Consider the following 59,585-nt stretch of genomic DNA (forward strand, 5'->3'; position numbering starts at 1 on the left):
GCTATTTTCTTGCTGCTAGCTATGAATCCTTGACATTTCATTAGTAGTGAAGTCTGCAGAGAGGCTGTTTTCCAAGACATTGGAAAACTTTCATTAAGGACCTGATCTTGTTATTCCAAGAAGTCAGCTCTCTTAGACCCCAAGGCAGTGAGTTGACCAACATTTTTTGTTACAGGTAGAGGCTAAACGTTTTGGAGTTTGAACTATCTGGACAAGCTCTAGGACTGAACAATCTTACAAATTATGGTGTGCTAAAAGACTGCTGGTTCTGTGCTTGCCCTCTTCTTTCTCCCCCATCACTCTGCATAATATTAGCTGCTATAACAGAACTGTGCTGTTATTGTTCTCCTCCAAGTGTTTTGACCTGTCCAATGGTGTTGTGTTAGCAGCAGTTAGAAAAGAAGCAGTAACCTGCTGACTTCACATGGTTTGGAAGAATCATGTACTGCCTTTACTCTCACAATTTAGTAGCATCATGTGATTGGGGGAGACCTAATATAGAATGAAAATAGTAGCAAATTGCAGAGAGCTCATTTAGCCTCAACAGCAATTTGCAGATGCTCTTATCCAAAATTACTTTTTTTTTTTTTTTACAAATATAGGCTAATTTAGTATTGGCAGTATGGCCCAGTGACGCTTACTGGTTTAATCTGGTGATGTTGCCTGATGTAGGAACAGATCCCTGTGTAGAGGCAGCAATGTTCTACTAACCCACAGTATGTCCTGGCCACATCATGTGGTTGCTGAGACCTGGCTAATGAGTGAGAACTGGACACTACTAAATAGGGGAAAATATTTGGTTAAAACCATTAAAAATAAATGTTAATATCTCAAAAACAGTGGGTTGGAGCCACTTTAGCTGCACAAAGAACATTTCAGTTGATATGTGTTTTTCTAAGAGCAAAGGAATTTTTTAAAGTGTTAAACAATGTTAGCATTCTATATTACCTTAAAAAAATTGTCAAAATGTATGCATATTGGTTTAAATGTAAACAAAGTGATTGATAGTTATTTTATGTTAAATACTCAACTTAAAATAATAATGATAATAATAATATTTTTTTAACTTTAATGCCCCTAAATGCTTACTCATTTTATAATAAATGGATATGAAAAGATACTTGATCCATGAGACATTGATATATGAAGGCATGGCTTCAGGTTCTGGCCTAAAACCTACATTTGTCAAATGCATTCATGATGATTTTTTTTATTATTATATGTATTTGAGAGATTTTTCTGTTTTGTCATCACTGAAAGGAAGGCAGTGATGTGGTATATTTATTATGTAAAAATCCATAGTCTAAACATTATTTAGGGCTCATTATTGTGATTGCCATGGGTTGTAGAATATTTAGTGACCTCTTTTTACAGCTAATCTCATCAGTTTTAATCTAAAATGTATTTCATAGTTGAACAATTAAATGTAACATAAAAAGCAAGGTAAGATGAGAATGACTTTGAGTACGGGACTGGTTTGTGTGTAGAGGGTTACTACAGTGTGGGCTAATAATATCTTCTCTTTCCTCACCCAGTCTGTTTAGAAATGTCCTTCATGAGGGTATGATTTATTACTTTGGGGATTACGTGGCTTCAGGAGTACAGAGTCTTTAGACGTGTTTTTGGTATTGTGTAGAGCTCACACACATGTACAGAGCAGCTCTGTGGATTTCCAAGCTCCATGACTTTTCTTAGGTAATGTAAATCTAAGAGTCTTATAGTTCCTTCAACACATTGTCCTGCTGTCTGCAAAGATTTCTTCAACCCACAGAGCAATGAAGGCTAGAAAAGCCAAGCCTCAGCTAGAGATGCGATGTATATCTGGGACAGGCTTATTATGGATGTATGTAGAGCAGATATGAAGATAAGACTAGCCACCACCATTCTCCCTTCCATCCACCCACCCAGCCTCAAAGTACATTGTGCAGAACATGCCACTTTGATTTAGTGTGAGACGTGAAAGGCCACCTTAAAACTTTAATTCACTTCATTCACACTTCACTTCCCAATCTAAAGACGTTTTACAAACCAAGATCCAAATGAGCAAAGATAGGTAGAAGTTGGTAACTTTTCAAAACTTTGCATCAGTCAATAATACAACAGTTAAAGAATTTGGGGAAAACCTGAATGTATTTGACCTTCAATCCCTCACATGTCACTGCAATAAAAAAGCTTCTGTGATGTACATTGTCACATGGGTTCGATTATAATTTCACTGGGACTGCTAGGGGTGTTCTCCCCAATGTGCAGTCCCTGTTTGGGGGGAGGGAAGGCGAGTAGATGACTAAACCAAGAGGAACTGTTTGAACCAAGCTGCAGGAAAGGATGCCACCCTGGGCTACAGTCACAGTCACAGCTGTAGGGCTCAGGGACCATTGAGGGCCAGTTCTTGGCCAGGCCTCAAAGCAAGCAGCACTTCCCAAGATTTACTTGGGGTATGTTTTGGAGTGTTGAATGCATGGTTGTGCATATTTGTGTTGTTGGAATGATATTTGTACACAAAAGGTACGGTACAGGTACAATATTGTCAGTAATGGTGCTTTCCAATGCATGGGAACGACTCTACATGGCTTGAGTCGACACGCTTAAAGCTTGATGCGAAATGGAGCCGGTGACGTTGATCCGCGGCCCAGTTCTCACAGATCAATTTTACTTGTTGCACGCTCTGCTTTCACTGGAAATTGAGCCATCAATTTTTGGGCCTTCGGCCCAAGGAACATATGAACCTCTTCAAAACACCTCAAAGTAAAGTTATGACCTGCCGTTAAAAATTCAGATAAGAATAAATGTCAGAGCTGATGTCTTAAGAGCTTTTACAAGTGGGGAGTTTGTGCTTGATTTGAATGAGCTCTGCATTTTGTGGTGATTGACATGGCTCTGGCCAATCAGCGCTCTGCCAGTTTTACACGTCACCATTTAGTACCAATTTGGCACTGTTGGAACGCGGCGTGAACTGGAACTGAAGTTTACATGGTACCAGATTTGGCCAACGGAAAGGAAAAGAGCCGTGCCGACTCGTGTAGGTTCCATGCAGTGGAAAAGCGTCATAAATGTTCAAACAGTGTAATCTTAAATGGTGTGAATGAAGTCAAAACAATTTTAAAATCTACAATTATGTTCCCTAATTAAAGGTATGAATATGTACCTTTGAGTGTACCACCACAGTGGCAATTTTTCTGTCAATGTATATATTTGTGTGTGTGAGTGGGTGGCATGTGTGTAGTGAGAGGTGTTTGTGGGATTATTATAAAGGCTCAACTTTATAATAATCTCTCATTCCCTAACAGTGCCAATCACTGCTCTGTTGCTTTGTTCACTATGCCCTTAAGCCGAGTGGCTATGCCTCTGGGCCTCTATCTTGATGCTAGCTACAATATTTTTCCTAGTATGCGCTTCATTGTAACTTGAGAATCAACCAACCCTTTTGACCAATTGTACAGTATGTAAGTAAATTTTAGAAGTTTATTTATTTATATGGAGTGCCTAGGTGGTTCAACAGGTTTTGTCACTGCTACATTAATCTCCGTCTGGGGTTGTGGGCTCATACTATAATATCATCATGCATACCACAATACACATTTATTTGTTTTATTTCCTCCTGAAAATACAAGGATTTGCTTGCATTTAACTTGTGATTATGATTAATCAAGGAATATTGTTGTGATTAACCAAATTGTGAAACGATTGACACAACACTAATATAAACATAACTACATTGTGTTAAAATTCCACAGCTTCTTGCATTGTAAATTTAAATATGAATCATGAACGTCAGTCTTAAGATGGAAAAATTAATCACAGCAAAGTTTTACATATATTTATATATTGGTTGAGAAACCAATAAATGACATTTTTATTTGTAGAATATGCCAAAACATTCCAGTCACTGTGGGTCTGCTAGTGAATCAGTGGAGTAGAAAAAAAATCTCTTTTATTAACCAGCATGCCCCCAATTCACTAAAGTGCAAGGCAAACATCATTAGGAAAGTGTAGATTCCAAACATAATTTGGTTCTAATTTAATAAAAAACAGAATCACTAATGAAATTAAGAAGGGTGTGTTTCTGTGATCAGTAAAGCCACACTGTTCTCTTGTTAACAAATTTGAAATCACAAAGCTTATGAAATCTTTTCTCTTTTGACTTTCAAACAAACAGTAACCACTGGTCATCAACAGGTTGGAAACACAATGAAATTATGAAATGAACAGTTAGATACTAATCACACTTAAAGAAGTAGTAATTACTTAAAGAAGTAATGCATTATTTACCAGCAAAAGTTAGCAACACATTTTTTCTAGAATACCTATTAAATTAATTTATTCATTCATTGTCTGTAAATGCTTACCCAGTTCAGGGTCACAGTGGGTCCGGAGCCTACCCAGAATCAAAGGGCGGAAGGCTGGAACACACCCTACAGGGGGCGCCAGTTCTTCACAGGGTGACACACACTCACACCTAGGCATAATATGGAGTAGCCAGTCCACCTACCAGAGTGTGTTTTTGGATCCTGAGTTAAGCAGTTAAGAATGTTGATGCAAAACTAATAAATAAATAAATAAATAGGAGCCATTAAAAATATGATAAAAAAAAAACATTAGGATATGGCGCCTGTAAGCATTAGTTTGTTTTTAGTAATATTTCTGGAAAAAGAAACAGACGAACAAGAATAACACCTATACACTGACAGAAAAATACCGACACTGTGGTGGTACTCTCAAGTTTAAATATTCAGAGTATCTAAAATTAGTGACCACAACTATACCTTATTTCATTGTAATGGTTTAATATTAAAAAATGTATGATGTTGATTTCATATGCCCCATTTCATCCCCAGAACTTGTACTATGTTCTTTTATTTTACACAGTTCTGTAATGAAAGATTAAAAATATTCACCCATCCTCTTGGAGAAGAGAATTAAATGTACCTATAGGTAACACAACTGGACTTGAACACCACTGCTTTACCTTTAAAGGTACTTTTACACTGCTTGTACCTTTAGTGACAATAATGTCACAAGATTCTTTGTTTCATTCCATCTGACCAAGGCCTAAATGCCTTTTTGCATTGATTGTTCACCATTTAGAACATTTTGGGAATGAAGCATAAATGACTGTACACAAGAGTAAGTTTAAATACTCCAGAGCTTCAAGGTTAGAGTTTATGTGCCTCAGATTCATTCACGATTTCATTTACTCACAGTATATTTCTCCCCTAATTGCCAACCTCTGTAAATTCACTGGAGATTGTCATTGCCTTGCTGTGTGTGTGTGTGTGTGTGTGTGTGTGTGTTTGTGTGTGTGTGTGTGTGTGTATTTGTGATTCAGGCCATTGCCCTTAATGCCTAAAGCATCTTGACTTCTCATTTCCTTTGCCATCTCACACTCATTTTCATTTCTCTCCTACATTTAATTCTGTACCTTCCATTTACCGTCAGTTTATGATGTGTTGCTACATATCAGTAATTTAAATCTTAGTCATATTCTAAATTTACCAGTCCTCAACTTTTTTGTTCCTGATCAACAGTGTGGAGTGGGTCTTTAAAAAAAGCCTTAGAAGGAACTCTTTTGGCCTCTTAAATTACATTTAAATTCATGTAATTTGTTTATGATAATTGTAGTATTTTAGGCATTATTTTAATGTCCAAGAAACAACACAAAATTGTATAGAAAGGAAGTGGACCTTTCTATATTCGATCCCCAGTGACACCCTAGCCATGCATGTCTGGGAGACATATAGAGCACAGTTGGCCTTGCTCTGTGGGTAGATAGGATGCCCCCTTCTCAGTTGTGACACACTGTATTGCAAGGGTGGGATTTTCACTGAATAATAATTGCCTAGAGCATCTGACAAAAATACCCAACCTTAACATTTATGATTATACAGAGTTATCCAAATCGTAAAAAGCAATATCCAATGCCTATAAGCCACTTTTGTTCATCAGACTGAGCTGGTGAAATGGTGAAATATAAAAGCGTTAAACTCTCACTGGAACATTAATCATGAGAAAATAAACTAAATTTGGCATCAGCTTCTTATACACCAGATCCTTCTTCAAAATTTACTTTTCTTTCATAAACAAGTCTAACGTTAGACTGGGACATTTTTTTTTTATTGAAAATTTTGACTATTTATTGCACATCAGTGTGTACTGTAATTAATATGGGCAAAAACGTTACCACTTTGTTACAACTCATAATATATCTCCATTCTTAATTGATTCTGACCATGCACCTCAGTGTATACTGTCATTAATGCATGCATAATTCTAGTCCTAATTATATATATATATATATATATATATATATATATATATATATATATTACAACTCAGGTTTCCTAATCTTTCCTAATTATACAGCCCCTTTTCTAAAATGTTGGGATTTTGTAAAAAGCAACAAAACCAAGAATATGTGATTATTTTTGCTTGATACAAACATCAGCTTCTCAACAGTCCATGGTCACTGTTGTCTGCTTCTTCTCTTCATGATGCATCATAGGAGCCTCATCGCAGGCAGCTCAGTGAAGTACATGCACTGAGTAACCACACTGTTGCAGCTTTTCCAAAATGAGGCTTGGCATTGTTTTGCTGAAATAAGCATGGACTTCCCAGGGAAAGTTGTTACCTTGATTTTAGCATATATCTGTCTAAAATCCCAGTCCTCATCATATTTTCACACATATCCATGTCAGACATGCTGAGTGCACTGATGCACCCCTATACAATCGTGCATGCAACCCTATACAACCCTGTACAAACTATACTAAAAAATGTTGGCTTTGCACCTTTCACTGATTACAGTCTAGAGTTGCTTTTCCTCTTTGGCACATCTTTTTTTTCAGAAAACAGGCTGAAACTTGGACTTATCAGACAACAGCACACCTATTCACTGCTTTATGTTCTTCTATCTGAGGATTCAAATGTCACCCTCATTTAATGTTAGTGTCCAGCTTTGCCCTACATAGGAATTTTCTGTATTTCCTGAATTTGTTCACAATATTATGCTTGGACAAAATGAAGGATGACGTTTTAATTCTTTTTACAAAGTTTGGTATGAAGTGGTGAGCAATTGTCACGCCCTTATCTCGTCAGGTTTGTTTTCTCTATCTCAGCACATGGCTTTGTTTTGTTGTCGTTCATGCCCCGCCTTTGTTCCGCCTCCTTGTCTTTACCCTCGTTGTCCGTTTCAGGTGTTTCTCGTTTGTTGTTGTATTTAAGTCCCCTTCCCTCTCTTCCTGGTGTCGTTCATTGTTCTTCGTATGCTATGTCAGTTGTTCTTTGTAATGTTCGCCTTGTTCTCGGTAATGTTTCGTTCAGTTGTTCTTTGGATTGTATTGCCCTTCGTACTGTTTGTTCCCGATTCTCGTTCTCAGTCTTGTTCTTTCTTCTTGTTCTTCCCGCTTAGTGTTTGTCCTCTAGTTCGTTCATGTTTGTTTCGTTTATTTCCTGTTTAATAAAGTCTGTTATTAGCGTTTGCGTCCGCACCCAGACAAGCAAACACTGAGCCTATGATGAATGCTCATTTTATAATCAACAACATGTAACCAAATCACCTGCTTATTATGGGATGTTTCTGAAACTTATATGAACATTTCTCTCTTATTCTGCCCTTGTCCCAGGGTTTTGTTCAGCCAGTTTTTGTATGTTTCAGTTTGTACATGTCAGTTGAATAATGATTTTAGAGAATTATCAAATCACAGATTCTTGCTTTTATTGTGTTCTCTAAAAATGTTTGGTACATATGTGATAAATAATTCAACAATTCAAATTCAACACCAGACCTCAAAAATGCTTTTCTGAATGCTATTATGTCCTCACAGCAATGTTCAAACATCTCATGTAAAGCAATCCAAAAACGCAGACTCTAACTGCAGCAAAAAATAAATAAATAAAAAAATCCCGGTTATCCTTTATTTCAAAATAAATCTTGGGAGATTGGGTGTCCACCTTATAAATGTACTTTGCATTTTGTATCATCAACATTAATACATTTACATGAACCTCAAACCCCAATCCAAAATTCTGAGGCAGTATGTAATATGCTTATAAAAACAGAAAACTGAGTTGTAATCTTACATTGACCAGAAATTCAAGATATTAAGTTTTGGTGTGTTTTTTTTCAGTTATTTATTTATAATAATTATTATTTTTTATCAGCTTTATTTTTCTTTAGAAAAGATTTGCCTGCAACATGCTCCAAAATAGCTGAGACAGGGGTAATTACAAGCTAGTTATAAAAACATATTAAAGGGGATGCAAGCATCCTTAGGTATGAAAGGAGCATCCAGAAGTGCTCCAAAAGGTATCAACAAAAATATTTAAGAACATTGTTTCTCAGTGGATGTTTCAAGTAGGGATCTCTGCAGAAAAGAACATAGGGCCATATTTCAAGCATCAAATCCAAGTGAATCAGAGTATGTGGGTACCTCCTAGCCATTCAATTATGTCAACGTAGTGCAGTGTTGTTTTGCTGTTCCTTGTCAATCACACAATCATAATATCATAGATATTTTTCATTTTTCTTCTCGTAAGCCATATTACACCTGTAATGACATTTGAGCAATTATTTTCCTCAAGCTATATTTTATGTTCCAGCTCATATGAACTATTCTCATAGAACCACAGCATGTATATCACACATTATAAGAGAATTAAACTAATTACTGTTACATTAATCTTTACTGAAACATGAGACTTGAATATTGAGTATTTTTAGTTAGGGAGCATTGTTCCATATTCTTTATTAATTGGTAGATAGATATATTTATATCAATATACTATAGATATACAATTATATTTATAGTTGATTTCACACGCCTCTTTTGATTTCCAGGACTAATATTAGGTTATTTTATTTCACTTATAAATATTCACCTCTCCTGTTGAAGCAAATATAATGTAAATTTAGGGAACACAACTGCACACTACACACTTTTGTACCTTTAAAGAAACATTTACAATGTTTTCTGAGACTGTATATATGCCCGTCTATTTTGTATTGAAACATAAATTGAAAAATGCATTAAATGTGACATTTTACAGTATAATGGATTTATGTTAATATCTAATATCTTTATTATTCAGTGTCTGAATCTACTAGCCATAGCTGAGAGACTGAGAAATTGTGAATTCATACATCACTGGCATATATTTAGCCAATGGCATAGGCTGATTGACAAATGGTTAAATAAAAAACAGCTTCTGTGATGAGTATGTGCTGCATCCACCAATGCATACTCTGCCAAATGGTAATGATATGCCAGTAATCTCAAAAACACTGCTAATGGAATGATGCAGAGTGGAAATCTTTTCAATTTTTCATGGAAATAACTGACGTCTGTCATGGTATGGGGGCGTATTGGTGCCCATGGCAGTTGTAATTTGCACATCTGTTCAAGCAACACTAATGCTGCAGGATACATGCTTATTTTGGAGCAACATATGCTGCCTCCTTGGCAACATCCGTGCTAATTTAAACATGACAACACCAAGCCACATTTTGCATGTTACAACAGCATATGTCTGTGTAGTTAGCCTTTACAGGCTTTCTAGATCTGTCTCCTATTGAAAAATATGGTACATGAGACAACAAAGGCCTCATATGTTTGAGCAGTGGAAACATGGAATGTAGCAAACAATTCTGCTTTCTAAATTGGATTAACATGTGTTTGTGTCTTCAGTTTTATACATATTTTTTAAGTGTTATTAAAAGCAAAGGTGAAGTAGCACACTGTTTTTATATATATGAAATACTGAGTTTTGCACATTTGCAATTTTAATACAAGTTAAAAGGAATGTATTAATCATTGTGTTCAGTCTTATTTTTAAAGCATTTAACATACTGTCCCGGGTTGTTTTACACTGTGCTTTGTAGATAATACACAGATAATACATAAAGCATTACTCAATATTTCCTGAACTTTTATGACCAACATTCAAATTAAACTCATCATCTCATCACCATAACTTAGTTGGCACTGATGATGTTTTCCATTCCTAACATCAAACGTGTTGTCATTAATATTTCAGAAAAGATAAGGAATTTCAATGAGGTTTTACTGTGGTGTTAAAAAAATATGCCATGTAAATTTCATTTTCATTTAGTAACTATAGTACTGTTAAATACACTACATGAAAGTACAGTCACCCAGATGTTTAAGACACAACAGCATCCAGACAAAGAAAACAAAACCAAAACTGTCAAGATAGCACTAATATAAGTGCCAAAAATTACAACAAATTACAGATATATTAAACAATGTTTATTGTGTTTTTGTGTTCTCCCTGCTCCCTTCATGTTTTTGATGTGTAATTTAATGAGTTTGATTTCTGTTTATATTATCATGTTTTTTTTGTTGTTGTTGTTGTTTTGGTGTTTCTCTTTAATTCTGTAAGGTTTGTTGCAATTTTTTTGTTTTCTTGCTTAATGTTGATTTTGTTGTGTGCTTCATAAATGCTGCTCTGTTTTGACCCCCTGGGCTGCCATACCCAAACAGTATAATCAATCTTGAATTTTGAAAAAAGTCTTTAATTATCATATATTACTATACAATTCAGGCGTGGATATTTATAAAAGTGGGCCTTGTATTCCTGTGCACTGGGTTTTTACGTTGGTGTTGAATTTATTATACCGTATTGAACATCTTGAAAAACAAGCCTAATAGATATATATCTAAACTATGGCCACACTAATAAAATGTAAAATATTTTCTCTGTGATAAATATTCTCCTTCATTACAAAGTCTGTGCAGGGAGTGAGTGAGTGAGGCTGGAATAAAGTCTGACATCTAGTGAATCCTTAAAATAAAATGTGTTTCATTTCAGTTACTTAAGCCCTAGTGTCTAGAGAGAACCACTCTGGCAATAAACAATTCATCAAAAAAGAAAAAAAGTCTCAGTGTAAAAGCTTCACAAAGCCGAATTCATGGGGATTTTATTCCTGACCTATGCTTTTAAAAATAAAGGAGCCAGAACAGATATTGTTCTTTAAACCAATACCATAGAAGAACCATATTTTGTTCCTAAAGTAACATTTAAATGAAATGATTCCAATTATTTTTGGAAGGACCCTCCATTGAAAGTTTATTTATAAATGAATAAATTATTCCATTCAGATTTTCCAGTCATTCATCTTTTCCTTGATCAAACAAACTTTTTATGACCTCTTTAATTTATTAAATTAATTTATTAACACTTGTACATTTCTTGTTGATGTCAATTCATAGGTATACTCTCAGACCATCTATCGGTGTTGTGTTACCTTTAAGGGTGTATTTAGTACCTTTTGTTAGGGAACATCATTGTACCATATTCTATATTTTGTAGATTTTATAATTTAAATTTTAAAAAAAATAATTTATATATTTTAAATATAAATTGTAGATTTTAAAGTTGTGTTGATTTCATATGCTGCAGTTCATCTGCTGAACTTATTTTTTGTTATTTTATTATAAACAGATCTATAATGAAAGATTACAAATATTCACTTCCCCTTCTGGAGAAGAGAACGTAATGTACCTTTAGGGAACACAACTGGACTTTATATCCAGTTTTGTACCTTTTAAAGGTACATTTATGTTGTTTGTATCTTTAGTGACAGTAATGTACCTGCATTGTAACTTTTTTCCTGACAGTATAAGATGCTTTTTTCCACATCTATTGTTACCCAAGGTTTCCCTCAAGGCTCTGTGCTGGGACCCTTGCTGTTTTCCATTTACATTGTCCCACTTAAGCCAAATGATCTATTTAACCTAGATTTCTATTGCTACTCAGATGACACCCAAATTTGTCGTTGGAGTCTATTACTAAACTAAACTTATCCTTATCAGTTCAAAGGATTCTCTTAATAGAATCAGTCTTTTCTCTCTATTGGCGATGTTGTTGTGGCTTCCAATACAGTTCTAATACAGTCCGTAACCTGAGGGTTATACTTTATTCCACCCTACCTTTTTAAAACCTTATTATTGCATTTATAAAACATAGCAAAAATCAGATCATCCCTTTCTCAGTCTGCTGCTGAAAAACTCATTCAACTCATAATTCCTTTTTTCCTCCACAAGCTCCAGATGGCTCCAAATTCAGCAGCCCACCTTCATACCCACACCCGCTCGCATCAACACATTACATCTGCCATTTATAATCTCCATTGGGTCTCTGTTAAATACAATATTCAGCTTAAAATCCTGTTGTTCACATGCAAAGCCTTAAATTAACTTGTCTCTTCCTACCTCTCAGACCTTCTTCAGCCCTATAGACCCTCCTGCACTCTTAGACATTTCAGTATTGGCTAATTATCCATTCCCTCTTCTAATCGTTGCAGCCTAGGAGATCTGGCTTTCTCCAGAGATAGGAAGCGACTCTCTTCCACCACAAATCCAGCAGTCAAACTCTTTGGGGTGGTGCTTAAATGTAATATTTTGTTTTGCAAATTTGAACATAAATTCCTACACCATAAACCGTAATGTTCAAAGAAATTAACTGGATTAAGTTATTGTAACTTAAAATATATTGAAAATCTTTACTCAATTTAACAATTCAAACATCTTCAATTTCTTTTTTTTTTTTTTTTTTTTTGAGTTTTTGAAACAGTAAAGTTTAGATTGAGCAGAATCCTGTTTGTGGTTTTCAGAAAAAATAGCTGTATATGATAGATTTAGCATAACTTAAATGTTATTTAGTATATGTTGCATGACGTCTGAAGTCACAGACACAGATGCAACCAGTGTGCAGCAGTTATTACCCAAGATGGCAGATAGTCTGGGGTTCACTGCTTTAAGTGAATTTGGACAGGGTCATGTGTTTAATTCAGTCTGTGGGCTGGTAGCGCAACAGTTAGCATCGATATCACACTGCTCCGGCGTATATAGTTTACCGTCTGCTAAAATGTTTTTCTAAAATTTCCACTGAGTTGTGCCACATACAAAAACTGTCCAGGGTGAAACGTTCCTTATTACTTCAGTGCAAATGATCATTCATCCATTCATTTGTTCATTCATTCATTCACCATTCCAGTGGGTCCAACTCTATAGCCAGAATCACTGAGCCCAAGGAATGAACACACCCTGGAGAGTGTGCAAGTCCATCAAATGGTATCACTCATACCTATGGATGATTTCACAAAGCCAATCCACCCAACAAGTGTTTCTGGGTTGTGAGAAAACCAGAGCATCTGGAGGAAACCCACACATACACAGGGAGAAAGCCGTGAATGGTTTTCACGGCATCCCACAAGCAATGGATTCAATATATTAATTTATTCTAATTAATTCATATAGGGACTGTATATGCACTGGGTTTATGGTCAATTTAGAATCTTTAGCAGTGTTTGCATACTACATCTAACTTGCTTTAAACAAAAAACAAAGCAAATATGTTATCCATGCGTTGGCCCTTTTTTAATAAGCAGTTGCAACTGAGCAATTTGAAAAAACTACTGAAAGAGGTTCTCCTATGGCACCTTTCTGAAGAACCCTTTTAGAATCATTGAATATTATTATATAAACATGACCTACATCATGAGCTCTGGCCTCTCGGCTAATCTGAGGGCCTCGTGCATGCTGGCAGCAGAGAGTTTGCGGTTGATGTTGCGATACCGACAGCAGATGATGTTCTGGTAGGTGGTCCTGAGATCTCTGTTAAAGAAGGCATAGATGAATGGGTTGATGAGGGAGTTGGCATAACCCAGCCAGAGCAGGGTGCGCTCCACCCACAGGGGCACGCAGCTGCACCTCACGCCACAGACAAAGGGCCGCGCGGTGGACAGCAGGAAGAAAGGCAGCCAGCACACGCTGAAGGCCCCGACTACGATGCCCAGCGTGGCCGCTGCTTTTTGCTCTCGCTTGAAGATGGAGATGTTCCTGCGCTCACTCCTCAGGAGGCGGGAGAAGCTGGCACACTCCTCCACCTCCCTCTGGAGCTTCAGCACGGCCGAGACGCAGTCCGTGCTGTCCTCTACGGCCTTGGGGGTGATGGCGATGGCGTGCTTGGCCACGCTGATTTTAGCTGCCCTGTAAATCCTGTAGTACATGATCAGCATGACGGACATGGGGATGTAGAAGGCCACTGCTGTGGAGTAGACGGTGTAGCCCAGGTCTTGGCTGATCAGACACACGTTGTCATCGTTGACGTTCTGAGCCCAGCCAAACAAAGGAGGCAGAGTAATGGAAGCAGACAGCAGCCAGACGAACAGCACTATTTTGGCCATGCACTTTCCACTCTGTCTCACTGGATACGTCAGTGGCTTCGTTATGCCCAGATACCTGGAAAGGGACATAAGCAAGTGTACAGTGCCAGTGCAGCAAATTTATTTTCAGGCAAATCACAACACTCGCTAGATTTAGCATCCTCTAACTAGTCATTTTCATCAATGACTCTTCTTTACATTATGAAACAGCCATTATACTGATACCTAGTGGCATGGACGTATCAGAGTAATTCCATACTAAACCTACTGGCTTACTAAACATACTAAACATGGCTGGCCATATTAGGGGACAGTAATGTTGTGGTTGTCTCTCAATCTTGTTGCACTCAGTCTCATGCAATCTATGCATGATAAAACGCATGCTATCTATCTAACTCTCAGAAAACATAGGTACGATAAAGGAACATTGTCACTAAAGGTATATTACATTTTCTTCTCCAGAAGGAGAAGTGCATATTTGTAATAATTCATTATAGTACTGTGTAAAATAAAATTAAATTGGGCATATGACAATTTTAACACAATTTTAAAATCTACAATTAATATAGAATATAGTACAATCCCTAATTAATGGTACTGAATAGGTATCCCTGAGGGTACCAACGCACTTGATCTTTTTTATATCTCAGCTATCTACACTCATGCAGTTACAATTTACATTAAAATAAATGAATAAATACAATAATAATAATAATAATAATAATAATAATAATAATAATAAAATGCATAAGTGTGTGTTGCCCTCTGAAGGACTGGCGCCCCCTCCAGGGTGTGTTTTTGCCTTGTGTCCAATGATTCCAGGTAGGCTCCAGACCCACTGCGACCCTGAATTGGATAAGCGGTTACAGATAATGAATGAATGAATAATAATAACGTGGACACTTAATACATTTAGGTTTTGAGATTTATTTTTAATGTAAAAAAAATTATAATAAAATACTTCCTGTGTCTATAGGTTGCACTGTTTAAGTGTTTCTTATTACACATTTTCATGGTTCATTACTATCCAGGAGTTATATGACCTGGCAAAGAGTGATGCAAATGTGTAGATCATTTCTACATTAATAAAAAAATGTGTAGATAATTTCTACATTAATAAAACCTATTGCATTAACTGAAGTCTGACTTTTTTCTTTCATTCTTGTTTATGGCAAGTTCTGTGCAGGTCTGAATCAATTAAACGCTGCATACTTCATTTTCAGTAAAATTATTGATTTTCTACAAAATTTGTAAATCTATCTATTCAATACAAATTTGTTTACATGAATCTATAAAGTAAATAAATAAATACCAGTCTCCATTAAGAAGGCTATATATGCTACTGTTTATATATGTACCTGTGCTATTGTTGCATATAGTGATTACAGTATAGATATAAGTGCTATAAACTAGAGAAAAGAAAGCTTTCAAAAGGGTGTTTTTTTGTCTATTTTTTCAAGCTTTATGTCATTTGTTAAACTACAATCAATTAAAATGTATTTCTTTAATTTCCTGTCAGAACTTCCATTAAGTATTTCCGAGGAGATTAGGGATAAGAGAATCCTCTTGTATGAGAGAGGGAAAGTACAATACATGAATTCAAACAACCTGCGTCTATGAACTAGTCTCAAGTTCACTAATATTTTTCTGTGATAAGTTTTGGTGGGTACTAACCACTGCATCCTGGGAACACCCAACAAGCCATGCTGTTTTGGAGATGCTCTGACTAAATCTTTAGAGCCATCACAATTTGGCACTTGTTAAAGCCACTCAGATCCTGTATGTCAGTCTGTATATCAGTCTGTGTACCCTTTTGTATATCTGATGTTTTATTACTATTAGGTAGATTACACATTATTTTAACAGCACCATCTCCAGTGTGGAATTAAAGAGATTCCACTGATTTTTCCAAATCACTTCATATAATTGTATGTGTTTGCAGAAAATTAATGGATGAATGAATGATGTAAACAAAGTCATCCAGGAGGGAGGTCCATGCGAAATGTTACTTTGCATAAAAAGTTAACCAATCAGATTTTTTTTACAGTGGTGGTGATGATAGGAACCAGGAGTCATTATATCTACAACACAACACATTTTACTTCAATGTTTCCTTTGAATTGTTCTGCATACTGCTGAAAAATGTAAAGTAATAATGGGTGGCTGGCAGGGTTTTATTTAAAACAAAACTTACCACCATACTGAAGTAAATTTGTAGTAAATTCATAACTTCCTTCTCATTCATTCATTATCTGTAATCACTTATTCAGTTCAGGGTCGCTTTGGTTCCAGAGCTTACCTGGAATCATTGGGCGCAAGGTGGGAATACACCCTGGAGGGGGCGCCAGTCCTTCACAGGGCAACACACACATTCACTCACACACTCGGACACTTTTGAGTCGCCAATCCACCTACCAATGTGTGTTTTTGGACTGTGGAAGGAAACTGGAGCACCCAGAGGAAACCCACGCGGACACGGGGAGAACAACCAACCAGGTCCCAGGAGCTGTGTGACTGCGACACTACCTGCTGCACCTATAACTTCCTTTCAAAGGCTTTAAATTCCCTTCAGACGTCTGGGTCCTTTCACCGCCATAGTGAACCTTTCTAACTCTACGATTAAGCATTTCACATCACAGCACTCTGACTTTGTGGACATCCCAGGCATTTAATTATGCACAGATTCTTTCCTTTCCAAAAGTCACAGTGCTGATTTGTGTCTGATTAGTTTTTAGTGTGAGAGATTTTTTTTTGTGTAGTCTCAAGGAAAGTGAGGTTCACCTGTCTATACTGATCACACAGAGAGTCATTATTGAGGCTGTGCAACACATCACATCCATGGCGATGAAGACATTACAGAAAACCCGGCCGAAGATCCACTGCCCTCCGATGAGGTCAGTGATGCTCACAAAGGGCATCACAGCAACGGCAACCGACAGGTCAGCAACGGCCAGGGACACAATCAGGTAGTTGGAGGGCTGCTTCAGCTTCTTCACAAAGCACACGGAGATGACCACCAGCAAATTCCCACAAATAGTCAAGAAAGTCAGCATGGTCAGAACTCCTCCTATCAGTACTTTCTCCATCTTCCCATAACTCAGGATCTGCTCTCCGCAGCTGGTCTCATTCTCCATCAAACTCAAGGCAGGAGACGTTGCTGTGTCCTGCACTGTCCCCACACGCAGGTCCAGGATCTTGGACGTCAGGCTGGACACAACGTGGTCCTGCAGGCTGTCTTCACTCAGGGAGGATCTCATAATGCAGACTGGTAGCTATCCTTGGTGCTGAAAAGAAAAACCAATCCATTGGTTATATATCAATAATTAAAGTCCAGTTCAGTTTCCAGTGTCATGTCCTTTACTGTCCCTCTCTTAATGTCCCTGTGTTTCCTTAAGCGATCACTCTTCACACTGCACTCCTCTGTGTGCGAGAGCTGCTTTCACTGAAGGACCTTATACTCCACGTGACGTCACAGCTCCCCCTCGAGAGCCTCTGCCTTTCAGATGATGCTCAGGTTCCACTTCAGCCTAAATTAGTTTGGCATAAATTAATTAAAACACTATAAACACTGAACTAAGTAACATGTGCGATAAAAACATCACTGCATTGAATGAACCACATTAGGTTACTAATCTACAAGAAATACACATATTTGCAATGTGCTTTAAGAGTTTTAACCTCTGATTCTGCCATCTCCTGGCTTAGTAGGGAATTACAAGGTAAAAAATAAAAACTCGAGATTTTTATAAACCCGATTCCAAATAAATAAATACATTTTTAAAGGGGATTTAAAATTAATTATAAATACATTTTAATCTCAATCTAAACAAAGTAGAACAAATACAACACAAATAACATTAAAGGCAATGGGGAACTGATGTTCTGTCTGTTTTTTTTACATTCAGAAGTCTTTTAAGGTGGAACGGTATGATTGATGGGGTGTAAAAGACTGTTGTACATGGCTACGTCTGTACGTTTTTATACACTGTCTGAATTACCACAGGAACTCATTTGTAACTCAAGTGTGGTATGATGCTACCCCTGGAAGGAATTTTGGATTAGGTCCCTGAGTGTGGTGCGGCTAGTAAAGGTAAAACAACTTCAAATTACGTGACAGATAGGTGCTTTATGGACACAAACAAAACTCATACGTGTAAACCCAGAATAGTAAAACATTCCTATATACTGCTCACACTTAATAACATGTGCATATATGGACATTAAATTATACGTCATTTGAATACATGTCACAACAAAGAAAACACACAGTCCAAAAACACAACATAACACTTTTTAGCAATTCAAAAAGTGTCCATATGTGTGACTGACTGTGTGAGTGAGTGATGGCTTGTGATGGCCAGACTTTTACTCTAGTTACAGACAGTGGCACCATTTAAGGGAGATTAACAGGCTTTCCAAGTAGCATTGTTACAACAAAGAAATAATCTACCAAACACAAACTTCCTTACTTTCTGTGCTATGTTTATATATATATATATATATTGTTACACTGTAAGTCCAGGGAAAGTACATTCTAAAATGCAATATGTCATACAAGAAAAATGCAGTGAATGAGCATTGTATTAAAATATTTAAAGTTTTCTTTACATAATTCAAATCTGGAAATGTACTGTCCATTTCTGAAATATGTAACGTGTTTTCATTAAGGCATTTGAAATTACAGCTCTCTAAACCCACAAATTTCTGTTTCTGAAGTTCCGTACTTTTTTTTCTTGCATTAATACAACTGACAAAGTACATTATAAAGTAAAATAAATCTGTAAATGTATTCGAACCTTTATGCCATACTAACAACATGTGTTCATTTCATTATATTAGGAACTATCACCATCTACAGTTCAGTTTCAGGGAGTCAAAGGATATCTCTGTGCATAAAGGCCAAAGGCAGGACTGGGAATGGGGAATGTGTTTTACCATCAAGCCCTTAGGTGGTATGTTTAAGAAACTATCATGTTACTATGATGGACATAGCCACATGGGCTCAGGAATACTCTGTAGAAGAACTGTCATTTAACACACACTGAAACTGCATTATGCAAAAAGGAAGTCATATTAATATTGCACAGAAATGCCAGCAGGTTCTCTGAGCCTGAAGTCATCATTAATGGACCAAAAGACAGTCTAGAGGTCAATTCTAGTTTAGTGTTCTCCCTGTGTCCGCGTGGGTTTCCTCTGGGTGCTCCAGTTTCCTCCTACAGTCCAAAACCACACACTTGGATAAGTGGTTTCAGAAAATGAAAGAATAAAATGAATTAATTAATTCTAGTTAGTTATGACTGTGTGGCATACCGTATGTGTGTCTGTGTGTGCTATGGGACATTTGTATTAGTTTCTGATTGAGGCTGTGTGTGACTGTGTGACGTGTGTCTATGTTTGGGTCTGTGTACTCTGAGTGACTGGCAAATATGCATTAGTCTGTCTGAGTCTGTAGGAGTGACTTTGTGACAGATGGGTAATACTTTAAATTAAAGTACAGAGCAAGTACCTGTTAAATAAGCCGTAAGATAAAATTAGTGCTGAGTAATTAAAGGGTATGATAGTAGAAATATGTGGTTATTACTGGTCTAGAGCAGAAGAGAAACACCCATTCATCATCAGTTAACTATATACATATAATAAGTCTTAACACATATAGGCTAAACAGTGTAAAATATCTCTGAAGTATGTGATGATGATTATTGTGCTAAATCCCATGTTTTGAACAAAGCACCATGAAACTCTGCTAATGCCTGTAATGAAAGTAGCTGACCATATCCTTCTCTGTAGGTGCACTGTAAATAATTTTAAAGGCTCAGTAATTACATTCGGATCTACAGTCAATTCAAAATAGTAGCTGCATTCCTTATTTATAAAAAATTACAGTAATAGTCACTTGCATAAACTGACATACTTTTAATTCAGATTTGTAATCTATAATTATGCTGAGAAGTACAATGTATTCGGAATGCAGTTACGTGTCTTATTTGTAAATTATTTTTAAGATACCCAGTAATATTTCATACTCTTTAATTACTCAGCACTAATCTTATCTTACAGCTTAAATAACAGGTACTTACTCTGTACTTACCCAGTAATTATTGGACTGTAATTTAAAGTGTTACAGGCAGATGTGCATTAGTCTGTGTGTACTGTGTGGGAGTGACTGTATGACAGATGTGCCTTAATCTGTGTGTACTGTGTGAGTGAATGTGTGACAGATGTGCATTAGTCTTTATGTACTGTGTGAGTGATTGTGACAGATGTGCATTAGTCTGTGTTTACTATGTACGCGAGGCTGTGTGACAGATGTGCATTAGTCTGTGTGTACTATGTGAGTGACTGTGTGGCAGATGTGCATTAGTCTGTGTGTACTATGTGTGAGTGACTGTGACAGATGTGCATTAGTCTGTGTGTACTATGTGTGCGAGACTGTGTGACAGATGTGCATTAGTCTTTGTGTCAGTCTGTGTGTAAAATGTATGTGAGACTGTGTGACAGATGTGCATTAGTCTTTGTGTATTGTGTGAGTGACTGTTACAGATGTGCATTAGTCTTTGTGTCAGTCTGTGTGCAGTATGTATGCAAGAATGTGACAGATGTGCATTAGTCATTGTGTACTATGTGTGTGAGACTGTGTGACAGATGTGCAATAGTGTTTGTGTCAGTCTGTATGTACTATGTATGCAAGATTGTGTGACAGATGTGCATTAGCCTTTGTGTACTGTGTGAGAGACTGTGTGACAGATGTGCATTAGTCTTTGTGTCAGTCTGTGTGTACTATGTGTGCGAGACTGTGTGACAGATGTGCATTAGTCTTTGTGTCAGTCTGTGTACTGTGTGTGTGAGACTGTGACAGATGTGCATTAGTCTTTGTGTCAGTCTGTGTACTATGTGTGTGAGACTGTGACAGATGTGCATTAGTCTTTGTGTCAGTCTGTGTACTATGTGTGCGAGACTGTGTGACAGATGTGCATTAGTCTTTGTGTCAGTGTGTGTGTGCTATGTGTGTGAGACTGTGACAGATGTGCATTAGTCTTTGTGTACTGTGTGAGAGACTGTGTGACAGATGTGCATTAGTCTTTGTGTCAGTCTGTGTGTACTATGTATGTGAGACTGTGTGACAGATGTGCATTAGTCTTTGTGTCAGTCTGTGTGTACTATGTGTGCGAGACTGTGACAGATGTGCATTAGTCTTTGTGTAAGTCTGTGTGTACTATGTGTGCAAGACTGTGTGAAAGATGTGCATTAGTGTTTGTGTCAGTCTGTGTGTACTATGTGTGAGTGACTGTGTGACAGATGTGCATTAGTCTTTGTGTCAGTCTGTGTGTACTATGTGTGAGTGACTGTGTGACAGATGTGCATTAATCTTTGTGTCAGTCTGTGTGTACTATGTATGCGAGACTGTGTGACAGATGTGCATTAGTCTGTGTGTATTGTGTGAGTGACTGTGACAGATGTGCATTAGTCTTTGTGTACTATGTGTGCGAGACTGTGTTTCAGATGTGCATTAGTCTGTGTGTACTATGTGTGCAAGACTGTGTGACAGATGTGCATTAGTCTTTGTGTACTATGTGTGCGAGACTGTGTTTCAGATGTGCATTAGTCTGTGTGTACTATGTGTGCAAGACTGTGTGACAGATGTGCATTAGTCTTTGTGTCAGTCTGTGTGTACTATGTGTGAGTGACTGTGTGACAGATGTGCATTAGTCTTTGTGTCAGTCTGTGTACTATGTGTGAGTGATTGTGTGACAGATGTACCCCTTATGGGAAACCATATAATATGGGAATAAATGCTGTATGAAAACTGAGCAACAAACCACACCGAAACACATGTAATATACTGAGGTATAGGGTCTACAGGTTTTTACACTGTTTAATAGCAGTTTAAAAACATCTGAACATATCAGAAAATCCTCGGCTATTCACAACATGTTTTATATGGAACTCTGTGGAGCAGTGTGCCCTCCCTAGTGCCAAACCAATGTTCATAACACAAAAAAAAAAGCTTCATTGATAGATTGACATTTGTAACTATTTTATCCAGTTCCGGTTCACAGTGGGTATCTTACCTGGAATCCCAGAGTATCTCACGATCATGGATTATGGACATTTATGTACAGCCAATCCACCAACCAGCCTGTGCTGTGGGAGAATACCTGAGCACCTACAAGACACCCATGCAGACACTAGGAGAATACACTCAACACAACAAACAAATCTACCTGTTGCTCCACCATGCCGCCCCAACATCAAAACTATATTTGTGAATGATTTTCAGCTTTATTTACAGAGCTCTTTTTACAACTAGTGTTGTCACAAAGCAGCTTCACAGAATTCAGGGTCCTGGCACAAAGTGAGCGAGTCGAGGTCACAATGGCAAGGAAAAATTCCATCAGAGCATCAGGAAGAAACTTTGAGAAAAACCAAGATGAGAGAACCCACACTTCTGTAATGACCATATCCTTCTCTGAAGGTGCACTGTAAATAATTGTAAAGGCTCAATAATTACATTCGGATCTACAGTCAATTCAAAATAGTAGCTGCATTCCTTATTTATAAAAAATTACAGTAATAGTCACTTGCATAAACTGTCATACTTTTAATTCAGTTTTGTAATCTATAATTATGCTGAGAACTACGATGTATTGAGAACGCAGTTACGTGTCTTATTTGTAAATTATTTATATGATACCCAGTAATATTTCTACTATCATACCCTTTAATTACTCAGCACTAATCTTATCTTGCAGCTTACATAACAGGTACTTACTCTGTACTTACCCAGTAATTAGCGGACTGTAATTTCAAGTGTTACCGACAGATGTGCATTAATCTGTGTGTACTGTGTGCGAGTGACTGTATGACAGATGTGCATTAATCTGTGTCTCAGTCTGTGAGTGAGTGACTGTGACAGATGACTGAGAGAACACACCCAATGCAACAAACCAAACTACCTGTTGCTCCACCATGCCGCCCCAACATGAAAACTATATTTGTGAATGATTTTCAGCTTTATTTACAGATCACGTTTTACAACTGGTGTTGTCACAAAGCAGCTTCACAGAATTCAGGGTCCTGGCACAAAGTGAGCGAGTCGAGGCCACAATGGCAAGGAACCTCAGAGCATCAAGAAGAAACTTTGAAGGAAACCAAGACTAGAGAACCCACATTCCTCTGGTCAGCCCTGGAGGAAATAAAACAATTAATATAGTGTAAATCATAAACAGAGAACAGCATAACAGACCATGGAGAGCCAGAAAGGCAGCGCAGATGCTAGACTAGAGCTTTGTCACTGCACTGTCAGTCTGACACCTTGGCCTTTCAGACAGGGTTGATGCCTGTGTTTTAGTTTCTGTGCGTGTAATGCATGCAATCTGCTGTGCAAATTGTTCTGTTGGAGCTTTGGGTGCAATAAACCAGATTTGTGTTTCAACTGCATCTCAAAATGCAGGGGTCTGGAGCCTACCGTCACTGGGAGCCAGTCCTTCACAGGGCAAAATACATCTGTGGACACTTTTTCTTTCCACCATGGGTGGAAACCCGATCACCCAGAGGAAACCTACATGGAAACGGGGAGAACACACTAAACTATTCATAGACATTCAACCGGAGCAGGAACCCACAACCCTAGGACCCTGGAGGGATACAAGTCACATATTATAATTTTTAATTATATTTCTAAGAAGTCCATGTGGATTTGTTGATGGCTTAATTAGAGCGACATAGTGGGGTGCTGTGAAATGGGTGGAGTGCTCTTTTATTTCACCCATTTAACTTGACACTTTGCCTTAAAGCAGGAAAAGTATGCTGATAGCAAAGGGTCACTAATGGTCAAAACAGAATCAAAGTTGATCGCATAATCTCTATTTTAAAGTTAGTCTTCATTCTTCTTTATGTCTAGTCATTCTCTCAAGTGGTGCTAGCTAAATAGCCGCGCCCTCGACCCCCAGTAGTCCACTCTAAATTTTATTTACTGAGGACACCAGGTTGCTTCCCAAGCAGTACTCTAGCATCCTAAACTGTACATTCATGTTAGAAGCGCATTTAATGGTGTAGGATGTGGCTCTGTCACAAGTTGTCATATCAAGATTATGGGGGTTTTTCGCAATATTAAAAATTCTGCTTTACCCACAAAGCCCCGCCCTCTTGTACTGGGATTGGCTGATGGTTTTCGTGTCGAAAGGCAGGTGGGGAGTATATCTGAATACGGATGAAGGAGAGAGAGGGTAAAGACCAATCCCCGCGTAGGAGGGCGGACTCTGTCTAAATACGGGTGGAAAAACACACGAGACTCGCTGTGTGAAGTGACGTCGCGAACCGGGTGTTTGACTCGGAAGCTGCAACGGTAAAGCAAGACGAGAAAATACACTAAAATGACCGTGAGTGACCTCGGATTCTGGATCTAGACACGGTTTTTGACCCGTTCTGTCCGTTACAGTAGCATTGGGAACATAATTTAATCTAAAATAATCAACACTCGGAGGCATCTTGGCCGCAACGAAGGAGAAAAAAGACGGAGTCGTTAAACCGCCTCGACATTCACTGCCTTAGACTCGCCTCGGCCCCGCGGGAACCTTACTGTGTCAAATTATGGAAAATGCCCAATCTTCTGAGCAGAAAGGGACGGCCACCCACTTCACGAACGGGCTGTTGAACGGGTTCCATCCGCCGAACGGAGGAGGAGGAGAGAGCGCGAGTGGCTTCGGTGTTAACTGTGGCGGGAGCCATCATGGAGCTGAAAATTTCCACCATCTTCACCGTCCTGATGTTCACAACAGCGGCTCTCCGGCCAAGCGTTGCAGGCTCCGGAGGAGGATGGACTCGGGCAAGAAGAACAGACCCCGTAAGACCCTCATACACAAAACAATCTCTCTCTAACCTTATCTCTCCTCGCTTCTTCCACTAACAAACAAAGGCGACGCTAACATTGCGCCATTAACGTATATATTTTTAAATTAATCAGGCTGGCGCTTCGCAGAGCTCAAAGGTTAACCAAATAAACAAACTGTCATATCACACACTTTTTCTGCCATGTAATTGGGAATTATTTCGGTGCACCGCCGTCATCTCAGACGACAGACATCTTTATGCTCTTCTCATCAGGTTTGGGAAGACGATTCCCTAAAATAATACGTTTCAGCTCTTGTCATATAATATACAGTGCTTTGTGCCGGTTTGCCTTTTAATTCCCATGAAAGACTTATATTTTATAGATCAAGTTCTGTCAATTCTTGATGTTTCACATTGGAAGGCTACACCTTTTATTAGTGTCACTGTAATGCTGTATTTGTCTTCGGTTAACAAGGAGGAAAATATCCATGTCACAATCAAACCGTGTTTCATATTCATTAAGAAAATGTGAAAAATTGTCCATGGTATTTTGTGTTGTGAAATCAGGTGTCATCCTTATCGCGTTTGATTGGACGAGACAGATCACTTGGGCGTGGTCACGAACGTCTGATGTGATTGACATGGCGTTCCGCCAACGAGTTCTCAGAGGGGCGGGGAACAACGAGTCCTCAATACACACCAACCATTAGAACTACGCTGATTGGATTGCAGAAGAACATTATTATTATCATGTCCTCTATTCTCAGTAAATTTTATGCCGACTAATACCAGAGTGGTGTTTCTAAAGCCTGGTATTTCTTGGATGTGTTTAACAGTCTCTGGTCTTGTAGTACTATAACAGTCGTCTGGCATATTAACAATGAATGCTGGCTCTGTATGTTCAGGCTTGTGTGTTTCATTTATAAGTCCAATATGTAACTCATACCTTGGAGTTGTCCACTTAGGTTGCAGCCTTTCTGATCTTATTTTCATTCTGTGTGCCAATCGTTATCTCAAATTGGTGTGTGAATGTGTGTGTTTCATTTACAAATCAATGGCTCACATGCTTCATTGTCACTCGTTTTGTTACAGCTATAGAGTACTTTACTCTCCCTGAGCCTCATGGCAGGGAATAAATAATTTTTCACCTACATGTTCTCTTGCCATACAAGCTGCCTCTATTTGTACAATGCTTAGGATTTCTCATCAACTCAATGAAGTATTGATTTAAGTGATCTATTCCCAGCTGAAACATTCTAAATAAATACCAGAAGAGAGAACCCACAGCAAATGTTAGTACAATTACATGAACACCTAGGAGTGAATTTGAACTAAAATAAAATACATGGGCCCTGATTTCTTGGGGTAAATAACAAAGATCCTCAGTCTTCAGTAAATCCAATTATATATCATTATTATTGAAGTAACGTAGTCATTTGAGCTATTGATAATAAACCCTAGAAAATTTGTATTTTGGCTTCCCTTATTAATCATATGCCTTCAACATCAGACTGAATTCTTCTTCTTTGTTCTGTGTAAATTGCCCCTGTATGAGCAGCAGAGTCAGTAATAATTTTCTGTACTGTTGTACAGTCTTTCATTTTTTTGTTGAAAATATAATGAATTTTATCTTCTTATTTGGAAATTACCACAACATTGCTTCATAAAATGCATTACTTTAAAATGCAAGCAAGGTTATTCAGACTAGTTTTATTTTTAAATGTTTCCTGTGGAGAAACATGAATGCTTAGACATTATAGTGCATTGAACAAGCCAATGTAATATATAAAATACATATAAAGACACTATTTACTAGCCAGTGATAAGGTTTTCTGCACCTTTATATATAGACGAATACTGATAATCCTACTACACTGTTACATTTGGGCACTGTTTTACCAGTTTTATTTTAAAATCACAATAAAGATTGGAGCATTTCACCTCAAACAACTCTCAATCATTTCTTTTTTTTTTATTCGGCCATGTCTTTAGAAATCCTCTTGTGAAATCTTTACTGCAGTGTTCCAGGGAGTAAAGAGCAAAACCACCAAAGCACTGGCAATACTTGTAATGTAAGAGGATTAGTATAATAGCCATTAATCAGCCCATTTAATAACAGTGCCCCTTTGCCCCAGGAAAAATTTCAATGCAGAGCATGTTCATACCTGTGTCTACTTGATATTGATAAACTTGATAAACATGGACTTTTTTTGTCCAAACTGCTGTTTATGGATTGAACAAAAAAAGCCTGTTTTTGTTTGGAGTTTGGTGTGTTCTCTCTGTGTCTGTGTGGGTTTCCTCCGGGTGCTCCGGTTTCCTCCCACAGTTCAAAAACACACGTCAGTAAGTGGATTGGCGACTCAAGTGTCTGTAGGTGTGAATGAGTGAGTGTGTGGATTGCCCTGTGAAGGATAACTTCAGGGTGTATTCCCGCCTTGCGCCCAATGATTCCAGGTAGGCTCTGCACCCACCGCGACCCTGAACTGGATAAGGGTTACATATAATGAATGAATGATCAGTTGTTTAATCATCTGAAAACTGTGTTGATATGTTGTTCTGGAAGGAAATATTTACTTATGTTTGAAAAATTGGCTAAAAGTCTGCAAAAGCACTGGTTTCTTCATATGAAGATCTTCAGACAGCTGTTTAGCAGAACATGGAGATGTAGAGTGGTTGCACAACATTGGAAGGGTCTAAGATGTAATGGAATTTCCATTAGCTTTCAATTCTGGAAAGACCAATAGGTTTTTCAGTTGCAACTAATTTACCTCCCAAAAGTGCTAATATTATTTAAGAAAGTGATTTGTGTCAGATTATGTAAAGTGCAACTTACATGAGATGTAAATCAAAATTACTTTGTAGTCCCTTAAAAATTCAACGTATGCTCCATTATAAAGTTTCTAATGGGTTTTTAAATCATAAATTACAGGAGTATGCTTGTAGAAAATTACTTATTGCTCCTTCAAAGTAACTACATCCAAGGAGTTTTTTAAATAACAGCTGATTTGTATTGTGTGTATATATATCATATTATATATTGCTTTATATTGGAAATTATATTTCCATATTATTAAGTCATTTTATTTGTTGTGGTCAGTTCCACATCTGCAGCACTACTCAGGTTCAGCTCTGCTATAGGTACGGATGATTTAGCTCCATACTTTTGCAAAATAGTGAACCCGTCTTTCTATTCCTGATGACTCTCTACTTGTGCTGAGCTCATACTGAAAGATATCAGCCAGTAGAACATTTTCCTTTAGCTCGTTCCACCACACTGCACTGGCCATCTGCAGTGCTTTCTTACAATGGCCCCTACTACTTCATTGAGCTTTACAAAGTTTGACTAGATTAATAGGTAGCTGAAGCTAGGGCATGCCTTTGCCGTTAATTCATAAAAACGCATGGTGACGTTTGTCACAAACCATGATGTCCCTAAGTGACATTTACTGAACATTCAGGATGCAGTGAAAAGACTATTTGTGAATTTGTGTACGTGTGACTTTATTTATAGAATAATGGTGTGCTTGCTGAGTACGTGGAGACCATTGGAATGTTTCCAAATAGTGTGTTCGAACCATTTTAACTATTCAAATGTTTCCATAACATTTCCAATGTTACATACAACTCTTACATGTTACATACAACTCTGATCCAATTTCACGATGTATTAAAATACATGCTACAAAATGGTGTTGTAATGTCTATGTTACATGGGATTTGGGCTCAAAGTAATTACAGAACAGGGCAAGAAATGTGGAAGACAAACAATGATGAGCATGCTGTTTCTTTGGTCTGTTTTTGGCTGTAGGGCAGGGTTGGGCAAACATTTCAGCTCAAGGGCCACACTGGGATTTAAAAATTGACAGGTGGGCCAAGAGGTGGGGGTTATGGGGAGTGGGAAGTAATATACATGAATTACACGTGAAACCTACGAAGTAAAAATTGCCTATCTACCTTATTCAGTTTTGGTGGAAACAGTGTTGTTGGTCACCCTTTTTTTATCACAGTCTAAAGAAAACCAATACACTGTTTAAAGCAGCACTTTCAACAAAAGTTAACAGTTTATGTGTGATGTCTTAAACCAGCCAAGTGGTTAGACCACACTGGCGTGATCTGTGACTCCAGAGGGGTAGTAGCACTCAACTTAATGTCAAATGTGACGAATGAATATCTGTAGACCTAATAGACTCGGCTTTAGCAGCAGAGGTCAGTAGTGTTTGGGGCATGCCACCTAGTGGACTCTGTGACTGAAGACTATTGTAGGAAAAAGGTCAAATGGATGTGGTTTTAGGACAATTTTGTAAATACAGCCAAATGGCCTGAGGCTTCTTATGGGTTGAAACACAAACTGAGTTAATAATTCATATTATTAATATAATTCATATTATTCATATAATTCATTCAAAATAAAGCATATTCAGATTAATGTTTCTAATGTTTCTGCAGCTTTCCCTTGGTTTGGCATGGATATTGGGGGCACCCTGGTGAAGCTAGTCTATTTTGAGCCAAAAGACATCACGGCAGAGGAAGAGCAGGAAGAGGTGGAGAGCCTGAAGAGCATTCGCCGCTACCTGACGTCCAATGTGGCCTATGGCAACACGGGCATTCGAGACGTGCACCTGGAGTTGAAGAACCTCACTATGTGTGGCCGCACAGGAAACCTGCACTTCATCCGCTTCCCCACACATGACATGCACAGCTTTATTCAGATGGGCCGTGACAAGAACTTCTCCAGCTTACACACTACACTCTGTGCCACTGGAGGGGGAGCATACAAGTTTGAAGAGGACTTCAGGACGGTGAGCATTACAGGAGCAAAAAAATAATTAGCAATTAATGTATCAAACTGTATTTATGTGTGTGATTATAATTATTTACTTTTTCCTACAAGCTCACATGAGATGAAGAATTAGTTGGTGATTCCCTCAGTAACCCATTTTATGATCCAAGGAATGAATCACCCACTTTACAGAATTTGATTGTTGCTTCTTTTTAATGTAAATGTAACACACAAATGTGTTCTATTTATGTGTCCAATTCTAATGTGCTTAAACTCTATCCTGTTTAAAAAATGCATTTTCTTGCCCTCCATAACTGGTTATTTTTCAGTAAATAATAACTCTGTGCTGGACCACTTGTGGAGAGGTCATAGCAACATTTAATCATACCACAGTAGCTCGCAGAATGGGCATATTTAGTTTTTAATTTCCCCACAGTAGGTCAAAGAGCAGGAGTAGCTAGTTTTAATGGCCCCAGGTATAGTGAAACTGAATCATCCTCAAGTAGCTCACAGAGTGGGCCAAGCACTGGGCCACTCTAAAGCACTAATTGCACTGAGGTAGCATGTGGAGCAGGGTGTGCAAGGATTTATCACAGCACTTGCCTGCATGCAGCATCACAGCTTCACATAGCACTTTTTGTGAGTTGTTCTGGATAAGAGTGTCTGCTAAACTCTGTAAATATAAATTCATTGTTTACAAGACTTTTTTCTTTGTAGACGCTTTCATTGTTTTAAGATATTTATTTTAATAATATTTAGAACTTTGACTAATGTCAAAAAACAGCTTTATGGATTACCAAAGTCCTTTTTGGGTTGGTTGCTTGAAATTATAAGCATTATAATTTGATTCTTAAATGAACAATCTTCTGATTTCATTCTTTTCCATGGGATGCCTGAATTGAGGAAAAAAAAACTCAGTTGAACTTTTCTGTGGCATTTCAGTATACTATATATTTGTTCTATGTTAACTAATACTAATGAAATGTGAATGTCAGTTTTTCACAATTTACATTATAAAACAAAGAAATGTTGTTCTACTTGCCTCTAAGGAGCAATCTGCAAGATATTTATTGTAATTGTCATAAAATATCCAAGGTGTTTCATCATAGATTAAGTTGATGCACTGGCATCTCTGATAGCAGTACTGAAGCAGTATATTCTCTTTGAGAAGCACCTAGTCTGGAGGGGAGCTCTACTGGAATTTCATTCTGAGATCCCAACCCCTGTCCAATCACATCACATTACAGTCCCAACCCACCGAGTTGCCAGGTCCACAAACATAGCATTTTTCAGCTATGAAGTGGACATAAATAATGTTTTTACCAGTCCCAAAAGGTCTCAGTGCCCTTCTTAAAAAATCTCCATGACCAGAGATGGAGCAAAATATTGGCCATGTGTTTGAAAGATAGAGGCAGTTTAGAAGCAGCTAACCTACCAAGACAGATAATATCAGCCTTATCTAATCTAAACATTTAATGTGTATTTAGACAGTAAAGGCAGGAAAAACAGTGGTGAATCGTTCCCAAAAATTTTTTTTTTTCAATTTAGGTAAATGTTTAGTGACATGATGTACTGGTTTGTGTGTTTTAAATGAATAAAGTGGAATAACAGTTTAAAAATTGGTGCTATCCTCAGCTCTTAATGTGGAACTGAGAAAGTTGACAAATAATGCCAAGACTTGTAAACTGACACATTTAAGGTGGAAAGAAATGTTTGAATATGAAAAATGTGAATCAGCCAAGATCTACTTCCTAAAATGATATTTATGGTGGAAGGAAAAATCAATAAATTACTTCATGTAGGTTGATTTGGACAGTGAAGGCTTGTAAATGCTGGGAAAAAGGCGGCCACTTGTTCATCACTTGTTTTTGCCTAGATAAATAGCATAGATATATATTTTACTGTAATGATGAATGACTTTTCTGTGTAAATTGGTAAATAGCTATCGCAGTTCAAAATCCTTAAACTTGTCTCTTGCTTCTTTGTGTATGTTCAGTTTTTCTCAAACTGGCAACCTGGTCAAGCTTTGCATCTGGGGAGAAGAGGGAGGAGGCAGAAAGCTCTATCCACTGTTTTGAAATTGTATTGTAGTTCTCATTTTAAATGCTTGGTGTCAGTATTAAATATTCATTCTTTAATTCTGAGGTATACCATTTATCCAGGTCCATGTGAATTCTTGCATCTTATGCCATTTGTCAACACAGGACGTTACCCGAGAGTAAATTGTTCTCAGTGATTTGTGATAAGACGTATGTATATTTTGGATGCACCTGACTGACCACCTCTCCATTACTGAAATATCAGCAAAGCTTGTGTGACAAATGCTTTTCTGCTAATGGCAGTCTGGCAAAACTAGTTTTTCCAGGTGTTGTTTTCTTTAAAAAATATTGGGTTTGGTTATAGTCAGTGGGTTCGATTCCCGCTCCGGGTGACTGTCTGTGAGGAGTTGGTGTGTTCTCCCCGTGTCCGCGTGGGTTTCCTCCGGGTGCTCCGGTTTCCTCCCACAGTCCAAAAACACACGTTGCAGGTGGATTGGCGACTCGAAAGTGTCCGTAGGTGTGAGTGTGTGAGTGAATGTGTGTGTGTCTGTGTTGCCCTGTGAAGGACTGGCGTCCCCTCCAGGGTGTATTCCCGCCTTGCGCCCGATGATTCCAGGTAGGCTCTGGACCCCCCGCGACCCTAAATTGGATAAGCGGTTACAGATAATGGATGGATGGATGGATGGTTATAGTCAAGTATGATCCTGTAAGTTTCAGTGGAATACATTATACTGTTTTCTCTTGAAATAATTTATCAAATTTCAAGAGCTGTGATTGCAGTTCCTTACTTATTGAGGCACATTTATTTACAGCTGATGTACTAATACTTTTAAATTGACTAGGCCTTTCAGAATAATTACACTATCAGCTTGTTGAACAAAATATGTAGATTCATTCATTCATTCATTCATTGTCTGTAACCGCTTATCCAGTTCCAGGTGGCGGTGGGTCTGGGGCCTACCTGGAATAATATTTGGACATTTACTGAGTAATTTTTGTCTACCATATATCGCTCATTGTGGTTTTCTGGTGTTGTTTGTTTATATGAGAATAAACATCACCAGTATTTTAGCTCACTCTGTTTTGTTCTCTGGGTTTCTCTGGTCTCTCTATTCTGAAGCCATTTAGCAATTTGTTTAAATACTTTATTTTATTTTATATATGCTTTGTTTATTTAGGATTTTTAAACATTTGTTGCATTTTAAATTCCTGTATCTGAATATTTTAAGTAAATATGATTATGCAAAAAAATAATTCTTTTAAAAAATGTTATTGAATTATTCTGCTTTTGTATTATCGTGATGTCAATGACATAAAATGGTCTTAAAATGACAATATCGTTTAACTCGATTATTTCCAGGACTATATATATATCGATCAGGCCTGGACCTTAATTTACAGAAAAGAAAATATATATTGAGTATTGGTCAGAAATATAACAATAAGATGTTTTCTCCAGATCATTCAGCCTTTCTAACTGTTAACGTGATAATATGAATGCTTATAAATTCACCAAGCTATTTTTATTCATTACACTTCTCTAAGTTCTGTGGCACTCAAACCTCTGTTAACCAGTTTACCAATTTGTGAGCAGAGTCCGTGTTGGCATCGAGGGAGCTTCAGATTGCCTTTCCTGTTCCTGCTGTTCTCACTGTGTGTTCTTCTTTTTTTTTTTTTTTGTTTGCTTTGTTTTTTCCTTGCAGGTGGCTAATCTTGAGCTGCAGAAGTTGGATGAGCTGGACGGTCTAATTCATGGCCTTCTCTATGTCGACTCAGTGGGCTTCAACGGCCACCCCGAGTGCTACTTTTTCCAAAACCCCTCCGATCCTGAAAACTGTGTCAAGCAGCCTTGTTGCCTTGACAACCCCTTTCCCATGTTGCTGGTAAACATCGGCTCAGGGGTCAGCATTTTGGCAGTATACTCCAAAGATGATTACAAAAGAGTCACAGGCACCAGGTAAATGACCTCTGTATGTGTAAACAAAATCACCCCACTAAATTTTAATCTAATCGGTGTGGGACCCGATGGTCATAATGTGGTTGTATTTATGACAATAGGGTTTAGAAATATGAGGGGTCTACACTGTACACATTAAACACTACGTCCTATTCTAGAAAATTTATTTTATTACCACTTTTGTAAATATTTGTCTCATTAAATCTTTTGCCAGTTCCAGTTAAATAGTTAAGTCATTGCCAACGGGGGCATTCTGCATTTTTGAAAACTTCAAATCATTCAAGGATAAAATAAAATGCAGTGCTTATTCTTCACTGACTCTCTACCACATACATTTATTATAGGCTTTTGCATGACTTTCAAAAAGGACTATGAGTGGAAATTAAGAGTTAAAATGGCAATCATAACAGATTCTGATTTATTTACAACCAACATGGATTATAAATTTCATTTAATATTTTACCATTATAGAAGTTAAATGGACAAATGAAGCATAGAAATGTACTTCCAGTATTTTCTTTTATTCATGATATAAACATTATATTTCTACTTAAAACATCATGAGACATGTTAGGAGTTAAAAAGTACGGGGCAATTGAGAATTTAGTGCAGCAAGTCATGCATTATCATGATAGTTTTAGAATTTTAGCAGTAGCATTTAGATGCAGAGTGAACATATTTATGTAGCTTATTTATGCAATGTAATTAAAAAACAACAGCTCAAATAACTTTGGTTTGTCTGCTTTTGACATATGCTGTAAAAAAAAGAAAATACAAAAAAAAAACAATTACAGAAACATCATACAGAATTTACAGTAGGTGAATTGAAGCTGGCCCATCATTAATCAGATTCTTCTCACATAGGGTTAACAAATAATAATATAAAAAAAACAAGGGGGAAATACATTTTAACCATTTTCATGGGTCCTATAAACCAAGAAAAATCTCTAATTACTTGTTCAGACTGAACACACCAGTGTGTACTTTGTGAGGTAACACGGGTGCATCTCAATAACTTCAATCTCATCAATATCAAGTATCAAGTTAATTTATTTCAGTAATTTAATTCAAAATTGAAACTCATATTTTAAGTTATATTTCAGTCATATTTTAGTTTGATGATTATGGCTTACAGCCAATGAAAACCCAAAAGTTATTATTCTAGAATATTATATAAAACCAATTTTTAAAACATTATTTTTAATACAAAAATTTTGGCCTGCTGAAAAGTGTACAGTATATGTTCATACTTGGTCAGGGCTTCTTTTGCATGAATTACTGCATCAATGTGGCGTGGCATGGAGGTGATCAGCCTGTGGCACTGCTGAGGTTTTATGGAAGCCCAGGTTGCATTCAGCTCGTCTGCATTGTTTAGTCTGGTGTCTCTCATCTTCCTCTTGACAATACCTTATAGATTCTCTGTGGGGTTTAGGTCAGGTGAGTTTGCTGGCCAATCAAGCACAGGGATACAGTAGTTATTAAACTAGGTATTGGTACTTTTGTCAGTGTGGACAGGAGCCAAGTCCTGCAGGAAGAAGAAACCTGCATCTCCATAAAGCTTGTCAGAAAAGGAGAAACATGAAGTGACTTTGGACTTGATATAACACAGTGGACCAACACCAGCAGATGACATGGCTCCCCAAACCATCACTGATTGTGGAAACTTCACACTAGACCTCAAGCAGCTTGGATTGTTCACTCGTCCTCCAGACTCTGGGGCCTTGAATTCCAAATGAAATTCAAGATTTACTTTAATCTGAAAACAAGACTTGGGACCACTGAGCAACATTCTAGTGCTTTTTCTCCTTGGACCAGGTAAGACGCTTCTGTCGTTGTCTCTGGGTAATGAGTGGCTTCACACAAGGAACGCGACAGTTGTAGCCCATGTCCTGGATACGTCTGTGTGCGTTGACTCCAGCAGCAGTCCACTCCTTGTGAATCTCCCCCACATTTTGTAATGCAATTTTCTTATCACTGTTGCTTGTGCTCCTTTTTTTACCACACTTTTCCTTCCACTCAACCTTCCATTAATATGCTTGGATACAGCAGGAGGGTGTAAATGACTGCCTTTTGGACATCAGTCAAATCAGAGGTCTTCTCCATGATTGTGCAGCCTACTGAACCAGACTAAGGGACCATTTTAAAGGCTTAGAAAACTTTTGCAGGTGTTTGGTGTTGATTATTCTAATTTTCTGAGATAATAACTTTTGGGTTTTCATTGGCTGTAAGACAATCATCAACATTAAAAGAAATAAACGCTTAAAATATATCACTCTCTTTGTAATGAATCTACATAGAATGAGTTTCACTTTTTGAATTGAATTACTGAAATAAAATGTACGTTTTGATGATATTTTAATTATTGAAATGCACCTGTATAAAAGACAAAGCAGTGTTAATATGAATTTTGTGTTTTTTCAGGTGAAGAAGCTGGATATATACATAATTTTTAGATTTTCAGATAATTTTGGGGTAATAATATAAATGGACACAAACAGATAAACTACAAAATGTGGAAGAGAGAAATGCATATGAACATATTTACATATATGCATACATGTCCATAGATTTGTACCTTCAAAGTATGTATTAGTCAATAGTTATTGTGATTGTGCTGCCTTCCCACACAGAACTTGGGTTGGAGTCACAGTTCAAGGAGAAACACCATTCTACAGTCTTTGGATAAGACTCCTAACACAGCATTAGCCTGCATCTGTAAAAGGTTTAGAGTAATAAGTAGCTCTGTATGAGAGCTTTTGCCAAAAATCATAAATGTGATTAAAAACTAGGTAACACTAAAGAACAGGAACAGACCTCACACTCCTTGGAATAAGCATGTGCAGTGTATGTTCTCTTATGTATTGGTCATGTCTACTATCCAAAAAATCTAAATCCGAAAATCAGGGCCAGAAATAAAGTAGTTAAAGCAGTACGGAAGCATATCAGTTCCAAAATGAAAATGTAATGCGCAATTTGCGTAATCCTAAGTTTGAATTTAAATGTTCCACAAATAAATACTTATAATCATACACAAGGTAAAATATCTTATACCAGTCCATTAGAGCTTCACATAGGGCCCACACCACCCTCTTCCAACCAGCAGCCACACAATTTCTATTTTTCTAATCCTACAGTGATACCCTAAGGTTTCTGTGGCCTTTTATGATTCGATCAGCTACCAACGACCCTTAACATCTACGGTTACTCATTGAGCCCATCACATAAGTACCCAAACCAACCACTGCATCACTAGCTCTTTACAGGGGTCATCAGGTAGGCACCTCCCCTTGTCAGTGTTTCGCTGAAGTAAGTCCATGACACCTCTAGAACGCTCAACTGTGAATTCTGGTGTCCCAGACCCACCCCACTCCAAGCTAGCTTTACAGTCCTACCTTATCCTTAAGTATCAACAACCGTAAATCCACACTGGCCTCCCTGGTGACTAAGGCTGTACCTAGCCCCACTGGCACCATTAATGCATGCTCACTGCCACCAGTTCAATGTGATCTTTACATGCTACATAACCAACCAACCACAACAGCACCTCACAGTGCATTTCCCCAGCTAGTGTGTGTTCTTCTTATCCACAACAGCTACTTTCAGCTGTCTCTGATAACTCCTTCACAGCTGCCCTTAATTTCCAGCCCTTAATGCGGAACTGCACAAACAGGGATGTGGCAGACTTGGCTACAAATCCCCTAACACCTATCTCCACCAGTCTAACATGTGCGTGCCACCCACGTTCCCTCACCTCAGCCACCAAGTCCGTGAACTTCAGCTTCTTCCTTTCAAATGCTTGGTCTACTGCATTCTCAGATTGAACTGTTTACTTTCGGAGTACAGCACCATATCTGGCCTCAGTGTAGTTAATGCAATGCATTCTGGGACCTGCAGTTTTTTACGTACGTCCACCAGCAATTTCCAATCTCGTACTTTACCCATCTACCAATATTTATAGCCTGTGCATGCACTTGAATATGTTCACCCTCACTTTGATCCTGACAAAACCATCTCGTGACTCACCATTGCACATTTAAATTCCTCAACTAAACTTGAGGGGTAGCTCCATTTACCTCTCTCCCATACCATGCCACACTACTTAAACACCGTGGTACCCCTAGCCACTTCCTTATAACCTTGTTCATAACCCTTTCCATCCTCTCTACTTCTGTGATCGAAATGTCATAAACTGTCAATGGCCATCTAATATGAGGCAGTAAGCCAAACTGCAGACACCACAATTTCAACTTCCCTTGCAGACGTGATCTATCACTGCTAGCCTTCACCAGTTCAGCTTTTATTCCCACAACTTGGTTGGTATCATTTAGCACTGTACTATACCATCTACCTAAATTCTTCACTAGTCTCTCCAGTACTGTAGGAATCACTTCTTCCATCCAACACTTTTCCTGTACAAGATTCCCTTTGACAATTGACAGACTTGGTGTAACTTTCAGCCTAGCCAACTTTTAGATTATCATTTAACTTTCCCAGCAACCATCGTGTGCAAGGCACAGTAGTCATCAGGATCATCATGTCGTCCATGTAAGCCCTAAAAGGGGGAAGCTGAGTACCATTATGGAACTGCTCCCCACCTACGACCCACTTAGAGGCCCTGATTACTACCTCCATCTCCATCATAAATGCTAATGGTGAAATCGTACACCCAGCCATTATACCTGTTTCTAACCGCTGCCATGATGTAGCAAACTCCCCTGTACAAAAGCTGAATATCCTTATCACGCACCTGGAAATATTCAAAGCTTTCCAAATAAGTTTATGTGGGACTGAGCCAAATGCATTCACTAAATCTAGGAAAACGACAGATCTCTACACTCTTTCTTTGCTGTCTGAATCTGATGCCAGATCATGCTTCTATGTTCCATCCTGCAAAGCCAGAATCCCCTGCCTTTTGTACTGAGGTATCATATGATTTGTTTGTTTTTAAATAAGCAGCAAGTCTCCACGCTATCACACTAAAGAAACTCTTTCCCTCCACATTAAGTAGACTTATAGGCAGAAACTGTTCTATACCCACAACATCGTTCTCCTTAGGGATAAGGATACCGCCTGCCCTTCTCCACTCTTTTGGAATGATCACTTTCTTCCAGAATATAAACATCCACCTCCACAAAAACTTCAAGAACTCAGATGCATACTTGTACAACCAATACGGCACACCATTAGGCCCTGGAGCAAAACCTGCCTTTGCATGATGCACTACATCTTGAACCTCACTCCATTTTGGTGGACAAACCTCCATTTGCTGCTTTATTTCACCTAGCGGTGGAATATCTTGTGGCAACTTAAGCTCCTTTGCTTTATCCTTATCAGTGTACACTTCATTGAAATGCTCCCCTAATTCCCTCTTTCCAGCTTTTAAACTCCCAGATTTCTCCTTAACAAAAAAGGTCTTCACAAAATGAAAAGGATTCCTAAAGAACGCTGCCCTTGCATGTTCCTTCTTTTTCCTCCTTTTTCTCAAGTTCTCAGCTCTTCTCAACACTGCCAACCTATCCTTAAGCTTTTTCTGTAGTACCATAATGCCCTCTCTTTCCTCTTCCCCTATTCACCTCCACTGCTTTCTAAGAGCCCTTAACTCTTGTATTAGTTTATCTATTTCTGCTTGCTGTCTTGACTTCACTCCATATTTTCCCCTTTGCTTTTTTGCAACCTACCAAACCTTGCTATTCCATAATCATAAATAACTTTACCTAAACTGTTCAATTTCTTCTCTGCCGATTCCTTTAAACCAGCCAATAAACCTTTCAAATCATCTTTTATACACTTCCACCCTACTTTATCTACTGCAGCTGGCCATTTTACATTTATTCTCTGCCCAATGTTTTTTTCACCCATTGTTTCACCCTCCTGCTCTCCACCATTCCTCTGGTTAACAGCATATTCACCCTCCTGTACAAGTTTGAGCTCAAATTCAAAATGGTAATTGCATTTGCACTCAGTGACAGTGCATTTGGAAATGTAAATTTCAAACACACCACCATGATAGAAAAATGGCAAAACTCAAAAGGAAACAGCAACTCTCCCCTTTGCAATAACATCACCCCTGCTGAACTGTGTCTGTGTCAAAATGCTTGAGGAATGCAAACCAGGCCTCCACCATTCAAGTTCTACAGCCTTCCACCTCAAATCAGCCTATCGGGACATGAGTTGGGTTGGACAGATTGGCAAACAAATGAAAATGGTTAATCCAGTCTCCTAGCTTCTGTGCAATGCTGCCAGTCTTGGAGCAGCAAAGCACCTGTGGTTAGAGAGACTGTCTTTTTGGCCACACAGTTGATTAAAAACTTTCTAGTGGAGTCAGGTATAAACACATTAAGCATCACAAGTGGTTCTGTTCTTCACGTCCTTTACTAATGTAAGAGTAGTGATAAACTCTTTGGGCACAATATTTTTAGCCTTGCTTGCTGAGCATGCTATTAGTCCCGTCCTGACAGGATGATTAACATGTGAGGACGCCTGTGTAAATGTATTTGAAATCTGCACAGTTTGCATTTACACCAGAATGTGTAAATGTTATTTCAAAGTGGAGAGGCACTGTTTCCTTTTTAGCATTTGAATTTTTTATTTTATTTTACTAGTGCAGTGGTGATTTTGAAAGTTACATTTCAAATGCATTTTCACTCATTGCAATGCATAGTGGTGAATAACATTTTAATGATAATTTGTTGGACCATTTTTGTGCAGATCACATGAAACATGTTAATTCAATTTGGACATGCATTATCAGTTAAACAAATATGCTCAAAGCATTCAAACCTCTTTTTAAATGAGATTTCAATAGTCTTTGAAATTGCTCATGCAAATGGAATTATTGAATTTGAAATTTGAGCCCAAAGCATGAGTGGAATATGTTAATTAAAAATAGGTTTACACTGCCATTTTGCATATTACATGCTTATTTTATTTTTGGTACTGATAAGCTTCCATAAAGCAAAAGACATTTGAGTGTTGTAGAATTTGAGATTGTATAATATATTTGTTGTGTTTTTGGGTTTTTGTTCTCCCCACCCCTACCAGTTTGGGAGGTGGTACATTTCTAGGACTGTGCTGCTTGCTCACTGGTTGTGAGACATTTGAGGAGGCCTTAGAGATGGCAGCAAAGGGTGACAGCACTAATGTTGACAAGCTGGTCAAGGACATTTATGGTGGAGATTATGAGCGCTTTGGTCTTCAAGGATCTGCTGTAGCTTCCAGGTATCATATACTTTCTTCTGAAAATCATTTTTATTTTCCTCATGCATTATTTGTACAAATGTGCTTATGAATTTTGTTTTTGTTTGTCCTTTAGTTTTGGCCATATGATGAGCAAGGAGAGACGTGATAGTATCAGTAAAGAGGACTTAGCTAGGGCCACTCTTGTCACGATCACAAACAACATTGGTTCCATCGCCCGTATGTGTGCTGTAAATGAGGTTTGATGAAATTTTTTTTTTTTAATTCTTAGTTTTCAGCAATGCAATAAAACTATAAATTAGTTTAATTATATAATTTATATTAGCCATTATGGTGGCTAACATAAAATCAGTAAGAAATTTCCATTGATTATTTGCTATAGTCAGGTTGATTATATATTATATATATATATATATATATATTATAGTCAGGTGCTAATTTTTCAGAACTGAAATAAAATGTATATCAAATTTAACTGCTCCCACACCCCTAATTTAGCAGCATTGTCACAAAAAGAAGGCTGCAGGAAATAATATTTGTGTGCTTTCAGCTTCTTTACAGTGTTGCCTTGTGGCATGGAGATCAAGCAGCATTGTACAGGGCTATCAAAGCGCACAGAACAACAGCTTTTGATATTTGTTGTTTATCTACTCTTTATAAGAATTGTTATTTTAGTGCAGTTTATAGGAAAAATGTAAAAAAAAAAAAAAAAACATATTTTGGAACATATCAGCGCTGCGCAAAGATAAACATGCATCTCCGAAATAGTAACTTTATAGGAGATGGAATACACCACCTTAACTTTCAATGGATGTCAATATAAAATAAAAAAAATAATAATTTTTGGATCATTTTTATTGACCCAATAAAATTTTCAAAAATATGTGAAGGGCCGTTGCTTTGTTCAAGCGATGTAATTAACTTAAAAATAGACAAAAATGGTGATCTTAGGTTTCCAAAAATGTGCCCAATGCCTGGATCAGTCTACATAATATTTTAATCTTTCACGATGTTCATGTCAGATTAGCGCTATAAATTTGTGCCATGTCTTGGTCAGGAGACTGGCAATAGTACATGTTTGACATGAACCATTCTTCGTTCTCATCATTGCGTGAGTTCAGAGTTTCTCGGGGAGGCGGGTCAAGAAACTGTCAATCATGGCCACAGAAGCACTGTGTGTGTTCCTGGCAGTGTTGTGTTCCAAAAAGAAGACAAAGAAAACACAATTGTGACTGATTCCTGTGTGTATCGAGGAGGAGAGAATAGACACATAGTCTCCTGCAAAGAGAACTTTGGATATTGTGTTAACATGTCACGAGCATCATGTCAGTTTCGTTTTTTCACCTGACAGCTGCAGCTAGCCTCCATCTTTCTCTTCTCTGTGTTTACATATGCGTTCCCAACGGCGCTCTGTCCTCCTGTTGGTCATCGTCAAGGAACACGCCGTAGGATGTCAGAAAAGGCAAAAAGATGATTAAAAAAATTCTAACGTGCTAACGTTTTCGTCGTAGGGCATCCTTGACGCCACATTGCTGATCTTTGTCACACTACACAACCATTACTGTCCCCTGCCACTCAAATTTGGTTCAGACACTGGAAATTTGTTGGATACAACAAAATCATGCCAATATCTGGCTAAATTTGTGTAGTCTGATCCCAGCATAACTAGCATGTCTTTGTAGGGTCCTCTCAGAATCTCAGAATTATATTTACCATACAGAAAATTAGTAAACTGTTAACTTTCGCTGGCACACTCTAAACTGTAACAACTTGATACATCAAGAGATCATGAGTGTGATCCTTAGTAAACCAGAGAGAACAATAGGCTTTGCTCTGCCTGGTAGGATAGCACTTCCATTTTTCCCATTAATTAAATTAAAGTCTTTCACAACTTCCTGAGGTACAGATACAGATGTGGACCAATTTGTTGGTACTCTTAAAAGACAACCCCGTAATTTCCTCAGAAAATAAATAATTGGTGTCCAGTGTATTCCGTTGTTAATACATATCAGACTTAACAGAATATTTTAAATAATATAGCATAAATGAAAATGGTATGTACAAAACTTGAGACCTGAGCAAACTGCTCTAGGTGCCACTGGTTTGTAATGCTTCTAGCTGTGTGTTTTGGGTCATTATCCTCTGAGATATGACCTACAAATACTGGAAGCCTGTGCTAGCATTTCTCCTGCTATCAGTGTTGCTATCAGTGTGTGAAGAGTGAGAGAAAAGGGTTGCATTGACAATCCAACACAATGGGCAGCACTTTGAACACATTTTATAAGTGGTCAGAAACTTGTAAATAACCCATGAAAGAATAAAGTTACACTATTGCTTTTCTTGTGAAATTCCCAATAAGTTTGATGTGTCATATGACCCTCTTCCCATTGAAAAAAACAAAAGTTGGATCCAAAATGTCAGACTTCAAAATGGCCACCATGGTCACCACCCATCTTGAAAAGCTTCCCCCCTCCCATATACTTATGTGCCACAAACAGGAAGTTAATATCACCAACCATTCCCATTTTATTAAAGTGTATCCATATAAATGACCCACCCTGTATATTGTTGCCCACTTCAAACTCTGTGATTTGAAGCTGAATTCAGCTTTTTATTCTGCAAAAGTTTTTTTTCTCAAAACTTCCAGTTCCACATTAAATATTGCAATAGCGTTAAGCATCAGAAATGAATTGCTTCACCATTTAAGGTAGAACTGGAAATTTACTAGATAACTACAAACTGGATTCCAAAAAATTTGGGACACTAAACAAATTGTGAATAAAAACTGAATGCAATGATGTGGAGATGGCAAATGTCAATATTTTATTTGTAATAGAACATAGATGACAGATCAAACATTTAATCTGAGTAAATGTAATATTTTAAAGGAAAAATATGTTGATTAAAAATTTCACAGTGTCAACAAATCCCAAAAAAGTTGGGACAAGTAGCAATAAGTGGCTGGAAAAAGGAAATTGAGCATATAACGAACAGCTGGAAGATCAATTAACACTAATTAGGTCAATTGACAACATAATTGGGTATAAAAAGAGCTTCTCAGGGTGTCAGTGTCTCTCTGAAGCCAAGATGGTAAGAGGACCACCAATTCCACCATTGTTGCGCAGAAAGATGCAGTAAAGTGCAGCAATACCAGAATGGTGTTACCCAGCGTAAAATAGCAAATACTTTTAACTTATCATCATCAGCCGTGCATAACATCATCAAAAGATTCAGAGGCCGTAAAACTCTACTGGATGCTTGTGATCTCTGGGCCCTCACTGCACCTCAAACAGGAATGCCACTGTCAAGGAAATAACAGAATGGGCTCAGGAATACTTCCAGAAAGCATTGTCAGTGAACACCGTTGCCAGCTGAAATCCTACAGTGCAAAGAGGAAGCCATTTCTAAGCAAGCTTCACAAGCTCAGATGTTTGCACTGGGCCAGGGGTCTTTTAAAATGGAGTGTGGCAAAATGGAAGACTGTTCTGTGGTCAGATGAGTCACAATTTGAAGTTCTTTATGGCAGACTGGGACACCATGTCATCCGGACCAGAGAGGACAAGGATAACCCAAGTTATTATCAATGCTCCGTTCAGAAGCCTGCATCACTGATGGTATGGGGTTGCATGAGTGCTTGTGGCATGCTTGCATGTCTGGAAAGGCACCATTAATGCAGAGAACTATGTTCAGGTTCTAGAACAACATATGCTCCCATCTAGACATCATCTCTTTCAGGGAAGACCCTGCATTTTTCAACAAGATAATGCCAGACCACATTCTGCAGCAATCACAACATCATGGTTACATAGGAGGAGCATCCGGGTACTGAAATGGTCAGCCTGCAGTCCAGGTCTTTCACCTATAGAGAACATTTTGCGCATCATAAAGAGGAAGGTGCGACAAAGAAGGCCCAAGACGATTGAAGAGTTAGAGGCCTGTATTAGACATGAATGGGAGAGCATTCCTATTTCTAAACTTGAGAAACTGGTCTCCTCTGTCCCCAGACGTCTGTTGAGTGTTGTAAGAAGAAGGGGGGATGCCACACAGTGGGGAAAAAATGGCCTTGTCCCAACTTTTTTGACGCCATGAAATTTTGAAACAACATGTTTTTCCCTTAAAATGATACATTCTCTCAGTTTAAATTTTTGATCTGTGATTTGTGTTCTATTCTGAATAAAATATTAGATGTTGGCACCTCCACATCATTGCATTCAGTTTTTATTCACAATTTGTTTAGTGTCCCAACTTTTTTGGAATCCGGTTTGTAACAAGACAACATGCTACTAGCAATGTTTTATGATTGTTTGAAGTAAAGGGTAAACTAAGATAATCCAATGGCTGTCATGGGTTTTAAATGAGGGAAAAAAACTCACATTTGTTTTTATTTGATCACATGTGCAGCCATCCTGCTGGTGATTCACAAGGCATTCATAACACCTGCTTGCAGTCTGTATATGAAAAATTACTAAAAAATAACTTAGACCTGCCCTTCTATCTCAACAAGAACCGAGAAACCTTATCCCTAGGCAAAATGAAGAAATAAGGCTAAGTGATAGGAGCAATGGGTTAAATGGGATTCATGCTTTGTCTACAATTTATATTATCCTTCTATTCCAAGGAGCTTGGGTACAGTCCCATGAACCTTAAACTTCTTAATTACATTTGCAATAGTAGTGACAGGAACATCAAGCATATATATAACTTATTATTATTATTTTCTACTTATTTTACTACTGTGAGGACTATGCATCCAAGTTTTTCACTCACCTTACACTTGTGTTATATGATGTAACAATAAGCCTGATTTGATTTGCAGATGGTCTTATAACCACACTTGCTTTGCTTTACTCTGACGTACCAAAGGCATTAAGTTATACATTAAAAATAGCTTTTAATTTAATCAAGTTTTAGTGGAAATTAAGCATTGTTTCAATGAGCTGTAAGAGTGCCAACAAATTTGTCCATGTCTGTGTCCCTTTTGTCCTTGGGCCAATGCTCTATATTCACCTCACACATGAACCTGTCTGTGTCGGTTGAATGGATTGAACTGTTACCCTACAAATAATTTACACATTTTATCACAAATCCATTGATGCCACTGTATTGTTACTTTCAGCTTTTTTAAATTTTGTTTGACAGAATTCTGCTGGTTATAATCAAATGTATAACCCAGTTTCTATAGATGTTGGAATATTTTTGTAAAATTCATTAAATACAAGAATGTATGATTTAGTTTCATATTTTTCAACTTGAATATAATTGAGAAAAAGAAAAATACAACATATTAAATAATAGTGTTTCCACTGTGTTCAGTAACCAACTTTATTGTATATGTGTTAAAAAAAAAAGTTAATTTAATGCCTGTGGCACACTCCAAAAAATTGGGAGGCATGATTATCACTTAATTACACTCCTTTTAATTATACGTTTTAATCCTTTAAAAAACTGGGGATGAAAATTGTTGCAGTTTTGCAAGAGTAATGGTCTTTCCATGGACTTCTTGGGAAAAATGGTGCCTTAATGGCAGCAAATGTCTCCCTAAAATCCCAGTATATCCCAGGTGGAGTGAGCACTAATGTGACTACATACAATAATAGATGTTTGACTTTCACTGTTAACAGATGGGAAAGTCCCCATTTCTCTACATTTGGTAGAGAGAGTGCAATGTTGGTGTTTTTTTTTTTTTTTTGAGAGACATTTTGGACACACTACTTTTGAATGGAGTGCTCCATGGTACATATGAGTGCAGCAGTGGCGGATGCTGGTCTTTCAAGGAGGGGAAGCTCATTTTCGGCCTACATCATAAAATGTGTCGGTTTATTTATACGTAAATTCTACCATCCGTTCCTTTTCAAGAAAATGATCTGTGACCCTGTTGTACCAACAAGGCGTCTTTTCCAGGGACTTGACTAGTGTCCTCTCAATGGCCAGCAGAGCTAGGCTGCTTTAACGGCCTTGGCCCATGTGAAGTGTGTGTGCTTTGTGATGGTGGAGGGTCTCAGCAGCACCCGCTGGTCAGAAACTGCAATAGAAGTCAGAAAGTGTGATAGAAGTCAGTCTCCAAACACAAGCAGCTACAAAAAACCCAGCAGAAATAGAAGCTCGATTTGTCGCTAGCCGTTTTTAACAAAGAAAATGCCGCTAAGATGTTTCGGAAAGTCTCTGGTTCAACTCAGAACAGAATGAAAATTTAATGCTCCCACGGATCTTTACACCAAAGGATTGCTGATTCGCTCATTTCGCTGTCAATCAAAAAGGGATTCAACCTCAGACAGATCATCCAATCACCTTGCACCTTGTCCGGGCCAGCCGAGGGCAGCCCACTGCCCCATAGACCCCCAGAGACGCTGAGCCCAAAATACAAAGCCCAGCCTTTATCCAATGACTCGTCTCGTTTCGCTGCACTTCGCTATACACTGTTTAAATCACTGTGAAACTGCGGGAATGATTGAGAGGAAAGCCGCGTCTTTACCAGAAGCTGATTCTGAACAAAAGTTGATCGCGTTGTAGTGCCTATTTATTCAATGACATGTACACACAACAGTATATATTTGATCACTTATTTTTTGACATTTTAGGGAAGCTGAGCTTCCCTTGCAGTCTTAGACCAATCACCTCTGGAGTGCAGTATAATTAGGGTTTGGATTATCATTGAATAGTTTAGTTTGATACATTTAGACTTACTGATTCAGGGATTAAAATTCATATTTGTGTTGTAAGTCTAAGCTTGGTACAACTATATACAGCTAGATGGCAGACAAACTTGACTTTTCAGTACTGTTTTCTCAAACCTATTTTGTTAATCATGTGCAGTAGTTTCTCTTCCTCTCCAGTGTAAACAGGATTCTACAATTATCAAATGTTATTATTTTGTTTTCAGAGAATTGAAAGAGTTGTATTTGTTGGGAATTTCCTGAGAATAAACACGGTGTCAACAAAGCTGCTAGCTTATGCCATGGATTTCTGGTCCAAAGGACAACTGAAAGCCCTGTTTTTGGAACATGAAGTAAGTATTTTTCCTTCCTAAATTTAAAGGCGTTAAATTTTATATCTAACATGAACATAATACAACCTCAATCTGACTTAAATTTCAAATGAATTTGTGGTGTATTACAATGGTAAAATGGCTCAACCGGATCACCCTGTTGTCTGCAGGGTTATTTTGGGGCAGTCGGTGCCTTCTTAGAGCTACTGAGGATGACTGAGGACCTCTGAGGAACCCAAAAAAAAAAAAAAACTTTCCAGAAACAGAAGCTGCTGTGAGATGCCAGGAAAGCCTCCTCCTTTAACAAGGAAAAGCCATTTGGATAATGTTTAAGATATTTAAGATTATGCCTGCATTATTCCTCCCTGTGTCTAAGGTTGTTATTGATACATGAACAGGGTTTGGAGGTGAGGTGTGTGTGTGTGTGTGTGTGTGTGTGTGTGTGTGTGTGTGTGTGTGTGTGTGTGTGTTTTTTTGTTTTTTTTTTTTTTTTTCCTTTTTGTATATATACCACTAATGACCAAGCCTCTTATGGTACAGTCTACTATTAAACAAACTGAAGCTATTTGTGTTAGTAGACCATCCCCTACAAACCCACATTGATTTTTTTTTTCTTTTCATCTAATGTTCCAGAAATATCACACATCCAAAAAATACTTTCTGTAGTAATCTTTAAATTGTTGACTCAAAATATGGATCCAAAGCAAGCTGCAGACTTTAACAATTGTATTCTTTGCCATCAATTTAAAATGGTAACTTACTTTATTAAATATGAGATTTTAGCTTATGTAATGATGTGCTCAATAAGGTGGCAGTAATATGGAAAACTAGTGTGGTTGCAGGGCGTGTTTCTGTCTAGTAGTGCAGCAAGGGCAACACTGGAGTTACTGCATAGTCAGAGAGTGTACAGCTAGGGATTTCAAATTTTCTAAGTTATCCTCCCCCCAATCCCAGCTGATTTTGGGCACAGTCCAAGCAACACAAGAAACACATCTATTTGCAAACCATCACTAAATAAACAAAAGCTAACAATCCTGTTTACTCTTTGCATAATGGGCCTAAGAACTCACTGTGGTTCCTACTAAGAAAACGGAGTTAAGTTGCTTTCAGTTTTGTCTTGGTCTGAATTTGATTTTTACTAGACCAATAAACCTCCCACCAATAAACTTGGTGGGAAGTAGGACATAACATTCATATTACTCTGACCAAAAAGGTATATCAAAACAGTATCAAGACAAACATGATGTGCATTTCCTAGATGCGTATAGTAAATTTTTGTTTTGGTCAAAATGGCCAAAATTTTTATGGCTTCTGGAAATCTTTTGTTCTGAGGGAAAAAAAACTGTACCGTCTTTGAAGTTTTTTTAGAATTGATCTATTAGAGTGGAAGAAGTAAGATATACAAATCAAAAAAGAAAACATTGTGAATGTCTTTCTTCAACTTTTAAGTTTGTTGAACTAATTTCCCCTTTAACAGCCCCCTTTTGACCCTTCCTCTGGGAATTTATTTAAACATTACTAGCTTGCTGCAAGCTGCTGTACACTTCTCTGCTTCCACCATGCTTGATCAGAAGCCACTTGCTTCACCATTTTCTCTTGAAAAGAACCTTTTATTGCTACCTGCTCTTGACCTATTTATTATAAAAGAGTTTACTGAAGCGGCTTGTGTAACCTGAAAATGTGAAAAGTAAAGTTGATGCTTTTCAGGCTCCTTTTTGTTTGTTTTATGTGACCCGCTTTTCTGCCCTTATGAACACCAAGGCTTTGAAAAACATAACCAACTGTTCGACAGGCAGTCACTCAGTAATATGCAGTCTATAAGGAGGTAGCTTATTTCAAGATGCTGAACTATGAACATTACTATGCACAAATAAGTAAGCTAAGTGATGTTCAAAAGAGACTTCAGCTGACCAATTGGACTTGTAAATTCACATCAAGGAAAATTAAAAATTTTAAATCCATTCAAGAAGCCTTCATATTTTAAATGTAGGGTGTAGCAGTATTAGCTATTTTATTACATTTTTATTAATCCACCTACTGGTTATTGGATCTACTAACACAAATTTCCAGTGTAGAGACACTTTTGGGACCAAGTTTTAAGTGTTTACTTACCAGCGTTATGTTTATCCATTTGTTAGACAAACACTGCACCCTCGTTTATTTCACGTCTGAAAGATGCGGTATTACTGCGTAGTCTGAATGATGTATTGTTTGAGAAATGACTACTCACAATTTCTTTGTTTGTTTTTTAAACCCTTGAGGTGTACTTACACTGTATTGGAGGTTGTTGTTTTTTTTTATTATTTTATTTGTTCATATTTAATCTGAATTTTTGCTGATTGTAACATTTTTATTGATTTTCGTATTTGTGGCATTAGATGATGGTATAGTTTCACTATGAAACTTCTAATCAAGCCTGTAAACCTGTCTCCTGCCTTTCCTTCTGCCTTTCCAACAAATGCCTTCGTTGTAATCGTTTTCTCTTATTTCTGAGACCCAGCATCACATACCATTTACAAGTACATTTAATTTTTCTTCTCAAAGCTGCATACAGCAATGAAAGACTAGTGCTCCACCTGGCTTATCATTTTAAATGTGTACTCCTGCATCTTGCAGTTGAATCTATGGCTGTTACATGTAGAACATGTGGCTGATTACAAGAGACTAGTTCATCATAATGCATATGCACACAGTCACTGCTAGGAATTGCACTTCTGTGGGCGCTATTTCTAATATGCTCATTCTTTTTTATAGACTACTGCACCAGGAGGTATTTTGCTTGTTCTATAGTAAACAACTATATTCTATAGACATTTATTAAAAGTTATTAAAAGAGCTGAGGTTGTTAGGTTAAATGAAGGAACTGTGACATTCTCTGAAAATTGTGGAATTTACATTTACTACACATTGAAGTAAACTGTGTTATATTTCCTCCATCCAGACGGTATGTTCATATCTAAATTAAGCCAGATGGCACTTAGTACTCTTTACCTGCACAACATAAACTGTGTGTTATTGGTTTGTTTATTAGCCATGTCTTGTGACTTTGGCTGTGTCTTGTAACCTAGAACTGTGTAGTGAGTAGTTTAAACGAATAAGGTTAGAAAATTCTAGTGCTGGACCAAAGATAATTTCAAAAATGCGATAGGCTTATGTGTCTTCAGTGTCAACAATACTGTTGTGATGAAAACAATTTGTATTAATTAACGTGTTAACTTTCTGAGAAAAGGAAAAACTGGCAAGGCCTGAATCCATATAACACTAACAAAACAGTGCCCTGAATGACATAAAAGAAACCATAAGCTCTGATGAACTGTGAAGACAAATGATGCATACATTATTGAACAAGTGTCATGACGGCTTATATGTTGTGATGTGTACATGGCATAGTTATGCTAGTGTTATATAGCAGGGTTTAAGCTAAACACTTAAAGGAATACTATGTAAGAATGGCTTTGTCTCCTGCCCCCCTCCCACCTGTTGCTGAGTGTTATTAACATTAAGAGTACTGTCGTGAAAACAAGTCACACACACCCATATTTATCTCTATCTCTAGAGAGAGTTTTGAGCCGAGGGATATTTACATCGATCACAAACAGCTCTCAGGGTTACTTGTGATAAACACACACACACACTCTAGGCAGTGTTTGCTAAACGTTTGAATGGTGAGACTGGGGTATGTGTGTAATTGACTAAAAGAATGTTGACTACATGATAAAAGCTATATATTGCTAATAATATACACTTGACCATGTTATTACCTGCATAAAGTGTAAAGAGAAGCACCTATTATCAGAATTGATATCCAGTGCTAAAAGGTGAGCTAATCTGGCTACATTTAGCAAGTGCTACCACTGACTCCCCGGACACAAGGTGTAACTCTAGACATTACAAGCACACAGCAACCACAAAAAAACCCTTATTACTAGGATCGATGTCTAACGCAAGGAAAAGGGGCTAATCCTGCTAATGTTTGCTGCGGCAAACCCTGGTTCATTGCTCAGTAGCTCTCAAAAACCTGATTTTAACGTGTCAACAAAACTAATGAACACTGCAACACGTCAAGGAAGTGCAACAACATGACATTGTGTCATGTTTCTTTCAACTCCCTCCACTGAGTAAAGTCAGTCCAATATTTAATGTTGTACTGCATCTCTCTCTCTCTCCCTCCCTTAGCTCAGTTTTCCTGGTACAGACATTATGGCACATGGAGCAATGTTCATCCTGTAGAGAGCTAATCAGCCGTGAGCTGTGTGCTCTAAAGTGTTACACATAATCTAGTTTTTAGAGAAGCATCCCCTCAGAGCACTGAGAGAGGCACTATTCCTCCTGTAACAGGCCGGAGGAGCATCACAGTCATTTTGAAGCTGTAATTTTAATGTAAAACTACTACATAGTGTTCCTTTAAAGGTCTCTCTGAAATGTCATGTACATTCATGTATTGAGATTATGTATTGTAGAGATATTATTTTTTTAGTTTTTAGCCATTGCTGTGGCTCCATTTTAGGTGAAAAAAATCTGGTGTTTTCAAAAGCAAACTCATTGTTTAAAACTGTAAATATTATGGTAGAGTACAACACATTGAGATTTGTAAGCAAAGTATGTAATGCTGGAGCTCATTTGGGTCGTTTATACATTGTTAATTTCATCTCGTGTTTTCTGGACTTGTTTATTTGTTTGAATGCCATTCCTCTCTGCAGTCTTCAGAATATGCCTTATGCAATTTGTTGCCATTGTGATTGTCATATGTGCATATGCATAACGGCAGGCAGGCAGGCAGGCACAACAGAACTCTGAGCCATTACAGCAACTTTTACATGTTTTAGGGGTGCCTTTTACTGATGAAATCCAGACTTTTATCTGTGCATCTTCTTTCTTCTTTTCTTTTAGTAATACTATATCCAGATGTCCCTGTAACATGCAATTCCTGAACTCTGTAGAATTAAATGTTTTTCCCCTTTTGGTTCTTTTAATTTAATGCATGTGTTTGTACATAATGTTCTATGCCCCAAGCCACTGCAAACTAATAAACACACCAGGGGAAAAAAGTAAACTTGGAGCAAAACAAGTCCAAGCACTACATACTTTGCCATTATTAAGTATGTGCTTTGTATTACACCCAGTTCAGCTTATTGCATTAATGGTAAAGCCTAGCATTGTATTCTTATGCGTGTTTGATCACATTTGTTTGTTTGTTTTTATTTATTGTTTTCAAAAGACAATTTGACGTCTGAGGTTACTACTTTCAACGTGTACATCATCTCCACATTTGTAAAATACACTGATTAACCATAAATTTTTGACCCCCTCCTAGTTTTTGCAGTCACTGTCCTTTCTCTCAGCTCCACTTACCTTACAGCAGCACTTTATGGTTCTAGGATTATAGACTGTAGTCCATCTGCTGCCCTACATACTTTAATTGTACATTTTCAACCTGTTTTTAATGGTCAGGGTCCATTCTCTGAGTTTATCTTAAATGTGTTTGATGGGTTTGAGGTCACTAATCTGTGCAGGCCTTCCACACCAAACTCACCCAAACTTGCCTCGACGATCCTTGCTTTGTGCACTGGGGCACAATCATACTGGAACAGAAAAGGGCACTCCCCAAACTGTTCCCACAAGTTGGAAACATACAACTGTCCAAAATGTTTTGGTATGTGGAACCATTAAGACTTCCTTTCACTTGGACTAAGGGGCCCATGCCAACCACTTTAAAAAGAACCTCATAGTATTATCTCTCCTCTACCAAACTTTACAGTTGTTTTGTAAAGTTTACAAGAGTCCACTGGTTGTATACCACTCCACCCAATGCTTGATAATGTGCTTGGTAATGTAAGGTTTGTATGCAGCTGTTCGGCCATGGAAACCCATGCCCTGCACAATTTTTGTGCTAATGCCAGAAGATGTTTGGAGCTCTGCAGTTATTGAGCATTGGTAACTTAAACACACTGTATGTCTCAGGACCCTGTGACCCCGCTTTGTAACTTTGCATGGTCTGTCATTTGTGGCTGAGTTACTGTGGTTCCTAAGTGCTTCCACTTTTCATTAATACCACTCTGGGGTGATTGTGGAATATCTATGAAGGCAAAAATATCACAAACTGACAGTGACAACCTATTACATTACCATGCTTGAATTCAGTGAGCTCTGTAGAATGTCCCTTTCCTTTACATATGACTGCAGGTCTAGGTGCTTGATTTTTACATAATTCTTGACAGTGGTACTGAATGAAACACTTGAATTCAGTGTTTAGGAGTTGTGGCCTGGTAATTTTGTCCGTATATGGTATTTGGTTAATGTGGAAAAATATACATCTCTAAATCAATTAAATTCAGTCATATTATTTTAGTTCAGTGTATTCAGTGCTTGATGCATGCTTGTTTTTATTAATATGTATGCAATGAAAGATTCAACACTCAGCAAGGTTCAGGTTCTTCCTGATCCTGGTGTTTCTAATAATTAGCCACGACCCATTTCACATTACCAGTCATAAATATGGCATACTGTTGGTCTGTATTGATTAGTTTGGCCTCAATTATGTAGTATATTAAAGGCTGTCTTAATGTCCGCTAACAAAGTCAGTATAATACTGTAATCTTCCCCTTCAGTGTTGTCACTCTTTTTGTAATATCACTACATCAAGATCAAGGTGTTTTGTGTTTACATTTTGCACAGGGGTCCACGGCTTATTCAAGCCCCTCCCTCAGTAACCTGTCAATTTCATCGTTCATCATTCTTTTGTTCATCCTGCAAAACAAATCTCTCTCTCTCTTGCGCTCTCTCTGAATAAACCATGAATACTTATAAAATGTTGTGTATGTGCCGTATATTTAGTACAACCCCATTTTTGAAAAATGTTGACAACGTGGGTGTGCATGACTGGCATTGTGTGTGTGTGTGTGTTTGGTTGCGACTGTGTAGGGCTTTGATATGATCACAGGCACCAACTAAAGAATTAGTTGACTACCACAGTAAAAAAACATTGAGTGCTTGGTTGCTTTTAATCAAAAGTTCATTAAAATTAAGACAAAATACAGAAGCAAAGAACACCTAAAGTCTATGTTTTATTATGTGTTTTTATAGCAGCACCTCCTTTCACATGGATATCACTTCCTCTGTTCTGCTTTCTCGTTATTTGCCAGACTAAACAGTTTTTATTTAATGTGTATATCTGGTAGTTTCCTGTTGTCTGTGGCCATGGTGCCTGAAGGCAAGCATGCTGCAGGTCAAACATTTTCCTAATGAAGTTCATATAATGTATCATTAAGTGAAATACAGGCACCATGTAAAACCTATCATGATCTTGTGCTGCTTTGGGAACTGTAAGGAGAAGAGGAAATGGCATTCATGGATGGATTTGTATACAGTGGTGAAAACTGAGAAGCAGCTGCAGTTGAAATGCTACTTAAAAATGGCTTTGTGAAAAAACACTTTGTTTTCAACAGGAGCTACAAAACGCTGATAAACACTTCTAGTATTTTTTATTATTATTATTATTAATTAATGATTTGTCTGTCATTGGTTACAAAATAACAACAAGGTAATATTAGCTTGTGACCATTTTATTAAGTCCTCTTGTTTTGCAGATGACCTCATGCTGATTTGCTGTAGTTAAAACAAAAATATCTAAAGGAACTGCTTTCGACACATTGTTCTCCTTTAGCCCAAGTGGTATATTTTATCCTTGAATTAATTTATCACAAGTCGAAAGGGATGTTGTGGATATATTGTGTACAAGAAGTTATATAGTGCATACATTGTCCATTTTATCAGCTCCACTGACCATACCAGAGCACTTTGTAGTCGTACAGAAACAGTCTAGTTATTCATCAGTGGACACAACGCTGTTGGCTGGATATTTTTTGCCGATGGACTGTTCTGTATGGTCAATGGAGCTGATAAAAAAGACAAGGTAGGGTATCACTTTAAATTACAGACCTCTAGTCACTGGGTAAGTTCGGAGTAAGTACCTGTTATATAAGCTGTAAGATTAAATAAGTACTGTGTAAGTCCATGGTATGATTCTAGAAATATGTGGTTATTACTATCTTACAAATATTTTACAAATACGGCACATAAATATACACGGTACTTAGCATAATTATAGATGACAAAATTGAATTAAAAGTATGACCGTTTATGCAAGTTGCTATTACTGTAATTTTATATAAATAAGGAATGCAGCTACTTTTTTGAACTCACTAATTCTGAATGTAATTATAGATTCTTAAAAATTTGCAGTGAACATACAGAGAAGGACATGGTCAGCTACTTTCATTACAGGCACAATCAGTTTCATGGTGCTTTGAACTCATTACGTTCAGGATAATAGTCACCATCACGTTTCAGAGATATTTTACACTGTTTTGCCTATATGTATTGGTGTGTTATATGTACATAGCTGAAACTCTTTGTGCCTGTAATGAAAGTAGCTGACTTTTAAAGGCTCTATATTTACATTTAGAAACACAGTGAATTCAAAATAGTAGCTGCAATCGTAGCAAAAAAATTAATAATAATAATAATTTAAAGTGTTATGCAAGGTAGGTGTTCCTAATCCAGTGTATAGCTCAGGGTATAGTGTACATATAGTATAAGTAGTGTTAATACAATATATTGCCTACTGTTAAAAGTGTAAAAATTGTGTGCATAGAGCAGGAAGATATAATGTTACCAAACCGTATTTACACATCCCTTAATATCTTAATTAATAATTTAAGTGACCACAATAATAATTATTGCATTCTAAGCTGAAGACATGTTTTAAGTGTAAATTTAAGCTGCTAGTAGTTAAGGATACGTTTAAAGAAATGTCAACAAAAAGAAAGGACTCCATTATGGCCCCCTAATGCCTGAAAACAGCTTTTTGTATCTGTCATGTGTTTAGGCAAATTTAGATAGCATGGCTTTCAGTTCCTCGTATCAAAACAGGCACACACGCATGCAGATTGCGGTTGAATATCACAGATAATAGGTTTCCTATATTTGGTAAAAGAACAGAGAACACACTTGAAAGCCATCAGACAGTTGCTGAAACACTTCCATTTGGTTGGTATTCTGTGTTTGAATTGACAGGTTTCTGTGCTTTTTTTGAATGGGGAAGTAAATTTTTAAAATGCCCCACCTGGTGTATGAGATAACCACAAGTATGAGGACAGTGGACAATAAAAACAATGCAAAAGCACCACCCTCATACACAAAGCAAAACAAAAATAAAACACACCGCTGTACACTAGGTGGTGCAGCAGGTAGTGTTGCAGTCACACAGCTCCAGAGACCTGGAGATTGTGGGTAGAAGTCCAGCTCCGGGTGACTGTTTTTGTGACTGTCTTTGAGGAGTTTGGTGTGTTCTACCCATGTCCGCGTGGGTTCCTCTGGTGCTCCTGTTTCCTCCCACGGCAGCTGGCTACTCAAAAGTGTTCTTAGATGTAAGTGAATGTGGAAGTGTGTGTCACCCTGTGAAGGAATGGCATCCCCTCCAGGGTGTGTTCCTGCATTGCACCCAGTGATTCCAGGTGGGTTCCAGACCCACTGTGACCCTGAACTGGATAAGTGGTTATAGACAATGAATGAATGTACACTAAAGTATCTTAACAGAGTGGACAAAGTGTTTAAAAGTCACACACATCTGATGAAGGGATTTTAGTTGTATCTCCAAATCACCCAAACATTCCTAATTAAACCAGAGAGCCCATGGCAATGCCACATTAGCACTATAGCTATAGGCCAATCCCAGCTCAGTTTAAAGCATGAGTGGTAAAGCTCGGCACTGTATGCATTGTATACTCAGAACAGATTTGTTCTCTTTCTTACCAATGGCATCTCCTTTATCCACATTTTAAATTTGTTCAGGGCAGCTAATAAGACAAATCATGCACTGTGTATTTGTTTCATTCAAATGTGTATATCATTCATTCGTTCACATGTAACAGCTTCATTAAAGTGGACATAAATGATTAAAATGGAATTCGGAAGACAGCTAACTGCATTTCCCAAAGTGCTCCAAAACTAAACAACTTGAGATACTAACGAGTTTCTGTGGTAATTCAAACAGTGAACAAAACTTACAGATAAGTTCAACTTCAGCCACTTACAAACAACAGTCATTTTATTCCACCTCAAACATACCTGTGCAATTTAGCATGTGTGATGTCGCATTTATATTGGCAACAAATCCGATATTTATGACAAAACATACAACCAGCAGACACAGTTGCAGTCTTCATGGTACAATAGCCATGCCCTACTGCACGTGTGGTCAGTGCCACAAGCCTGAAATTACTGGTGTAAAACTGATGGTATAAACCTGTAGCTTAGCAGGTCAGACTGGATCTGGAGCCTACCTGGATTCATTGGGCGCAAAGCACGGACACACCCTAGACAAGGCATTTATCAATCAATCGATTTTTATTCCTATACCTACTTTCACAATGAATGTCATCGCAAAGCAGCTTCAGGTCCAAGCCACATATGAGCAGACTAAGAATGACCATGGCAAGAAAGAGTTCCCTCAGAGCAAGAGGAAGAAACCTGGCCAGACCAGGAATTTACAATAGCCAGTCAGCTTTAAACTATACCTGGCTAGTCTAGCCTAGCTAGTCCTATTCATTCATTCATTCTCTGTAACCGCTTATTCAGTTCAGGGTCACAGTTTGTCCAGAGCCCACCCAGAATCATTGGGCGCAAGGCAGGGACACACCCTGGAGGGGGCGCCAGTCTTTCACAGGACAACACAGACACACATTTACACCTACGAACACTTTTTGAGTCACCAGTCCACCTACCAACGTGTGTTTTTGGACCGTGGGAGGAAACCGGAGCAACCTACGCAGACACTGGGAGAATACACCAAGCTCCTCACAGGCAGTCACCCAGAGCGGGACTCGAACCCACAGAAGCTGTGTGACTGCGACACTACCTGCTGCCCACCGTGCCACCCTAGCTAGTCCCAGAACAATTTCACACAGTCCACCAACCAACATGTGTTTTTTGACTGTGGGAGGAAGCCAGAAAATAAAAAAAGTAAGCCACGCAGACACAAGAACAGACAGGGACCTGTGGTGAGGACTGAAAATGGAACTCTAGAAATGTGTTGCGCTAACTAAAGCATCACTACACCCCCATGTACATCAATTTCATGTCAAAATATATTAATATAATCAATAGTTCGACTATATCTAAAATATTTCAGTTCTTGTCTAAGTACAGGGAAATGTACTGCACTATAAATTAAAGCAACACTATATACAATTTGTAAAATAATTTACAGCTTCAAAATCATTTTGATGCCTCACTGACCTGTAATAAGGAAAATGGAGCTTCGGTCTCTATTACTCTGGGCTCAGCACTGCAAAATCGGCACTCTCTAAATTTTGGAAGAGGGTAGGAAACCCCACTCCTCCTATTCTTTCCCTGTTGATGTCAGAACAGAGCTGTAAAAATTACACTAGGGGGAGCCCCAGGAGCAAAAAAACCCAAATCTTTCTTAGTGTTCCTTTAATGAAAAACACAGTAGAACATGTTCAGACACTCCACTAGTTCTATGCCATATATATAAAATGAGACAGAGTGTTTATTTTTTATTTTTTTAAACAGCTTACATTAGTGCATGAATG

The 59,585-nt window shown here is 37.9% G+C and overlaps 2 protein-coding genes across 2 annotated transcripts; one reads left to right on the plus strand and one right to left on the minus strand.

Annotated features, from left to right (window-relative positions):
* Positions 1–13,507: 13,507 nt before the first annotated feature.
* Positions 13,508–17,439, minus strand: LOC136692726 (5-hydroxytryptamine receptor 7). Its single transcript, XM_066666351.1, has 2 exons — positions 16,964–17,439; positions 13,508–14,258 (listed from the first exon to the last, which is right to left on the minus strand). The coding sequence occupies exons 1-2, from the start codon at positions 17,437–17,439 to the stop codon at positions 13,508–13,510; spliced, it is 1,227 nt and encodes a 408-aa protein (XP_066522448.1).
* A 7,042-nt stretch (positions 17,440–24,481) lies between these two features.
* On the plus strand, positions 24,482–48,356 carry LOC136692059 (pantothenate kinase 3-like). Its single transcript, XM_066665128.1, has 7 exons — positions 24,482–25,025; positions 29,459–29,811; positions 33,535–33,788; positions 40,830–41,006; positions 41,101–41,224; positions 47,866–47,991; positions 48,141–48,356. Exons 1-7 carry the CDS (start codon positions 24,773–24,775, stop codon positions 48,198–48,200), a joined length of 1,347 nt encoding a protein of 448 aa, XP_066521225.1. The 5' UTR covers positions 24,482–24,772; the 3' UTR covers positions 48,201–48,356.
* Positions 48,357–59,585: the final 11,229 nt, after the last annotated feature.

This window comes from Hoplias malabaricus, chromosome 3 (assembly GCF_029633855.1).
Source record: "Hoplias malabaricus isolate fHopMal1 chromosome 3, fHopMal1.hap1, whole genome shotgun sequence".
Classification (NCBI taxonomy): domain Eukaryota; kingdom Metazoa; phylum Chordata; class Actinopteri; order Characiformes; family Erythrinidae; genus Hoplias; species Hoplias malabaricus.

Bases quoted from the DNA above. Each gene is read 5' to 3' on its own strand.
- LOC136692726 (XM_066666351.1), bottom strand. From the start codon at position 17,439: ATGAGATCCTCCCTGAGTGAAGACAGCCTGCAGGACCACGTTGTGTCC. The intron at 14,259-16,963 runs GTGAACCTCACT...GTCCCTTTCCAG, and splicing joins TGTGTGATCAGTATAGACAG to GTATCTGGGCATAACGAAGC.
- LOC136692059 (XM_066665128.1), top strand. From the start codon at position 24,773: ATGGAAAATGCCCAATCTTCTGAGCAGAAAGGGACGGCCACCCACTTC. The intron at 25,026-29,458 runs GTAAGACCCTCA...ATGTTTCTGCAG, and splicing joins GGGCAAGAAGAACAGACCCC to CTTTCCCTTGGTTTGGCATG. The intron at 29,812-33,534 runs GTGAGCATTACA...TTTTCCTTGCAG, and splicing joins TTGAAGAGGACTTCAGGACG to GTGGCTAATCTTGAGCTGCA.